Genomic DNA, 72089 nt, shown 5'->3' with positions numbered 1-72089 from the left:
AAAAAAAAAAGGCAAACATGCTTCATTGACCCCACCCCATCATTTCCATTCTTCAAAACACTGACTCCTCTCTCATTCCCACTCCTTATAATAATCAATCTCTCCCTCTCTGCCTGCCCTATCTGTTAAAAATAAAACTTCACTTGATCCTACCAACCCTGTTAGGGGGATCATTTAGCTCTCCTTGCCTTCTTCACTAAATTCCTTGAGAAAGCTATCCATATTCACTATATCCACATCTTTACCTCACATTTTCTTCTAAATCCTCTGTAATGTAGCTTCTGTCTTCATCATTTAGCTGAAATTAGGCTCTCCAAAATCACCAATGAGCTCTTAATCAATAAATTCAGTGAACTTCTCTCAGTCCTCTTCCTTCTTGACCTCTTTACAACCTTTGGCCTTGATCAGCCTATTCCCTTTAATAGTCTCTCCTCTCTAGGTTTTCATGACATTGCTATTTTTTTCTTGGTTCTTCTCCTACCTATTTGACTACTTCTTAGTCTCCTTTGATGGATCTTTATCCAAGTCATACTCATTAGCTATTTATGTGTCCCAAAGGTCTCTCTTGGGTTCTCTTCTCTTCTCCTATACTAATTCACTTAGTAATCTCATCAGCTCCAGTAGATTCTTTTCATTTCTACTATATGAGTCCCCTTTTCTCCACTCACACAGCCGTCATCCTGATATAGGCTTTCATGACCTCATTCTTTGACTACTGTGTAATCACCTTCTGATAGTTCTCCCTTCCCCAAGTTTCTCCTTACTATATTATATCTTCAACTTGGCTACTAAAATGATCCTCCTAAAGAACAGATCTGAGTATGTCACCCCTCACTTAACAAACTTCAGTGGTTCCCTATCACCTCCAGGATCAAATATAAAATCCTATGGTTGGCATTTAAAGTCCTTCATAAATTGGTCCATTTGTATCATTCTGGTCTTCTTAATCTTTATGATTCAGCAACACTGGCCTTTCTTCTCTGCCTCACAAAAGATAATCCCTGCCATAATTTTTCAGTGGTAATCTCCCATGTCTGGAATACTTTCTCTTCTCACCTCTACCTCATGGCTTCCCTGATTTCCATTAAGACCCAGCTCAAATCCTACCTTTTGTAGAAGACTTGTCCCATTCTTCCTGCTTCCTAAATACCTAGTAACTTCCTTTCAAGATTACCTTCCTTATACTCTGTATATTATCTCATATACATTCTAGCTCCTTCATAAAGATGTGAGCTCTTTGAGGGTAAGAACCATGTATTTGCCTTTATTTATATCCCCAGTAATTAGTGCAGTGCCTATATATAATAAACTCTTAATTGATTCCTGTTGATTACTAATTGATAATCATTAAGATGGTATGGGAAAGAGTAAAAGACTGAGATTCAGGGTTAAAACCTGGGTTTTAATCCTAGCTGTCTCAAACTCACTTTGTTCTGTTTTTTAAGTATTAGAATTATAGAATATTTGAGTTGGAAGGGCTCCTAAAAGCTGAAATGTCTAGAATATAAAAGCCCTTTTCACCTTTTCACAATAAGTTAGGGGCAGATTTGTCTGTCAGTCCAATGCTTTTTCTATGCTTATAATCTTCCAACTATAAAACAGGAATGGTGGATTCCACCCTTATGTCCCTCTGTTCTAATTGATAGGTCTAGAGGTTTAAGGGTGCTGGGACCCTGAGATCATGACCCGCGGGTCCTGCCTGAAAGAATTCAACCCAAGCCTTCTTTCTGCCAAAGACAAGGTTTATTAAAGATCTGCCATATTGCCAGACTCTTGAGGAATCTGAGAGTCTGTGAGGCATTGGCTAGATTTTAAGAATCTAAGCACCTTAATGGAGACAAGATGGACCTTATATACAGAAAGACTGTGGGAAGGGTCTAGGAGTGGCCAAGTAGTTTTGAGTGACTGGAGGAGGGGGTCTAAGGAAGATCTGAATGGGAGTGGCCAGTAAGCTGTGGGACCTAGACAATGGAGCCTAGCTAGGATTAAGTGTGGGAAATGGCTGGGGACCATAGAGAGGGCTAGGCTAGGTTAAGGGTAACAGAATTGGGAGATTGGGTGTAGCCACAATGAAAGGCCAGTTGATGGGACTATAGCCTCAGGCAAATGCCAGAGATTTGGGTCATGGGAAAGTCCAAGGTTTTTCTTTTTGGGGGCCCAGCTCCCATCCTCATCATAATGAATGAGCTTTCAACTTTATCTCCTTAGGGTTTAAGATTTCCAACCTGGTTACACTTGAAAGGGAGGGCACTTTCAAGTATCATGTTATGTACTGCCTTCCCCCATTAGAATATAAGCCTCTTGAGGGCAAAGACTGTCCTGCTTGTTTATATTTATGTCCTCAGGATTTAGCACAGTGGCTGTCACATGGTAAGCATTTAATAAATGTTTATCCATCTATTGATTTATCTATTTACTGAACTTATCATCTCATGAAATATATTTTTGTTTGTTTTTAATAAAAGGAAGCATGATCTTGAAAGAGCACTGAATTTGGAATCAGAAGATTCATCCCGTTCACATCCTGTCTGGGAACAAGTCACTTTACCTCTGTGGGCATTAATTTCCTCAAATATTAAATGAGAGGGTTGTTATATTAGATTAACTCTAAGTTCCCATCTAACTCTACATATATGATCCTGGCAGTTTCTTTTGGCTTGTGACATTCATTTCTTTTCCTGTGACAATTTCTTCACAGTTTAAAAAATGTTTACAAATGAATTGGAAGAAGGAAAGTAATTCACTTTCAGGGCTGAGCAATTGTGCCTAAAATACTTTTTGTCACCACTTTTTTTCCCCAGTATGTGAAAATTAGGCAGAAATCTTTTTATTAAGTATTTCTTCAACTACTTATGTAGCCTTAATGATTGTGTGATGAGAGTTCATTCTTTTTCAAATGAAAAATTTCAGTCTTTCACAACTGAGAGCCAAGCTCATCATATTTAAACATCTACTTTGCCTTGAGTTCAATTCTCCTCTTATTAGAGAATAACCACCATCATTAACGAGTCAAGCCATTAATCCTTTTCAAGAGCCCACTGAGATCTTTGTTAATATTCACAAGACTAAGGAAGTTTTCCAATATACCACTAAAATAAAATATTAACTTATTTACTCTGTTCTTCCTGTTGATTCATGCACTACATTAAACATAGCTCTTCCTGATTTTTCATTACTTGAAGTTGTAATTCTCCTCCCAATGTATTTGTAATAAATCTAAAAGGGAAGAGTTCTATGACTTAATTCCTTTCATGCTTTGTCAAGCTATTACTAGCTGATCAAAGTAAAGAGAAGTTATACCAAAAACCAGGATCTCACTGCACTTTAAATCTCACAGAAATCTTGAACTCACTTAAGCATTTCAGTAAGCTTGAACACAACCCTTGAAATCCCAATACCTAGTGGTTAACACAAAGGCAAATGTAAATAAAGTTAGTATTCATAGGTGTAGGAAGATCTGTAAGGAGACCAAAGAGAAATCAGTCTCCTGGAAGTGAGACAAAGGTTCCTAATTTTTTTAGTCTTTGACAACCAGCCCAGCCCTTCATGATTTACATAGAACCCAGGAGCCTACTGTGAGTGGTCAAATGCAGTTACCTAACCACAGTTTCACTCAAAGCTACTCTTGGGTTTAAGGAAGTAGAGCCCTAGGAATACTTACTCCAGGCAGGAACAAAATAATAAACTAAGAACTAAAATGAGTTTCTGACAATAAGGCAGATGAAATTTCAACTAAAAGTGTCAAAAGAAATAGTAGGAGAGAAGTTTAGAGTAACTGTGATCTTTTTTTTTTTTGTTTTGTTTTTGTTTCTGTTTTTTTGGCTAGGCAATGGGGTTAAGTGACTTGCCCAGGGTCACACAGCTAGTGAGTGTTTTGTGTCTGAGGCCAGATTTGAACTCAGGTCCTCCTGACTCCAGGGCCGGTACTCTATCCACTGTATGCCCCAGAGTACCTGTGATCTTAAACTGTACATCTGCTACCTTTTTTGGGTACAACTTGACTGAGAGAAAGTGGTTCATATGCATTAGCTGAAAGAGTTATATGCCTTTTCTCCAGGTAAGAAGCTTATTGCTACCACACAACCGGTAAATTGTCAACAAATGAGTAAGTGAGCTTGAAGGTAGCATGTCAGGCAATGATTATTGCTAAGGCCCAATGGGAATCCGAAAGAGCAGTAACCTTCCTTGGACAATGGCCAATAACAAATGACCCTGAAATCAGTCATATAGCTGCAAACTGTTGAGGAATATTAAGGAGCCATGGCAGCAAATAGGAAGCTGGCCTATCAGGAAGTAGCATGAGGAAATAACCTTATTTAGAGCCATTCACTATAGCAGTTCGGATCAGTTATTTCTCTGAGTTCTGGGAATTTGAGAATGAGTTCTCTTCATAATGAGAGACACTATGATTATTAGTTCTGTGCTTCTTATAAGAGTTATTAATTAGGCTATACTAGGAATTTTTGCATCTAAGCAAGTACCACAAACGGCACCTGGGGCAAATGATATGGGCCACACTTTAATCAAAAGCTGTAGGAGTAGTACAGAATCCCATGGCTGGGAGGAAGGAAGCAGAGTCTGGGACCCAGATCCTAGGAGACCAACCCCAAGGTTGCTGCTGGTGAGAAAACTACCCATAGGGAATTCTAGTATAGGAAAAGGAAACAGTATAGGATGTTCACCCCATTCAATCTGGTAACTTCCAATTTTAATTGATAGTTCTTACTAACTACTATAAGTGTTAAGTTAATTTGTTTCCTTGCTACTGAAGACATGAAAGGACAAGTCAAGTCTTCTGAATTAGGTGGCTTGGCAGCAATCATCCAAACTATTTGGTACTGGCTAAGAAACAGAGGGGTGGATTAGTGGAATAGGTTAGATATGCAAGACACAATAGTCAAGGACTATAATAATCTACTGTTTTACAAACCCAGAGACTCCAGCTTTTGGGATAAGAACTCACTATTTAAAAAAAAAAACTGCTGGGAAAACTGGAAAATACTATGGCAGACACTAGGCATAGGCCAACATCTTATACTATATACCTAAATAAAGTCAAAGTGGGTACATGATTTAGATATGAAGGCTTGACACTATAACCAAACTAGGAGAGCAAGGAATAGTTTACTTGTCAGATTTATGGAGAAGGGAAGAATTTATGACCAAACAAGAGACAGAAAACTTTATGAAATGCAAAATGGATGATTTTGATTACATTAAATTGAAAAGCTTTTGCACAAAGCCAATATAACAAAGACTAGAAGGGAAGCAGAAAACTGGCAAACAATTTTACAGACAGTGTCTCTGATAAGGGCTTCATTTCTAAAATATATAGAGAACTAAGTCAAGTTTATAAGAATATAAATCATTCCCCAATTGAGAAATGGTCAAAGGATGTGAACAGGCAGTTTTCAGATGAAGAAATAAAGCTATCTATGGTCATATGAGAAAATGCTCTAAATCACTATTGATCAGAGAAATGCAAATCAAAATGACTCTGAGGTACCACATCACACCTATTAGACTGACTAATGTGACAAAACAGAAAAATGATAAATGTTGGATTAGATTTGGGAAAATTAGAACACTTATGCATTGTTGGTGGAATTATGAACTGATTTAACCATTCTGGAGAGTAATTTGGAGCTATGCCTAAAGGACTACAAAAATGTGTATACCCTTTGACCCAGTGACACTACTTCTAGGTCTGTATCCCAAAAAGACCATGAAAAAGGGAAAAGGACTCACATGTACAAAAATATTTATAGCAGCTCTTTTTATGATGGCCAAGAATTTGAAATTGAGGGGATGCCCATCAACTGGGGAATGACTGAACAAATTGTGGCATATGAATGTAATGGAATACGATTGTGCTATAAGAACTGATGAGCAGGTGGACTTCAGAAAAACATGGAAAGACTTGTATGGACTGATGCTGAGTGAAGTAAGCAGAACAAGGAGAATGTTGTACACAGCAAGAGCCACATTGTGCAACGAGCTAACCTTAAGGAAAATAACAGCAGTGAAGATAGATGTTGTGAAGGTAGAAACGACAAGATTTGGCAAATGATTAGATATGTGGGGTAAGGGAGAATGAAGATTTAAGAATAATGTCAAGATTACAAATTTGGGAGATTAAAATGATTTGCCTTCTATAGACACAGGAATATTTAAAGGTAGATGGGTTTGGGGGGAGGGAGGGAGGGAAAGATAATGATTTCGATATAAAACATCCTGAGTTTTAGGTGTCTCTAGGACATCCAATTTGAAATATCCATACAATTTGTGATGCAAGAGTAAAGCTCTAAGAAGATCATTGGGTCCAAATAAACCTTGGAGTCACCCTCCTAGAAGTGATCAATTAAACTCATGGGAGCTGATGAGGTCACAGAGAGTATATGGAGGGACAAAAGGCCATGGACAGAGCCTTGGGAGATATCCACAGAGGATGTAAACTGGATGAAGAACTAGGAAAGAAGACAAAGAAGGATCTCTTAGGTAGGAGGAGAACCAGTAGAGAATAATGTCATGAAAGCCCAGAGAAGTGAGTCAGTCAATCAATAAACATTTAAGTGTCTACTATGTGTCTGGCACTGTGCTAAGCACTGAGGATATGAAGAGAGGCAAAAGACAGTTCTGCCCTCAAGGAACTCACAATATAATGGAGGATACAACAAGCAAGCAAATATGAGTAAACAAGCTATAAAATAGGATAAACAGGAAATAATTAACATAATTAAGAGGGGTTGGGAAAGGCTTGTTGTAGAAAAATGGTATTTTAGTTGGGACTTAAAGGAAGCCAAAGATACAAGGATGTAAAGACAATGAGAGACAGCATTTCAGGAATGTGAACAGCCAGAGAAAATGCCCACAGCCAAAAGATGGAATGTCCTGTTTGTGAAACAGCAACGAGCCAGTGTTACTGGATCAGAGCACCTTGCAGGGAGTAAGGGGTAAGAAGATTGGAAAGGTAAAAGGGGGCTAGGCTGCAAAGGGCTTTGAATGCCAAACAGAACATTTTCTGTTTTTGATCCTGGAACAATCAGGAGACATTGGAGTTTATTGGGGGCGGCAGGGGAGGGAGGTGACATACTCTGTTGGAAAATCACTTTAGCAGTTTAATGGAGGATGTATTAGAGTGGGGAGAAGCTTCAGGAGGTAGCCCCACCAGCCAGCTATTGCAATAGTCTAGGAGTGAGGTAATAAGAACCTGCACCAAAGATATGGCACTGTCAGAGGAGAAGAGGGGTTATATTTAAGAGATTTTGCAAAGGTGAATTTGACAGACCTTGGCAATAAATTGGCTATGGAGAGTGAGAGATAGTAAGGAGTAGAGGATGACTCCTAGATTGAGAGCTTGAGGAACTGGGAGGTTGGTGTTACCTTCTACAGTAACAGGAAAGGTAGGAGTGGGGAGTTTTTAGGAGGAAAGATGAGTTCTGTTTTGAAAATGTTAAGTTTAAGATGTGTACTAGAAATTCAGTTGAGATGTGTTGAAAGGCAGTTGGAAGTGCAAGATTGAAGGTCAGTGGAGAAACTGAAGCAGGACAAGTAGATTTGAAAATCATCAGTATAGAGATGATAATTAAATCCAGTGGAGCTGATGAGATTACCAAGTGAAGTGGCATAGAGAGAAAAGAAAAGATTGCCCAAGATATAACCCTGGGGACACCTATGCTCCCCCAGAAAAGTCTATTTCAATAGGTATGACCTATTAGGTCAAGAGGTATGACCATGAACTAGAGTGGTGGCAGTGTCAGTGTTAAAAATGGAACAGAAGCAAAAATTATTACAATTATTAGATGGGCAGGATTTAATTGGATGTTGATAGCAATAGAAAGGAAAATGTTAAAGAATACTACTATATTTAAAAATCTAGGTGACTTGAAGGATGATGGTGTCTTTAACAGAAGTAGAGAAATTGGGAGAAGGGCTAAGTTTAGGGGGGAAGATGATGAGCTCAGTTTTAGGTATGTTAAGCGATGGAAGTTCACATAAATAGAAAAACTCAGCAAGCATTTGGACATATAGGACTGAAGTTCAGAGAAGAGATTATAACTAGATATATAGGCTTAGGAGTCATCTGTATAAGGATGATAATTGAATTTATGAAAGCAGATGCAATGACCAAAGGAAAGTGTTAAGGGCCATGGCCCAGACTATATTTTTGGTAGACACTCACATATGTGGTGTTGGAAAGGGGTAATAAACATGCAAGGGTGATGGAGAAGTAGTGGGCAAACAAGCAGGAGATTAGTGTCTGAAAAATAAGCAAGAAATTATCTGAGAAAAAAGCAAATGGTCAGTAGTATCAAAAGCTACAGAATGAGAATGGAGGGGGCTGAATTGGGTACTCTTTAAGTAGGGACTTTTCTGGAAAGAACAAGGAAAACCTTAAAGGAGTACATCGCGCCGTGAGCTGAGGATTAAGGAAAGATAAATTTTACTACAATATGATTCTATTCCTTTATCGGTTTTTCATCAACACTTTGAGCTAATCAGGTTATTTCTAGCTACTGAGTTACCCTAAACACACACACACACACACACACACACACACACACAAACACTCATAGATATGTATGCACAGAGACAGACAGACTGCAAGAGAGAAAGAGAGATAGAGAAAGGGCACATAGAGATAGTTAACATATAAAAAAACATTTTCTCCTTCACTCATTTACTCCTTTAGAAGCAGGAAAGTACCTGACTGTTTTCTAAAGTGGTATCCCCCTTCAATTTCTCATTCCCTGATTTTGATTAATCTTTGCCAATTTTAGGCTTATAATAAAGAGTGAGAGAAAACAAGCAAACAACAAGTTTGCCAGTTAGGAGAGGAACGTTTTATCAGTGTGAACAGTTTGAACTTAAAGGCAGTGAAGAAAAGTAGTCCCTTATGTCTAAGTACAATTCTCAGCTTTAAAGAGAAAGAGACAATTAGAACAAAGGAACTTGCTCAGTTCAAGTCACAATTCATCAAACTGTCAAAGACAATAAAATGCTACATATCTAATCTTTCCTGTTAACCATAATGTAGGCAATGCAATTACATTCCAGCAGCAAATTGGCAAGAATTAGAGGGGAAATTAATGTTAAAACTCTGTAAAAATGTGTGTTCCAGTAAATGGTGCCATTTATATTTTAAAAAATCAACTAAGAAATATTAAGTATTAAGTAAAAATTAGCAATACATACTTCTTATTAGACTCATTTTCTCGGCCATCAACACATTTTAGAGGGGTGACATTAGTAAACACTGATAAAGAAAAATCTATTACCACCCCCAAGCACCTTCATTAAAACTAGATCAGAGGGGTAATTTTAGATCAGATGAAAAATATCAACTCAAATAATTTACAACACATATGAAGTATTTTTCAAACTACCCATGTATATAGAAGAAGGAATAATTTAGTATTATTTGAGTAAATCTAAGCACTAAATAAATAACACTACTCAAAAGGTTAGTTGCCATAATGCGCTCAATTAGATCAGAATTCTTTATATTAAAGTGACCAGGGACTTTCAGGATACCTAATTTAGAGGGCTTGACTTGTCCTTGTTTCTTCAGACACACACACACACACACACACACAGACTTAATACCTATAGTAGCTAGTAAGAATTATTAATTAAAATTGGAAAATATAGACTGTCCCCTACCCTACACTGCTTCTCCTTCTACTCAGCATTCCCCATGGACAACTCACCAGTAACAACCTCGGTGCCAGTCTCCCAGGGTCTGTGTCCTCCTGCTCCTCCCTCCTCCCTAACCTCATGAGATTCTCTCCCACTGCTACCCCTTTCAACTGAGGGTATGCTCCATTTGTCCCAGGTGCCATTTGTGATATTTGACCCAGATGCAAAAATTCCTGGTTATGGCTCTAACTTAAACAAACATTTCCATCTTAACTAGTAACTCTTATGAGAAGCAGCAGAACTAACAGTCATAGTATTTCTGATCAAACAATAAACATTTATTAAACACTGTCTGAGGTACTATCTGAGGGTTGGGTATACAAAAAGAGGTGAAAAATAGTCCTTGCCCTTAAGGAGCTTACAATCTAATGATGATGAAAAGAACTCAGTTTCAATGCTGTGAGAGCTGGAATGCTAGCTATATTTGACACTGCATCAATTTATACAGGGAGAAGAAACAATTCCAAATTTAAAGAGAACTAGTCTACATGTACACACTCAGAGTTGTTTTATCCTCCTAAAATTAGCATCTAATAAAATTTTTCAAGAGGAAATATCTAAGGTGATCTGAACCACCTTTGCTACCATTGGACTTTAACAAATAACTCAAAATGTTGGATCTTAGTCATCCAATTTCAGCTGTGGCAATGTAAATGAGAGGATAAAGAACCGGCCTCAAAGCCAGGGACATCTAGGTTCAAGTCTTGCCTCTTACTCATATTGTCTCTGTGATCCTGAACAACTCACTTAATCTCTCAGTGCCCTAAGCAATGCTTTAAGACTACAAATTGAAGAGAAGATGCCAATCTTCAATGGTAAAAGGAGTTTCCTTCCCTACACCCCAAGGAAATCATAAGTCTAGTCCCTATCCCTAATAAATAAAAACTTAAACTGCTAGACCCAAGCTTCTAGTTTCAGTCATTCTTAAGGACATATCTAAGTTTCTACCCTATCCATTCCTTAGTCAAAACCAGAAAAGATATAGATACCACCACCACCACCACCACCACCACCACCATTGTTCACATGTATAGAACACTAATTCTGAGAAATTATTATCACATACATCATTCCCAAAACAATCTTACAAGGTAGACAGGACAGGATTATATATGTTTCAAAATTGGGTTACTAGAACTTATGTGGTGAAATTTGTTCAAAGGAATATTAAAACTAAATTGTTTACCTATAAATTGTCTTTCTATATGAATGTTGGACCCAAAGATTCTTTCCATTGTGGTAAAGTGCATTTTACATTGTTATTCAGTCATGTTCAATTCTTGTTGACCCCGTTTTCTTGGCACAAATACTGGAGTGGTTTACCACTTCCTTCACCAGCTCATTGTACAGCTGAGAAAATTCTGTCAAATCAGATTAAGTGACTTGCCCAGGGTCACACACCTAGTAAATGTCTGAGGTTGGATATGAGTTCAGGTCTTCCTGACTACAGGTTAGGTGCTCTATTAACTGTGCCACCTAGCTGTGTGATAGATAACATAAGCAATCACCAATTCACAGGCTATGAGGATAAAGTGAAATCAACAAAATAAATCACTTGCCGTGTGTGAGGCCCTGTGCTAAGGGATGGCGGGTAAAAAACATGAAAAAAGTGACACAGTTCCTAGCCCTCAAGAGATGACAATCTAGCAAGTAGAATAAAATATGTTTTCAAATAGCTATTATACAAAATTAAAATGTGATAAGTACATAGTAGAGGTAGAAACTTAAAGGTAAAATTTTGTGCTGAGGTTTAAAGAATTAGCTTCACAAATATTACCTTTTTCATATGAAGAAGATCTAGGAGTTTTAGCTGAATACATATACAACTTGAGTTAACAGCTATTTTAAAAAAATACTAACTCTATCCAAGGCTGCACTATCAGAAGTGTTAAAGGTCATGATTCAAAGGAGAAAATAGTTCTACTCTACTCTGTCCTTGTTTGACCACATCTAAGTACCATATCATTTTCTAAGATTTACATTTTAAGAGAGATATTGGTAAATAAGAAGGCTTTTAGGGGAAGGGAACAAGAACAGTGAAGTATTTGAAAACCAATGATAAGAGAAATAGTTAAAGGAGCTATGTTCGGCTTTGAGAAGAGAAGGTTTGGAGGACGCATGCTATCTGCTTTCAAATAATTGACGTACTCTCATACGATGAAAAGAGTAAATTTACTCTGGGCTGCTTCACTGGGCCAAACTAAGAACAAAGCAAGGACCACGTAAGGAAGTAGGTTTCTTCCCAGAGTAGGGAAGAACAATGTAACAAACAATACTTTCCAGCAATTAAACCAGATGCCCTTCAAAGTAGTAGCTTTCTTTCAGGATAAAGCTTCAGTAAGTGGCTAGTTGAATACTCTTCAGAGATTTTGTAGAGGGGGATTCTTGCATGGGCTAAGGAAGAGAAGATAGGGGTAAAGGGAGGTCACGATGTATGTCTTCAAATATTTGAGGGCTGTCTTATGGAAGAGGGGATGTACTTGTTCTACTTGACCTTAGAAAACAGAGTAACAGTGGCTGGAACTCCCAAAAAGGCAAATTTAAGTTTCACATAAGGAAAGCTTCCAGAAAGGAAATAGGATGTCTTTGGATAAAGTGGGTTCCTCCTCCCTGAAAGTCTTCAAGCAAATTTGTGTTGGATAATTATTTTTTAGGCATATTATAAAGACAGTATGGGTTGGATTGAGTTACATACCAACTTTGAAATCCTGTGGTACCGGAAGGTATTATAAAGCTCCGAGTTCAGCCCTCAGAGACCAAACAGAACATGTCTAATGCCACTTCCAAATGAGAGCCCTTTAAGTACTTAAAGATAGCTATTATGCCTCCCCTAAATCTTCTATCTCTAGATTTGTTGTTTGTTGTTATTTAGTCATTTTCAGTCATGCCCAACCCTTCATGACTCCTTTTGGGGTTTTGTCAGCAAAGATATTGAAGTAGTTTACCATTTCGTTTTCCAGATCATTTTATTGATCAAGGAAAGAGAGTCACACAAGGTTAAGTGACTTGCCAATGTCACACAGCTAGTAACACCTGAGGTTGAATTTGAACTCAAGTCTTCCTGACTCCAGGCTTAGCACTCTATCCATTGCACCACCTAGTTGCCCTTTCTCTAGACGAAACATCTCTAATTCCTTCAACAAAAGCTCAGGGGTAAAAGCTTGAAGTTGTTCACCATCCTGGTTGTCTTTTTTCTGGATGTTTTTCAGTTGATCAATGCCTTTCCTAAATTCCCAGACTGAAAACAATGCTCTATTGTGGTTGGGTTAGGGAGAGCAGAGTACAATGGGATCACCTCTTCTTTTTTTTTTTCTGGAAACAGGAATGAAATAGCTTGCTGCACACTAAAATCCCCTATCTTTTTCAGAAATCTGCAAATGATTTTTTTATTACCTTTCTGCTTTTGAAGTGAATTCTTTGAACAAAAGTAGGATATTTACACTTATTCCTATTACAGTTCATCTGATTTTATTGGCTTAATAATTGCTTATCAAATAATAGTTTAGCAAAATCTTTTGGAATCCTGACCTTGTCATCAGGTCTGTTAGCTATCCTTCCCAGCTTTGAGTCACTTGAAAATTTGAAAAGCATGTCATCTAGGACTTTATTCAAATTGTTGATAAACATAGTAAGTAGCACAGAGCCAAGCACAAATGTCTCTGGTGCTCCATTGGAGACCTTCTAAAATCACTTGAAACCATTAATGACTACTTTTTTTTGGCAGAGGCATAACTAGGAATCATTGCTTCTAGACCACATTCAGTGTGCATGTGTGCGCATATGCGTGTGTGTGTGTGTGTGTGTGTGTATGTACATGAATATAAAAATTGACAATAGTCTAATAGTGTGTAAAACCATTACAGGAGAGGAAATGACCAGTTCCACAGAGAAACTGTAGCTAGACCCAACAGTGGGGAATGTGTGCCCCAGAAGGGCACCATAGTGATAGGATTCCAGGGGTTTAGAATATGGTTTTGGTCATATTGGGCACAAGAAAGAGGACTGAGAACTAAGATGAGGGTGATGGTAGTCACCTTAGGGAGGAATTCTGCCACTCTAACCATCAATCTTTTGGAGCAAAGCCATATTTGCCCTGTGGTAGTTATATCTCTGCTCTTTGGTTTGGGCCATCAGCCAATTCTGAATCTAATTGTACTTTTATTTAGGCTATACGTCTCTATCTTCTCTACAACAATAATGAGAGGAGCAGCTAGGTGGTGCACTGGATAGAGCACCAGCCCTGGAGTCAGGAGGAATCAAGTGCAAATCAAGCATCAGACACATAACACTCACTAGCTGTGTGACTCTGGGCAAGTCACTTAACCCCGACTGCCTCACCAAAAATAAATAAATAAATAGTAGGAGAAAATTTATCAAATGTTTGGCTAAAAATCTAATTAATGGTAGCTTTGCAACTCCCTTCATATATCAGTTCAACTCAGTAACCCCATGAAAAAAAGGAAATAAAGTCTAGCACAACCTGTTTTCAATGATGCCATGCCGATTCCTTGTGATCATTGCTTCCTTTTCTAGATGTTTATTAACCTTTTTAATAAAACATTGAATTTCTCCAGAAATTGAAGTTAGACTCACTAGCCTACAGTTTATAGCCTCCATTCTTTCACTTTTTGAAAATTGGGATGACAATAGTGCTTTTATAAACGTGTGGTGACTCTCCAATTCTCCAGGATCGTTCAAAGATAATTGACAAAATCCCATCTTCATCTGCTTCATCTGCTCTAGGTGACCTGAGCTTATGAAAGGTAGCTAGGTCCTCTTTTACTCTCTTCTTAACTTGGGTATCAGTTCCCTATTAGCCATTTTTGTTTTGTTCTTTTCAATCCCAAGATAATAGTTCTTGGCAGAAAAAACAAACAAAATAAGAATTTATCAGGTTTATCATTTCCATCATGATATTCTTCGTGCTATTCTTCCTAAGCTGCAGTCTTACCCCTTCTTTTATACATTTCCCCAATCAGAAAAGTTACAACTATCCAAAAGTGAATAGTGAATTCACTCTCACAAGAGTCTTTCAAGCAGACTAGATAACCACTTGTTCAGTTTGTTGTGGAGGGGATTATATTTTAGTTTTAGGTTTGATGAGATGACTGCTGAAGTCCTTCTACCAACTCTAAAATTCTGTGAACTAAATGGCATTTGACAAAGTCTTAGTTATTTTTGTGCACAAAAGATGGAGAGCAATGGCCTAGATGATAGCATAATTTGGTAGATTTAATATGAGTAGAATGACCTGACCTAAAAGGAAGTTAATAATGGTTTGATATAATCTTGGTGGGAGATTTCTAATGGAGTGTCCCAAACATCTGTATTTGGCCTTGTACTGTTTAATATGTCAATGAATCACTTGGATGAGGTCATATTGGCACAAATAAAATAAGATTTAATAGAAATAAATGTTGTCTTATTAGTGTTCAAAAATTATCATTACAAATATAAGATGGGGAAGCATGGCGAGATAGCATTAAAAAATGTTATATGAGTTTTAGAGAACTGCCACCTCAGGACAACTTACAGAATCACAGAATTTTGAGAGTTAGAAGGGAGATCACCAGCCATCTAGCCCAATTCATACCCAAAGGAACCCCCATCATAGGATTATAGATTTGGACCCTACTGGTCATCAACTCTAACCCTTTGATTTTATAGATGGGTAAACTGAGTCCCAGAAAGGTAAAATGACTTGCCCAGGGCCACACAGCTAGTACGTGTCTGAAAAACCCAGGTCTTCCTGGTATTTGGGATGAAGGAAATTATGGTTCTGCTGTACTCTGTCCTGGTAAGATCATATCTTTAGTATTGTAGTCAATTGTGGGCACCACATTTTTAGGAAAGACATGGGTATGCTGGAGAGCATTCAAGAAGAACAATCAGGATGATGAAGACTATTGAGTTCACAGCACATGACAATTTGAAGGAATTGGAGATTAGTTTAGAGAAAGGAAGATCTAGGGGTTGTATGATATCTTTTCTCAAATATTTGAAGAGTTATTATATGGAAATGGGAATAGACTTGTCTTACTAGGACTCAGAAAGTGGAATTGGAAGAAATGGATGTAAACTGAAAAGAGATAGACTTAATGTCAGGAAAAATTTCTTAGTAATTAGAGCTAGCTAAAAGTGGAATAGGATTCTTCAAAATATAATGAATTCCTCCTCACTGAACATCTCAAAAAGAAAGCTGGACTAGACTATAACCTGTTGGGTGTGTCGTCAACTCTCAAAATCATGCAAATGAAGCTTTCAGCCTATCAATTTAAACAGGGAATAAAAGGTACCTGAAAAATGTCTATTGCCCAGACTATGACATGGCATTGCATAGACAATCTATAGCTTGTTTATTGTTGTATGTGTGTGTATATGCATGTATACATGTATGTATATATGTATAGAGGTATGTATATACCTATGATATACATGCTATAGATGAACAATGAACTGGACCAAAAATTTAACAGAAAAGGGAAAGGACAACCTTTACAAAATTTCACAATGCTTTCACTGTCCTCAAGTTCCTTTCTAAAACAAAAGCTGATCATGTTATGGTCAATATTTTTTCCACTGAGACTATTATGAGTGAGAATCATGGAATATAATAGTCTCTGAAGAATTCAAGTATAAAGTTATTGAAGTGCAATGAAAAGTCCCATGTTGGGCATGAGTAGTAACATGTTACAATTGGAGAATTACACAACAGAAATTGCATTAAGGATATCATTATGTATCCAAGATATGTAGGAAAATAATACAAGCATGTTAAGACTAGAAGCCATTCTCAAGAACATAAATGGTAAAGTCAGTCAGTCAATAAATATTTATTAAGTATAAAGGAAATTGAACAAATAGTTCTCAAAATAAGCATTCCAAACTATTAATAACACTATGAAAGATTACTTTTCACTATTATAATAAGAGAAATGGAGATCAAAACTACTCAGAGATTTTATCATATACCCAGAAAATAGGTAAAAATGATCAAAGATAGATATAGTTAATGCTGAAGGACTTGTGGAAAGACAGACAAACTAATATATACTATTAACAGAGTTGTAAAGTATTCCAACCATTTGGAAAAGCTACTTAAAATTGTACTAAGAAAGTAACTAAAATGTCCACACCCATTGACCCAGAGATTCCACTGGTATATACCCCCAAGAAAGGTAAAGATAGAAAGAACCCATACATGTCAAAACACTAATAGCATCACTTTTGTAGTAGTCAAGTAGAAACAAAGTAGATGTTAATGGATGGGGGAACAGCTAAACAAATCATGTTCCAAGAATGTAACAGAAGAGTATCCTACTATAAACAATGATAAATAAGAATACACAGAAGTATTGGAAGACATGTATAAACTGTTATAAAGTGATATCACTGAAAGCAGAGGGGGAAATGTCACAGTGACAACAAGGATGTAAATGGAAGAAAAATAAAATAAGAACCTAATATGGAGTAAATATAATGAATTGTGAGGATTAGCATATTTCTAGTCCCTAGATGACGGAAAGTGACTCCATGTTTGACCACTGTCCTGTGTTTAATGTTTGATCACTGACTCTATGTTTGACCTATGTTTTGTGTATCTAATAATTGATTTAGCTAGCTTCATTTAGGCAAAGTATGCAAAGAGTTCAAGGTTCTCCTGATCAGTATCATTTTAGCAAACTTCATCTATGCAAGGTATGCTACTAATTTCAATGCCTTTGTGGTCAATAAGAGGCATGTGAGGGGTTTCCAGTTGAGCCACCTGCTGATTGATGCTTCTGAGGTTACCCTCTCACTTGATCCTGTGAATCTGACCAGCCACATCAATCAAATATAAGGACAGAGATCCAGGACTCTTGGTTTTTGACCAGGGTATATATCACACTCTATGCCCAAGGTACTGCCCATGTAACTGAAGGGCAGAGGAGCTACATCCTCACTTGCATGTCTAAATAATAAACTACCTGAGTCATGATTCTTACAAACCTCACCTGAAGGCAAATCATGAAAGTAAATCTCTTACCCTTCCTTACCAAAGAAGGGAACTAAGAGCATGGAATGATGCATGTGCTGGCATACTCAGTTAAAGTGTTGGTTAGTTTTGATGAACTGGTTGGGTTTTTTTTTATTATTCATTATTACAAAAGATGACTTTCTGGGGAGAGGAGGAAAAATATGGATTTGGAAATGAGTATAAAAATGAAATATATCAACAAATGCTTCTAAAATATTTTTAAAAGATATCATCAAGGAAATGAATGTCTAAAAAGGAGATGGCCTGATCATATGGCAAGGGAAAGGAGACTTATAACTGAATTATTATCCAGAAAACATCAAAAATATAGAAGAAAGTCCATAGTACATCCAGTGGATCTCCTATGGAGATGACATAGACAAGAATTATACAGCATGACAAACACAGATGAGTTAGAAGAAACACTCATATCAGTGATATCACAGAACCACTGAAGCACAAATAAATGGAAGTCCTAGAACACAAGATGTCCCTCTTCAATAATACCTTAGGTACAAGTAAACAACTGAGTACAGATCCCATTCACTTCCACTTATGCATCTGTTCTTTGGGCTTCTGGCAGTAACTGCACTCTGACCTTCTCTTTCCAGTCCCCCATCCTGCTAAGGAGAGATGAATTCTGAATGCCCAGGGAATAGGGTGAAGTAACTGAAGCTCAGGTGAGGAGTTATTCCAATTTCCAGTAAATTTGTGTTGTTAACAATTTAACTTTTCAAAGGATTTTGGAGTAAAGCAATCAACTCTCTGTTGGAGTTGGACAGTGTACAAGAATGAGATTGCTGAATCAATATGTTGAAACCTGACTGACGTCCTTGGTAATTTGATGCAGGATTTGGGACAACAACTGGAGATAAATTACTCAAACACAGTTGGGAACCAAAATTGTGGTCAGAAAAAAAGGCATATCTTTCTGAAAGGAGTGAGGAGAATTGTACTGACAGGGAATTGATGGACTCAGACTTCAGCTCTGAGAAACATTATTCCATGTGCATCACTGTGAGGTCTGATGAATGACTCAGAAATCTACTTTAGGAAACCTTCTGTCAAATATATGTACAAGTACAGTGAAGTGTCCATTTAAAGTATGTAACTATTGAAGATTCAGGTTTAAGTGTATAGGGAAAACATTCTGCATAGGGAAAAATATGTGGCGTATAAGTAATTTTTCCTCTCTCTTTGAGACATAATGACACTTAATATTCGGTTTTATTTCTGCCTAACATGTTTACAAAATCTTTTATAAAAGGCAATTTATATTTTATAACCAATTGGAATTGGACACTAAAGCAACATTTATTCCTTTTCTAATCAAATCCTTGGACAAGACACTGAACCTCTCTCAGCTTATTTTTTCACATGTAAAATGAGGGAATTGGAGTAAATGATCTCTGAGTTTTCTTACAATTCCATAATTCTATAACCTCCCTACATTACAATCTATATCAAGATTTCAAAAACCCAAAATTGTCTATCTTTCAACATTGTCAAATTTCTGACACGAAATGTAGCACACCCAACTTAACATCCTTTCAAGACCAGTGATCATTTGTCTTAAAGAGAAGGGATTTCTTCCCTTAAATATGTAACTGCTCTACAAAATTATTGCTTTCTTTATATACTGCTCCAAATTAAAACCTTAAGAAGGAACAGAGAAAGGAGATACAACGATTGGGAATGGTTAATTTCATCCCTGTTATTCCCATTGTGCATAGCCTAAATTATATGCTTCCTTTGGAAACAAATGTGGAAGTTATCTACTACCTGTTATATTTGGCAGTCACTTTTTAGAGTAGCCCTATAGGGGAAGTAAATATTGTGGCATAAATATTGTAGGTTTTAAAGAAATGCTTAAATATTTATATTTAAATAAAGTCAAACATACAAAAATGCCATAACTTTTCAATAAGGCCCCCTAAATCTCTTTAAATATTATTTATTTGTCTATTAATTCTTGATCTCTTCTTATAAGGTCAGTTGATGTGTATTTGGTTTTTTGTTTCTATTTTTTCTCTTTGCATTATTTAATTATGTTTTTCCACGTTTCTTTTTTTTTCTTCTTGTCAGTTTATCAATCTTAATTACATCTTAGCTTTACATCAAAATAATACATCACAATTACTGTATGTTTAAGTAACTGCTGGTCTGTTATAATTACAAATAATGCTGCCATAAAAATCTTTGAGCAGATAACCTTTGTTACCTTTGGTAACATGTTCAGAATATATTCTCAACAGTCGAATTATTATGTAAAACCATCAGCTTCCTTAAATCCTAGGTATCACCAAAGTAATTTTTCACCTTCATCCTGATATGACACTCCTAAGAACTCTAAGAACTCTAGGACCTTTCAAGAACATTTATTGAGTTTTGGTCACTATATAGCATGTATGCTCATTTTTCCACCAAAGACAATAGTGAAAGGATTGCATAATCAGATTTAGAACTGCAAGGTACCTTGGAGTCATGTAATTCAATCCTTTCATTCTGCAGATGAGAAAATTAAAGTTAACAGAGATTCAGTAACTTGCCCAAGGTCATAGAGGTGGCAAGGGTCAAATCCAGGTCATTTGATGTACAATGATTTTCCTAAAGTACTAAATTGGTTGTATCCATTAAAAAGTCATTCACTGAATACAGAAGCCTAATGACTAGTCTAAAGAAATCTTTTGACAACCAAGGATCTTTGAGAAAATCAGAAAACCTCATTTGTGTTACTAACAACCAAACCTTTTTTTTTATTAAAAATGGACTGTTTCTACTACAAATTAATATTTTTTATTTTCATCAGGGCCCTCTCTGCGGCAAGGGAATTCTTTTATTCCCTCCCCAACTGATTTTGATTCTGCTACCACCCTGGTGTAGGCCCTTATCACCTCACACTTGGAACATTGCAATGGTCATTTAGAGCCCTTAAACACCACCTGAATCACCACTCCACCCCTCAGTCAAATACATAGACACATATTTTTTCAGTCTTGTTATACATTACTCATTACACATTACTCAGTCACAAATTCTTTGATCTAGTGACACTGACCTTTTTAGTGTTTCATAAACAAGGCATTCTATTTCTCAGCTCCTGGCATTTTCTCTGGCTATCCAGATATTCCATGCCTGGAATATCCTCCCTCCTCATCTTTACTTTCTTGCTTCCCTGACTTCCTTCAAGTCCCAATTCAAATCTCATTTTTCTACAGGAAGCCATTCCCAACCTCTCTTAATTCTAGTACCTTCCCTCTTTTAATAATTTTCTTTTTATCCTGTATATAGCTTGTTTGTACATATTTACTTGCTTGTTGTCTCCCCTATTAGATTGTGAGTTCCTTGAGGACAGGAACTGTCTTTTGCTTCTTTTTGAATTCCCAGCACTTAGTGGAGTGCCTGGCACATAGTAGGTGCTTAATAAATGCATATTGACTCACTGAATAACTATCCAACATCCACAATTATGTGTTCAGAACTTCATCTTCTTGCCTCAAGTCTCTCAAAACATCCCCTCCACCCCAAACCTGAGGGCCTTGATTCCTACTTTATTGAGAATATTGAGACTATTAACATGTGCTCCCTTTTCTTTACATCTCTACATCTCATAACATCTTGATGTCACCTTCCATTTTCTACTATTTCACTCTAGTCTCTAATGAAGAGGCATTGTTTATCCTTGCCATGACCATGTATTCTTAATCCCATCCTCTTCTATCTTTTCCAACAGATGGTATCCATTATCATAGTCCCCCTCTAATTTTTAATATCTTCCTATCTCTTGTCTTCTTCCCTGCTGCCAACAAATACTCACTTCCCATCGGAAACTGATCTCTAGAAGATTATCAATGATCTCTTATTTGCTGCATACAGCATTTGACACTATTGACCACACTCTCTTTTAAATATTCTATCTAGCTTTTCATGACACCATTCTCTTGATTCTCCTCATGCTTCTCTAAGTACTCCTTTTCAGTCTCCTTTGTTGGAGACTGAACCCACCCCAACCATCTGTGTACCTCAAGGCTCGGTTCTGGATGCTTTTTCTCTTCTTTGTCTACACTCCCTCCCTTAGTGACCTCATCCCAGCCCAGAGGTTCAGTTGTTATCTTATAAAGATGACTCTTAGATCTATATCTTCAGATATAGTTTTCTCCTGAGCTTCAGTCTCAGAACAACTGCCCACTAGACATTTTAAAATGGCTTTCCTATAAGCATCTCAAATTCTACATGACCAAAACAGAACCCCTTAAGTCTTTTCCTCTCCTCTCCTGAGGTCCCCTATTTCTATCAAGGGCACCATCATCTTTCTAGTCACCCAGGTTTGCAACCACATAATTATCCTCAACTCCTTACTCTCTCATCCCAAATATAAAATCAGTCATCAACTTTGTGATTTTTATTTCAACAACATCTCTCACATCTGTCTCCTCCCAATACACAAACCTCCTCATCACTTTTTACCTGCACAATTTCAATAGCTCCCTACTTGCTCTTCCTGTTTGAAATCTTTCTCCTCTCCTACCAATCCTCCATAAAGCTGTCAAAGTCCTAAAGTCTACTATTAACTATGGCATTCTTCTACTCAATCAACTTCAGTGGCTCCCTATGGCCTATAAGGTCAAATATAGCTTATTCTATTTAACATTTAAAATTCTTCTCAATCTGGCCCCTTCCTGTCTTTCCATGTTCTTCCATATGGCCTCATTCCATATGACTTGCCTCCACACATTCTTCAGTATATCCAAAGTTGCCTTCTTATTGTTCTTCACACATGAAACATCATCTCCATCTCTGCTTTTGTACTGGCTGTCGCCCATGTCTTGTATGTACAACCTTTTCACTTCTACCTCTATAATCCTGATTCTTTTTCAAGACTAAAGCTCAAATGTGATATCTTCTACTTGGAGATTCTCCCACTTCCTATAGCTGTCAATACCACCTTTTCAGAAATTGCCTTGTATTTTGAATATATGTATGTGTATTGTATACACACACATATCTTTTCCCCCAATTTCATATAAGATGCTATGCTGGAGACTATTTTACTTTTGTCTTTGCATCCCCAAGACACCCAGAAACTTAGCACAATACCATGTTTAGGCCATTTTGGGACACTTAATAAATGTTTGTTGATTGACTCTTGACTGATAGATACTAAGCATAGGTCAGAGACTAGTTAAGAGTGGAAAGGGAGCTGCCTCTCCAGGAATTTCAAGTATATTTTTCTTCTGAGGGAACTTAAACTGTAGGGTGTGTGGTAGGAGGAATATTTTATTTACTAGAAACCCCAATATGTGGTCTAAGTAATTTATTTTTCTTAAAAGTACTGAAATAATCGTTGAAAGTTAAATGACTCAGGGACTAAAGGTTCAGACTATTGATGTCCCTTCCTAGTGGCCTCCCTGATGTTTAACCATCAGACTACCACGGGCAAATCAGAAGCAGAGAAAGTACACATAGTTGAATCAACACTATGTCTTTGTTGTATATACTTCGCCTGTTAATGCTAAGCAAATCCCCTTCTGTTAACTTTTTGATGGCTTCAGTGTCTCATTTTCTTCCAGTCTTAAACCTAAACTTTCGGGGACAGGCCTGATCAGAATTGACTTGCAACAGGATAGCTTTATGGGTCTAGAACAGGGGTGGGGAACCTGAGGCCTTGAGGCCACATGTGGCTCTCTAGGTCCTCAAGTGTGGCCCTTTAACTCAATCCAAACTTTACAAAACAAAGCCTTTTGGGGTGAATATATACCAGATAAATTGATAGATGATAGATAGATAGATAGATAGATAGATTAGATAGATAGATAGATAGATAGATACACTTATTTTTTATAGTAGCTGTGGGACATATTCACCCATATGTGAAAAAATATAGACAATTCAATAAACATTTATTCAGTGCCAACTATGTTCTAGGCATTGTGCTGAATGCTGAAGATACAAAAAGAGGCAAAAGACAGTTCCTGCCTTCAAGGAGCTTAAACTCTAATGGGGGGGAACACGTAAACAAATATATACAAAGCAAGTTCTAAAAGGAGAAACGGGAAATAATTAACAGACTAAAGGCACTGGAATTAAGAGGAGTTGAGAAGCCAAGGACGTCAGTAGTCAGAATGGAGGCGGGAAGGTGGGGAGACAAAGAGAATGCCAGGAGTCAAGAGATGGAGTGTTTGTTAATAGAAGAGCTAGGAGACCAATATCATTCTACTGAGGAGGTCATGTTGGGGAGTAAGGAGTAAGAAGACTGGAAAGGGAGGAGGGGGTGATGTCATAAAGGTCTTTGAATGTCAAACAGAGCATTTTGTATTTGTTCCTGGGGGCAACAGGAAGTCACTGAAAGTTCATTGAATAGGGGAGTGACATAATCACTTACATTTTAGGAAAATCACTTTAGTGGCTGAATGGAGAATGGATCAGAGTGAGGAGAGACTTGAGGCAGGGAGACCCACCTGTAGGCTATTACAGTAATTAAGACATAAAATTTATTCGTTTTTTAAAATTTCCTAGCAGCAACACTAGATAGAGACAAAGAGATTTGGAGAGGGAGGTAACCCCCAAGATCAGACCTAGTACCTATAAGCCCCACACTTAGGGTACTGGACTAAGGATTACATATGGATTCATTTCGTTATTTCAATTTCTATAGGTCTGATCCCACTGAAGATCCTTGTGCTCAATAATTCTTTTCAGACCAGATCCTTCTTACCCTAGAATTATTTCCCAAATATTTATTTCAGGAATTGTCCTTTAAAGACTATGAATGAATAATTTCAAAAGCATTTCTTAAGCAGTTACTAGGTGCCAATCACTATATCACACAATGAAAATATAGAGACAAGAGCAGAGACAAACTTTGCCCTTAAAAAGCTTAAATTTGAATAATGAGTGTGGGTTATTTTGGTCTGGAAAGTTACAGGGATGTTTAGTGGGGTTATAGGGAAGTAGTTTGAAACAAAACTTCTAGGAACAATAGCACAACTGATTTAATCAGGGTAACCATGGTCACCCTATCTGTGAAATATAAGTCAAAGAGCTTTCTTTCCGCTCCCATAACTAATTCTAAATTGAACTGTCCTTTCCAGATTGAACAATCTCCCTTCAGTTACTCAAAAAACTTGAGATGGGCTTCTAATATCTAAACTTTCAAATAAACTGTATTTTAAAATATCCCCAAGTCATACAAATCTCTAGAAGCATCATTCTTTCTCATTTCTTATTCTACAAGTAATTAACAGTTGCATCTGGACCAATATAATTGGTTTATACTGGATGCTTTGTAACCATGCTTTCTTTAGAAATTACATCCTTCAGAAAACTATGCATTTTGAAAAGCCCTGGGGAAAGTCTCACAACAGACATGACCTAGGATTGGAGAAGGGTTAACTGCACAGAGAAAAGAAGAAAAAAATGATAGCTGTATTCTAAGCTATGATCATCTGCTTCTCATGCCAAGGTGAATCAATAGCACTCTCTATAATGCTCTCTTGTTCCCGTGAAAACACCATGTTCTCAGTGACTTCATTTATGTTGCCGCCAAAGGGTTTCAGAGACAGAATGATTAATAGGGAACTGAGATCAACACTCCTCAGGAGATGCACTGGAGGATGGGATAGGATAGAAACAAAGGAGTGGTTTAATAAAGGAGTCTGTTTAATTTGGTACCCTTGATTTACCTTGTTAACCTATTTTTCCTTAAATGTTTTGCACTAATGATTTAATGCATCAAATTTGTTTGCATTATGAAAGAATGTACGTTACGAGGGCTCAGATCAGAGGTTTGAATACCTGCTGACCCAAAACAGCACCCTGAGAGTGGGAAGTAGTGAGGGATCCCAGAGTCATATGAAGGACCTGAAGAACTTATTCCAGAAATGAGTAAATGAATAAAAGTATCTTTCATCCTCTCCAAGTCTAACTCTACAGTTGAAGTAAACTGAGGAAAAAATGGTGGATTTCTTGATCTCCACCTAACCATCAACAGAGACTATGTTGAAACCCAGCAATGTCTCCAAGGATCAAAAGGTTCCATTTCCCTATAATTCCTGGGCAAACCTCTGCTTTAAACATAACGCTCCTTCAACAACAACAACAACAAAAATTATTAAGGGCCTATAATAATTTATCTAATTTGGAATTTGAATGAACTTTAGAGATGAACCCTCTCACTTTAAAGATGAAGAAACTGAGGCCCAGAACAATTAAGAAAACTTTCCTACAGTCACACGGGTAGCAAATAGCTGAAGTGACTTTTGAACCAAAGTTCTCTAACTCAAAATCCCTTGCTGTGTTCTTAGCAGTGTGGGAGATTCAAAAGTAATAATTAAGACACAATCTCTGCCCTCTATGATGACCCCTCCTTCTGCCCTTTCTCTGAACCTCTCTAAAGCTGTTTCCTCATCTGTAAAATGGACATAATACTGACATTACCTGCTTCAGAGTTGTAAGGAGTAGTACTTTGTAAACTTTTAAGTGCTATATAACTATTATTATCATTATCATTATTTAAAACAGTAATTCCTGATGAGAAAAACAACCATGTATAGCCTTAGCTATATATTAACGACATGGTAGTTTTCAAACATATATTAATAACCCACCCAACTTCACAGAGGCCTAAAAAGTAGGATTATTTTCAATGGTGGAGTCCCTAAGCACTCACAAAGCAGTACCCTCATACAAGAAAGACTCTAAGGGCAATATAGAGAAGAGAGTCCTGTCGTCCATATACACTGAAATACAGTTGACTGCACCTCTGCATACAAGAGGGGAGAAGTTAGCTGAAAAAAGTGCTTATCCAAAGCTGCCTTTGGTATGTAAATGTGCTTGGAAATGATCCAAAGGTTTTAACCAAACATTCAACCCATAACAAGTAGAACAAGTATTCCCTGTGGCATAGTTGAAGCCTGGGCTATTACACACTATAAATGGATGCCAAATCACATACTTATGTAAAATGCTGTATCAAAAAACAAGTTATGTATTTAATAAGCAATGTCAAGGTTTGTAGTAATGTAGTGGGACCCACTTGTAATTTCTTTCATATTTTTTTTTCCAGAATACACAGCTCAATTCTAAAGATCTCCAACTAGGCTTTCATAAAGAACCAGTTGAGCCTATACACCATCATTCCAATTTTCTTTGCCCATTGCTTTGAAAAACTGAATCTGTAGTCATAATATTCATCATACTGAAATGAACAAAATGTGGTTCTATATCTTACCCTACAGGAAGGTGGGGAAGGGAATGGATAAGAAAAGGCAGGGTAGGGAGAGCAGAGCTGATAGAAGGGAGGGCAGTTTGGGGGAGGTCAAAGTCAGAAGCAAAACACTTTTGGGAATGGACAAGGTAAAAGGAGAGAGAGAGAGTGTAGGATAAACAAGGGGGAAGTAGGATAGAGGGAAATACATAGTTGGTAATTATTACTGTTTCTCTGATAAAGATTTCATTTCTCAAACATATAGAAAACTGAGTCAAATTTATAGAAATAAGAGCCATTCCTCAATTGATAAATGATCAAAGGATATGAACAGGCAGTTTTCAGACAAAGTAATCAAAGCTATCTGTGGTCATGTGAAAAAATGCTCTAAATCACTATTGATGAAAGAAATGCAAACTAAAACAATTCTGGGTTACTACTTCACATCTGTCAGACTGGTTAATATGACAGAAAAGGAAAATAAAAAATTTTGGAAGAGATGTGGGAAAATTAAAACACTAAGGTACTACTGGTGTAGTAATATACTGATTCAACCACTCTGGAGAGCAATTTGGAATTATGCCCAAAGGGCTACAAAACCATGCATACTCTTTGACCAAGCAATACCATTACTAGGTCTGTACCCCAGAGAGATAAAAAAACAAAAAGGAAAAGGACTTATGTGTACAAAAATATTTATAGTAGCCCTGTGGTTGGGAAGAATTGGAAATTGAGGGGATGTCCATCAATTGGGGAATGACTGAACAAGTGGTTGTATATGATTGTGACAGAATACTATTGTGCTTTAAGAAATGATGAGCAGGATGCTCTCAGAAAAATGTGGAAAGACTTATATGAACTGATGCAAAGTGAAATGAGAAGAACTAGGAGAGCAGTGTACACATTAACAGCAATATTATATGATTATCTATTATGAATAACTTAGCTATTCTCGGCAATACAATGACCCAAGGCAATTCTGTAGGACTTATGATGAAAAGTGCTGTCCATCTCCAGAGAAATAACTGGTAGAGCCTGAATGGAAATAAAAAATATTTTTTCTTTACTTTATTTTACTTGGATTTTTTTTTGTCTGTGTTTTCTTTTACAGAATGACTTACAGGGAAATGTGTTTTGCATGACTATGCATGTATAACCCATTTCATATTCCTTGTCTTCTCAATGAAGGGGGGAAGGGGAGGGAAGGAGAGAATTTGGAACTCAAAATTTGAAGAAAAAAAGAATTTAAAAATTGTTTTTACATGTAATTGGGAAAAAATAAGATTAAATAATGAAAAAAATATAAACACTTGCTGACTCCACCCTCCACACACACACACACACACAAAAAGGAGTTACTAGTATGAATTGGTATGGGAAGTTTCCTCACTGGGAGGTTCTTATACTGATAAAATCACACAGATAGAAAAAATGTATATAGTTGTATATAGATATATATGTGTGTGTGTGTATATACATATATAGATATATGTATGTGTGTATATACATCTACATATATATGTAGATGTGTGTGTGTGTGTATCTCCCAGGGCCACTCAGCAATATGTGTCAGAGGTTGGACTTAAATTTTTATACGCAAATAACACACATTTTATATGTGTATAAGTATATGTGTATATATGCATATGTACACATAAGCACATAAATGTGTGCACACATATGTATACATGTCTGCATATGTGAATATGCAGGTATATACATAGTTATATAATATACACTGAGATATACAGATATATATAGTAAATAAGTAATATATCATCTATATCATATATATAATACCATTTATACCACTTTGTAAATTCTTATGAAGTACTCTATTATTTTGCAGAGACTCAAATATTATTCAGTCTCAGAAGAAAAAAAATACATTAATAATTATTCTGTGAGATCATTAAGTTTGACAAACAGAAAATAAAGTGACGTTTTCCAGTATGTTCATGCCAGCATATCTCAAGTTTTCAAAATCCAATAGATTCCTCTTTAACCAAGGCTTTCATTTCAAACCACAAAAGTTCATCTTCTTCACGAAAATTTTTTCCCTCTTTTGCTGATTAGCTTTTGAATGACAAAAAGCACCTGATGTGCCACATTAAGAAGGATGCTAAGCAGTTTACAAGTTTCAGTCATTAATTACTATTTTTATCACAAAGAATATAGACTGCCTTCTTACATCTCTGAAACTCTATGTAAGCCCGTATAAGCCTTAATGCAGTATAATTGGTGCAATAGAACTGAAAATGAGATGGAGGATATAATGTAACTTTGATAATTCTGCCTTTAGCTGAAATGGAGTGGTAGAGGCCCCTGGCAGCCCAGAATATAGATGCCAAGAAAATTTAAAGTCAGCCAGATGCCTGGTGTGGCAGTGAGGCCCACATCATCTTTCATATCTTTAAAATATAGTTTAAAGGTTTTTCTTAAGATTATATTTATGAGGCAGGTTTACTGTTATAAACTATTTACAACATAGCCTGTTGGCTCTAATAGTATGTTCCCTTTTATTAGAGGCAATCAAGGACTGTATTTTTATATCAATTTCTGTTCTGACTACCCTATACATATAATATTACATCAAGCCTCTAGGAATGGACAGAATGGGCTTTGCTTCTTCAATGTAATTATTAAAAACCTACTTTCTTGTAAATCATAATATGCTAATAATAGGTCTGCTGATTAGGTAAGAAAATGAAATAAGTTAAGTGAATGTAAAATAAGTGTTGAGTAATGTCGTATTCTGTTTAGATTAATGATTGTCCCTACTGCAAATTAGATGATATACCAGAGTTTTCATTACATCAGCAATCTACATATACTGCTATAAATTGTTTATAAGAAGTTTATAATATGGGGACAATGTGAGTACAGGATTTTCTTTAAAAAAATCAAGAAACTGTGTTATAGTGAGAACACAGCCATACTTAAAATTAGCACAACCTGGTAGATTCAAGGCCTACTTTCTTACACATACTGATTAAGTGGCCATGGAGAATCTACTTTACCTCTCAGTATTCCCAGACAACTCTCTAAAACTGTATGTTACAAAAGAGTTGCAGATCTTAAGTGTCAGAGGAAGCTTCCATAATGAGAGTTTTCCTATAGCAAGGAAAATTGTATGGGAAAAAAAAATCATGGCAACTAAATAAAGGAGTTTTGCAAATGTATTATTGTCAGCCCTAGGAGATGCGAGGTTGCCAATTTGAAGAGTGGGTGGGTAACTCACTCAACTGATTTTTTTTCAATGTTAAATGATTATTTTTCAGGTTAAAAGGTTTCAAAATACATATGTACAAGATAAATACAACACATTACATTCAGAGAATTAGTCTACTGCAGAATACATAAATATACAAGGCCTATTTTATAAGGAAAAACACATTCCACTCTCATCAAAGACCAAGAAAAACATTCAAACAAATGAGGCAAGATCAGAAGCCCTGACAGAAGTAGAACGCTATGAGCTGCAATGGCTCTTGATGGACTCCCTAAGCATCAGGACAAAGTCTCCTCTCCCATTGCCCTAGCTTCAAGCCTTTTCCTTTCTGAGGCACTTCTGCATCTCTGGGGTTACTGGCTTCTGGCAGATTCTCCAACTCCTCATTCTCATGCTTCTCAGTTGACTCTCTGGCGTTCTTGAGGAAGGTTGGTTTGTTGTACTTGAACTCTGAAGAGATGTCAGTCATTAAAGGGTCTTCAGGGTTGGGCTCCAACATGAGCAGCTGGATGGAGGTCAATACAGTGGAAATGTTCAGGGAGTTCTCCAAGAGACTCTTGGTGGCAGTTTGAGAACATCCAGGCAGATCCTCCCTGCAGAGTCAATGTTAGGATGATAGACGGGAGTCAAAAAGTGTATATTTAGAGGTTCAAATGGGTACCTCTGAGGAATGAAGACTTCTGCTTAAAATTTTTTTCCATAGGGTGTGTTGGTCCCATCCAAAATCTGACCTCAGAGATCATCCATTTGGTTTGTGTTCTGCTGGCAAGTAACACCAGGTGGTGGCTTCGTGGCTAACAGGTGCAGCTCCTGCTTTAGCCGTGAGCCTCTCTGCAGGGTCTTCTGAAGAAATGGGACTACTTTACAACTGAAGTGTCAAGGGGGAAGCTCCGAGATACCCATCGGAGGTATTCGAGATCTTCTGAGAGCCGGGGAAGGGGGGTGGGCGGGTGGGGCTCCAAGAGAGCCTCAACTGATATTTTTTTATAGTAACTCTTGGTCCTCAGAATCACCACAACATAGCAGAATATATATTGATTTGGTCAACATTATGCTGTGTTTGGGGAGGCCAAACTGAACAACAACCTCCTGTGCTGGATCTTCAGGTTACATCCCCTAACGATGGGTAAGCCCCAGATCTCTGTCTTTCCACTTGGTGATCTCATTAGTTCCCATGGATTCAATTATCATCTCTGTGCTGATGAATCTTAATCTGCTTATTTAACATCTCATTTAACCTCCAAACTCACATCTCTAATTGCTTATTGAACATCTTGAACTGAATTTCCCATATATACATTCTTAAGTCAACATGTCTGAAACTGAACTCATTATCTTCCCTCGAAAACCTCCCCCTCTTCCAAACTTCCTTGTTTCTGTCAAGGGCATCACCATCCTCCCAATCATCCAGGCTCACAACCTGGGTGTCATTCTTAACTCCTCACTCTCTCTCACCCCTTATGTCCAATTTGTTTTCAAATCCTGTTGATTTCACCTTCATAACATGTTTCCTACATGCCCCCTTCTCTCCTCCAATGCTGCCACCACCCTGGTACAGATCCTCATCAACTGATGTCTGGCCTATTGCAAGAGCAAGGAACTGGTCTCTTTGCTTTAAGACTCTCTCCACTCAGCTGCCAAATTAATCTTCCAAGGTTCAGTTCACTCATGTCACTCCACCCCACCCCATTCAATTAACTATCACCTCAGGATCAAATACAAAATCCTCCATTTGTTGTTAAAAGCCTTTCATTAACTGGCCCTGTTCCTACCTTTTCAATCTTCTTATACATTATTCACTCCCACGTACTTTGTGATCTAATGGTACTCACCTCCTTACTCTTTTTCCCACAAGACACTCCATCTCCTAATTCTGGGCATTTTCACTGGCTGTCCCTCATGCCAGTGATTCTCTCCCTTCTCCTCTCTGCCTCCTGCTTCTTTGGCTCTCTTCAAGTCCCAACTAAAATTTCACTTTCTACAGGAAGTTCTTCTCAACCTCCTTAATTCTAATGCCATCTCTCTGTTGATTATCTCCAATTTATCCTGCATATATCTTATTTGTACATAGTTGGTTTCATTTTCTCTCTCATTATACTGTGAGTTTCTTGAAAGCAGGAATTGTCCTTCGGGTTTTTTTTGTTTGTTTTTGTTTTTGTTTTTTTTATCTAGTGCTTAGCACATAGTAGTTGCTTAATAAATGCTTGTTGACTCACTGACCATCCTTCCAAACAATGACCCAAAATTCTACTAGGGAACTTGTTGTTGCTTGTCCTTCATTCTTGAAGAGGACCATGACAACAGGGAGGTGATGCCATGACATGTGAGTGAATTGGATTTAATTGAGGGAGGACTGTGCAAAGTCACCAGCCTCACTTTATTCTCTGGAGCCATCTGGGTCCAGTGGTGAGATATAAAGCAGGATGACTAGACATGTCTCTGGATACAGCAGGAGACCTTGGCCTTTTTAAGCTAAGGTCTTTAACAGGTCTCAGTTAAACTGAGGCAACAATCATTCAGTGATTAAGGCTAGGTAAGAAATGAAGCAAAGGATGGCCTCTTTACCTAGTTAAAAAAAAATCAATCTGGGAGGGGAAGACCCTCAGAGTTTCTGGTCAAAACAGAAACAATTGTTATTCATATTCACTTTGAGCCAGCATTTTTTTTTTTAATATCATGGTTCTCTGAAGAACCTGAAAGCACTTGTTAGCCATATTCATGTATTCTCAAAACTTTCTTAGTGGTTAGGGAACAAAAATTTTAATGATATGTAAATCACTTAAATACTTTAGGAAAATCCCTTCATCTATCTGAGCCTCTATTAATTTACAAAATGAAAGGTTTACCTGTAGGATCTCTAAGATCCCTTCCAGATTTAAAATTATGCACACATTAATATATGTATGTAACCTTAGTTAGCTGGTATGATGAGCCGGTTAAATGGTTTAATCCTTTCATATCTATAATTGTCTTTCCTGTGTTAGATGATCTGATTTTGAATCTAGGCTGGATAACTTATTTGCTTTATGATATTAGACTTCCCCATCTGGACCCCAGTTTTCTCATCTGTCAAATAAGGGAGTTGGATTGGATAATCCTAGCTCTAGGTCATATGGTTCTCTAATCCTAGATCACATTAATATCCCTGGAACTCCTTACTCATATGAACAGGTTTACTGGGATAAGTCTGGACCAGGCCAATCCCAACAGATATTTGACTCATTCCCTATGAAAAATAGCAGTGGTATAGCCAAGGAATCCAGGCATCAATTATATTCCCATGAACAAATCGGAGATTTGTTCATGGGAATATAATTGATTAATATACAGTCTTTCATTAAAGTGACATTACATAATATTTAAGGGAATAGGAATGGTCAGTCAACAAGGATTTATTATATACTTACTATATGCCAAGCATTGTGCTAAGTACTGGAAATACACAAAGAAAGGAAAAAAACAGGAAAGAATTTAATGAAACTAAGATACATTTAAAGAAACTAAGAGAGATGAAGACCTATGATTGTATTGGTCTTAGTAACTCAGTATAGAGGAATGGCTTTCAGATTGTCCAATAACTTTTAAATTGTCTCTCCTGGATCTATTTTCCAGGTCAGTTGTTTTTCCAAAGAGATATTTTACATTGTCTTCTATTTTTTCATTCTTTTGGTTTTGTTTTACAATGTTTTGATTTCTCATAAAGTCATTAGTTTCCATTTGCTCCACTCTAATTTTTAAGGAAGTCTTTTCTTCAGTGAGTTTTTGGACTTCCTTTTCCATTTGGCCAATTCTGCTTTTTAAGACAGTCTTCTCCTCATTGGCTTTTTGGACCTCTTTTGCCATTTGGGTTAGGCTATTTTTAAGGTGTTTATTTTCCTTCAGTATTTTTTTGGGTCTCCTTTAGCAAGCTATTGATTTGTTTTTCATGATTTTCTTGCATCACTCTCATTTCTCTTCCCAGTTTTTCCTCTACCTCTCTTACTTCCTTCTCAAAATCCTTTTTGAGCTCTTCCATGGCCTGGGACTGATTCGTATTTTTCTTGGAGGTTTTGGATGTAGGAACCTTGACTTTGTTGTCTTCTTCTGGTTGTATGTTTTGATCTTCTTTGTCACCAAAGTAAGATTCTATGGTCTGACATTTTTTGCTCTGTTTGTTCATGATCCCAGCTAACCACTTGTGTTTTAAACTCTTTGTTAAAGTAGGGGGTCTGCTTCCAGTGTGGAGAATGTACTGTACCAAGCTTCTGGGATTTTGTGCAGCTGTTTTCAGAGCTACTTCTAGGGACCTGTAAATTTTCAGTTCTTCCAAGGTGGTATGATCAAGGGCAAGGTGTTTACTCCTTTCCTGGTCTGTGCCTGGTCTATGAGTGACCACAAGTGCTCATTCTGCCTTGGAACTGTGAGGAGGATTCCCTCTCCGCCTCCACTACAAGCTTCACCATGCCAGCACTCTTTCTCACCCCAAGCTTGCCACCCAGAACTGTGACACGGATCTAAGCATGGGCATAGCAAGAGAATCCTGCCTTAGTACCAGCAAAGAGATCGCTGCAATTCCCCTCTGATCAGCCACTCAATTCCCCCTCAGTCTTTAAGCCAGAGGCTCTAGAAGCAGCCACTGCCTGGGGACTACACTGGGACTGGGACTGGCACCAAGCTTCTCTCTCACTCCAATCAGACAGACCTTTGCTACTGACCTTCTAACTTGTCTTTGGTATTTGTGGGTTGAGAAGTCTGGAAACTGCCACAGCTGCCTGTGATTCAGTCCCCTGAGGCCTACTCCAGGTTTACTAATGCCTGGTCTTTGCCTATGCACCCATGCTGAACTGTGCTCCTCTCCCAGCCAGGTGCAACATACCTTTCCAATCAACCATTCAGGTTGTCTTGGGTGGAAATTTGTTTCACCCTGTCTTTTTGTGGATTCTGCTGCTCTAGAATTTATTTACAGCCCTTTTTTACAGGTATTTGGAGGGATTTGGAGGAGAGCTCAAGCAAATCACTGCTTTTACTCTACCATCTTCCAACCTTCAATTTCTAAAAAACTCAGAAGCTTAGAATTCAGTTGACAAGAATTTATTAAACATTTACTATGTGTTAAGAATAGAGTTTTGAAGGTGTTGAACATAGTGAATACGGAACAGCTTCACAAAATATAAAATTAACTATATCTTAACAGAAAGGGGAGTGTGGTTTAGCAAGGTGAAACTCTTCAGAATCAGCTGTGTACAGAAAAGATCATTGCCTGATTAGATGAAAGATAAAAAATCAATACCAAATTAGAGGAAAGAATAAAGATGAGAACACACTAGGTATATTGTATACATTCTAAACTGACCTGCTTAAATAAGCTGCTGACTCACAAAATTAAGATATGGGTAAAAGTAAATACATTTGTTTTTCATTTCTTTGAGAAGCTACTATTGGATCAATGAGTGGGAGGAAAAGCCCAGAAGGTGCCTCAGATAGCCCCACATGTTCTTTCTGTGCAAGAACAATTTGGGTTAATTAGAATTAATTAGATGCCCATTTGCAGAACATCACAGAAAGGAATGGTGGAAGATTACAAGCAATATTTTTTTTTCATAAAATAGAAGAGAGAAAAAAAACTGTTGAGTAGAAAACATGCCTGCAAAGAAAATTATATGAGACTCAGCTAAGCCAAATTATTCTGACAGCTTTTACAAATAAAACTGGATGATAACAAATAAACCTGAAATGAAATAGATCACTGGCATTTATATGATAATCTATTCTCAACAGTGAAAATTATTGAAAATTTTGACTCTGTCACCTTAAAACCCAATGTACCATTTAAGTACCTTGCAATTTCACATAAAAAGATGAAATAAGGAAAAACTGGTGAACCTAACAAAATACAAATTAATCCATGCCAAGATGACAAAATTGTGAAGATATGCATAATCAATTTTCAAAATATTTCAAAAGAATGGAAAAGAGGTTACCAAATGAATAAGGTATCACTGAATACTAATCTACATCCACACTTTCTGATATATACATCATTTTATGAAAATGGTCTAGGCAACCCTGAAAATCCTTAATGAAATGATGAGAAGAAATCATGAGAGTCAGGCTTTTACAATTTTCTTCATAGACATCTTTATAGTTATCATATTGTGACTATTATTTGTCTATTTTAACAACAACAACAAAAAAGCATATGATTCAGTAGAACAAAATTCAGACTTAAAAGCTTTAGTTGAACAGAGGGTCTTCCTCAAACCATAAAAGGATTAAATAGTGTGCCAGTGATCCTATGAAAAAAAAAACTAAATAAAAGAAGGGATTTTTTTTAATTAATGTTAAGACTTTCCAGAGGATCCTTTTTCAGTGATACTATGCCAATGGCATTATTCCTGGAAAACTACAGGACTCTCTCAAAAAGATTCATGGTTACTAAAAGAGATTAAACTAACTAGGAATACTGGAAAAATTAAATGGTAAAGAATTCATATTGCCCAGAATATAGCAAGTGGTTTAGTTTTTCAATCTATTAAATTGACCTATCAGTATATATATATATATGTGTGTGTGTGTGTGTGTGTGTGTGTGTGTGTGTGTGTATGTATATGTATGTGTGTATATGTATATATGTGTGTGTGTATATATATATATATATATCTATATATCTATATATCTTAAACAGGTGCTGCAGATGGACAATGAGCTGCTTCCAAGATTAAATAGTAGAAAAAGAATGAGAAAGATCACACTTGGGGGAAAAAAATAGTGCTTTTAATGATTCCAAGGTGCTTGGTGCCACAAACACCCATCTGCTTCAACATCTTGTGATGGCTGCTTATGTGGTTGTGAGTCATGCAACAACATATATGCATAAACATCAAAATTGCAAGTGATCCAAAAGAGAATGGGAATGTGTCTAAGAGGATGGAGTGCTAACATGGACTCAGGAAAATATGAATTCAAATCTGGCCTCAGACAATTATTGGCTGTATAGCCTTGGACAAGTCACTTAACATCTTCAGTAAAATGAAGATAATAATAGCACCTACCTCCCCACTCGTACTACCTGTTGGGAAATAAAAAGAAACAATATTTGTAAGGTGGTTTGGAAACTTTAGAATGTTACACAAATGCTATCTATTGTTATCATAGGTGTAAGTAAGATGTATCTTTTATCAATCAAGTGAGCAAGCTTTTATTAAGTGACTACTGTTTGCCAGGCACTATCCTGGGCATTTTCAGCATGAAGACAAAAAAGAAACAGTCACTGTCCTTAAGGAAGTCACTGTGCAAGGGGAGAACAATGTGCACGTGTATAAGTATATACAAAATAACTTGTAAGTAAATATTTGCATCTAAGTGGCACAGTGGATAGATTGTTAGGCCTGAAAGACTCATCTTTCTGAGCTCAAATCTGGCCTCAAGACAGTTGCTTCAGTTTCCTCATCTGTAAAATGAGCTAGAGAAGGAAATGGTAAACCACTCCAGTATCTTTGCCAAGAAAAACCCAATTGGGGTCACAAAGAGTCAGACACCACTGAAAAAAGACTGAACAACAAACATTTGCACATGAGAAGTTATGCAAGAGGAATCATTGAACACATGTATGATAGGAAAAGTAAAGAACATGAGTGTTAATAGCTGAATAGCCTGATTGTTTAACTTTTAAATAATAGGCATTATTATAGCTAGACAATTATATGTTATAACATTATATAATATATAAAACATATAGTTATAATATGTTATTATAGCTATATAAATGTTAGATATAATTATTGTTGTTGTTGTCATTATTATTAATATAGCTAACATTTATATGGTGCTTACTATATGCCAGGCATTGTACTAAACACTTTACAATTATTATCTCATTTTATCCTTACAACAAACCTGGGAGGTGAGTGTTATTATTTCCCCCATTTTACAGATGAGGAAATGGAGGTTAAGTGACTTACTTAGGCTTGCACAGCTAGTAAGGGTCTGAGACCAAATTTAAGGTCTTTCTCACTCCAGATCCAATGCTCTATCCACTGCACTACCTTGCTGCCCCTTGTTATTTTTTTTTAAAGAAGGCTATCAAGATATTCTATGGAGAATTTACTTGCATAAGGATAAGAATGATACGGCATAAAAAGGTAAGTATGGATAACGAAGTCATAGGATCTAATTTTACAGATTTGAAGACGGGCTTAGAGAGGCTAAGTGACTTGCCATATATCTCTCCTTTCTTTGTCTGCCACACTCCTAAAAAAAATTGCCTATTGCCTCCACTTTTTCTCCTCTCACTCGTCTCTCAACTTTTCTGCAGTCTGGCTTCTGACCTTCAGATGTCTCCAGAGTTACCAATGAACTTTTAAGTGACAAAGCTGATAGTGTTTTTCTCAGTCTTCATTCTTCTTTACCTCTTTGTGGAATCTGATATTGTTGACCACTCTGTCTTCTTGTATAGTCTCTCTTCTCTGGGTTTTTGTACCAGTATTCTTGGTTCTCCTTCTTTTCTGACCATTCCTCAAATCTCATTTGCTAACTCATTATCCATATCCCATTCCTTAATTATAAGTGTATCCCAAGGCTCTGCCTTAGAATTTCTTTTCTTTCTCTATATTCTCTCTTGGTGACCTCATCAACTCACATAGCTTTAAATATCCCCTTTACTCTGATGACTCCTGGATATATATGTCCTGCCCTACTCTCTCTTCTAAGCAGCAGTCATACATTAACAACTGCCTATTGGGCACTTGAAACTAGATGGACAGGCATTTCAAACATGTCCAAAACAGAACTCATCATCTTTCCCCCCAAACTGACTTATTTTCCAAATTCTCATAGTTCTGTCAATCTTGGCAACACAATTCTTCCAGTCACCCAGGTTCAGAACATCAGAATCACCCTCAAAGTATCACTCTTTTTCGCCCTACATATCTAAGCAGTTACTAGGTCTTATCATTTCCACTTCCACAACATCTCTTCCTTTTTCTCCACTCACATGGTCACTACCCTAACTCAGGCTTTCATCATCTCTCACCTGAACTTAATTAGCCTCCCTTTTTCAGGTCTCTCCCCCTTTCTAATCGATGAGACACATGGCTGACAAAATGATTTTCCTAACATGCAGGTCTGACCATATCACTTGCTTGCCCAACAAACTCTTACTTTATTCCTTAGGATCAAACACAAACTCTTCTTTGAGGCATTTAAAACCCTTCACAGTAAGGCTCCAACCTGCTTTTCTGGTGATATTAATACATTACTTCCTCTCCACACCTTTCAGGATCCTGGCAGACTGGCCTTCTTGCAGTTCTTCAATCTCCCCTTGGTTTGCCTTTGCATGGGCTTTTGTCCCCCATGCACCTTCTTTCATCACCACTGCCTCTTAGAAAACCTAGTATACTTTCAAGTTCCACTCCAGCAGCACCTTCTACATGAAGCCTTTCCTGACATCCCAGCTGCTAATACTTTCCCTGCTAAGAATACTTGGATTGATGTATTTTCTATGTGTTTCATTTGTACTGCTCATGTTGTCTCCCAATAGAATGTAAGCTTCTTGAAGGCAGGGACTTTTTCCTTTTTCTCTTTGTATCCCCAGAACCTAGAACAGTACCTGGCACATAGTAAGTGCTTTATAACTATAAATAATGAGGGCACCACTTACTTGTAAACTGATTTATTACCCAAAGATTACCAACACTAATGGGCTCACAGACAAACCTGTCAAAGCATAGTTCATGTCCATTTCAACTAGGAGAAAATTAGATAAGCTTTTTAAAAACATTCAGAAGTAGTTTTGCCAGGAATTGTATACATGGTGGCTTAACCAGTGAAACTATATTCTCAAATTTTCATAAATTGGTAACCTCAAGTATATTGACTTTTTATTATTTCATGGTTTTGCATATATCATAGGTAGTTCTATATTTCCTCAACATAACAATTACATAAGGTCTCTAAAATTTATCATATTGACACTGTTAAACTGATCCTATTCATCCTTGAATCTGATGGGACTTAATTTAGTGAAAGGAAAATCAGATAGAATTGTGCAAAAGTTTTATAAGCACTTATGGCTACCAATTAATAAGCAAAAGAAACAAAAGTGAGGGGGCAGGATGGGAAACTCGAATACTTATACCTATTGCCCAAGAGATTTGTTTAGATACTAGGCAAAAAATATAGTATAAGATAAATTTCATCTTCAGTTTTAAAGAGTGACTAAGCCATTTCTATGTTCTGACCTCTGCTACCCTAACCTGATACCCTCTCACAGGCTAAAATATTGAAAATTGTTCAGTCAGCTCTAAGGAGAGCATTCCGTCCTGTTCCAGCCACTCATTTTTTTTTTCAAATACAGTCAAACTCCTTCCTCTGCATTACAAACAAAATACATATTGCTGTTTCCTCCTAGTTTTTAATTGTTTATTTTGTCATTCTGTCAAAGAATTACTTGCTATTATGCATAAGGTTGCTGATAATATGGAATATTTGACTGTAAATTTGATTTGTCGGTCCTTCCAGGAAATCATTTCCATCAAACACTGTGTATGCCAGAAAACTCTTTATTACTTTAATATTCTCCAGTGCCACATAGAATATTTTTTAAAATATTAATGTTTTTGCAGTTTGGCACTCCTGCATCTGGTTTAAACTGATTTCCCAACTGGATAACCTTAGCTACATGTGAATCAGAATAATTCTCCACATTTTCTATAGGATTATCATAGTATTACATGGTTCTGTTGCTGCAATGCTGTTGCATTAAAATAATAATATGCCCCAGATAGAATTCTAGATTATAAATCTTTTTTAAGACAAGAAAATAAAACCTCTTATTCCCAATCACTGCTAGATTGAATATTACTAGTGGATTTGTGATGTTTTGCCACACCAGTGCACCGCTCTTTATTTTCTCTTTTCTTCCTCCTTTTCCCCATCTTTTCACTTTTTATAAGTGATAATTTTGTTTGTTTAAACAATCACAAACACTAAAATTATGCTCAGTTTCTTCTGTTGGAATAAGATTCCATCTGGCTACATGATTCTAATTACAATGTTATAGGTTTATAATAAATCGTATAATCAATAATCTCACTCTATTCTGCTTTGACTCAACTATCATATTCTTATTCCTGCTCCTTCTCCTATTGGCTAGCATGCAAATACAGTCTTTATGTGTCAGGTGCTATGCTAATAAGCACTTTACAAGTATTATCTAATTTGATCCTCACAACAAACCTAGAAGGCAGGCACTACCATTATCCTCATTTTACAAATGAGGAAACTGAAGCAAAAAGATGTTAAGTTACTTGCCCAGGGCCACACATTTGTAATTTCTGAGGGATATTTGAACCCAGGTCTTCCTGACTCCATTCCTAGTGGTCTCCCCATTGTGCAACTCAGGTGCCTATAATATCAAAATACTATGCTCAGTTATAAGTGCCATATTTTAAATCAGCAAATTAAAATTTGGAATTCACAAAATATTAGAACTAGCAGAGACCCTAGAGATCCAATAGATCAATAATTACAAACAAAGACATTGAGGCTTTGAACAGGTAATGCCATTTGCTCAAAATCACACAGCTAATTAATGACAGAGGAATGACTTAAATCCACATCTTCTGCCTCCAAATCTAGTGTTCTTTCTACTACACAATGTTTCTTCCTTCCAAAGGCAATTAGGTGATGCAGTGAATTATCATCAGACCCACTGGGCCAGGCCTGAATTTAGTCAGGAAAGAAATCAATAAGACCTGAGTTCAAATACTCCCTCAAACACTTACTAGTTGTGTGACCCTGGATAAATTACAACCCCCGTTTGCTTCAGGTCTCTCAAGTGAAAATGGGGTTGAATAAGAGCTCCTATCTCCCGAGGTTGTTGTGAGGATAAAATGAAATAATATTTATAAAGAGCTTAGCACAGTGCCTGGCACTTAGGAGCTTAATAAATGCTTCTTTCCTTCTTTGCTTCCTTTCTTCTTTCTTCCCTTCCTTCCTTTTTCTTCTTTCCTCCTTCCTTCCTTCTTTCCTTCCTTCCTTCTTTCCTTCCTTCCTTCTTTCCTTCCTTCCTTCTTTCCTTCCTTCCTTCCTTCCTTCTTTCTTTCCCTCTGAAAATAGCAATCAGAAATATAAAAGCTCTGAAAAGCTTATCATATGATGAACGGATGAAGGAACTTGAAGAGCCGGCATATCTTAATGACCCAATTCAGTGCTATGGAAACAACAATGTATTTGGAGTCAGAAGATATGGGTTTTAGTCCCAAATCTAATACTTACTTACTGTGTGCTGCGGTCTCTTAAAGTTGGACTAATAACCATGTAACCATCTTTATGCAGCACCTTTAACATTGATAAAGCATTTACTCCCATACAAGCCTGTATGGTATATAGTATAAGTATAATCATCCCCATTTCACAAACAAGGAAAGTCAAAGAAGTAAATGATATACCTGAGATGTTAGTGATCTAATAAAAATAATGCATCTAGGATCAAGATCAAGTTTCTTGACTCTAAATCTAACAAGATTTCTACTATCTAATACTAATCTCAAAGATTCCTTGCAACTTAAAACTATCGTATTCAAACCATTTTCAAAAATTTGAAGCATTACTATATGTAAGAGGTAGAATTTCTACACTGTTCCTAAGGGGCAAGTGGATACAAATTAAAGGGAGAGACATTTTCTAACAATTAGAATAGATTAAAAATAAAACTAATTGGGGGTCTCACAAAGAAGTGATTCCCCCTTCATTAGAAGTATTAAAGAAGAGGCGAATGATCATTTGTCAGGAGAGCTATAGGAGTTTGGACTAGCTATAGAACTGTTCACTGGGAGCTCCCTTCACTAATGAAATCACAGATAGAGTCAAAACAAACAAAAAGTTATACAAAATCATTAATGGTAAAAAGAAAAAAAAATCAATGTTCATGTGACTTTTTTTTTTAATTGGGAAGCACTCTTTCTATGCTCACCGCCCCCCAGCCAACTTAGATTGACATTGAGTTTTGTCACCAGAAGGGAGATTGCTACCTCATGTTCTAGGAGTAATCCTATAGGTGATTACTTCTTCTACTGTAGGTCATATGTGGCCACTAGTATGCTTGCACTTAATAATCAGTCAGTAAACTCAATCAGCTTTTTAAAAGTCATTTTCTTAGTTTAGCATGTCAAAAAAAAGAGTTGTTACAAAGAGTTTCCTCTAAAGTCTGGGACGCATTCTTCTACAACTATACACAGAGCCCATGGGAATAGAGTGGCCATGAATTTGAAGTACAATAGTAGTGAGGAAAATGTTGTGGGAACATCTGTGCTCAAGGTAACTCACAACTGTTGAACAGCAAGCCCTGATGTCCTTTCTTTCTCAGAAGAGCCCTCAAAAAGTCCACTGGAGAGGAGGACATTGATGCCAGCGATATACAAATTACTCTCCTGCTAGGCAGAGCATAGCATTTCAGTTGAACTCAGGATTCATCTGTACTTGCTCCTTCTCATTCACTTGGCAACAGTGTTTACCTAAGCTGGGGCAGGTAGGTTGCTTGACCACTAGTCTTTTCAAATTGTACAGCACATAACGCTGTGAGTAAACTCTGTTGGAACCCTTGGGCCCATCCTTTGATGGAGCTTCAGCCTCCACCACTTCCAGCTTCTGGTTCATCTGTCAGTCAATAAACATGTATTAAGTATCTACTATGTGCCAGGCACTCTATAAAGCACTGTGGATATAAATATGAAAAAGACAGTCCCTGTTCTCAAGGAACTTACAATCTATTAGAAGAAGGCAACATACAAGGAAGCTGAAAAACTAAGGAGAAAGAGGGGTAGAAAGTTCAGGGGCATGATGGAAAAGTCCAAATGAATATAGCCTATAGCCAGGTGGGAAATAAGAAAATGATAACTGGCCTGGGTACCCTCTTTAAATGGATGTTAGGGGATGTTATCATTCCATCCTCCAATCATGTGGGATAATAAGGTTCCTGGGGTCATGATGGAGAAGTCCAAAGGACAGCATCCTATAGCTGGGTGAGAAATGACTATACTCTTTCTGAAGTGTCATGGTGATCTTCAGCTATGGCAGGAACAGTCAGCCTAGGATTAGCATAAGCCTCTCAGTTTGGCTCTGTCCAGGACTCAGATCTAAGATGCATCACTTCCAGGTAGTTGATGAGAGAAGTCTAGTTTTACTTTTTGATAACTTCTGACTCAGATCAAGGTACTCTCATTCAGAGACTTTACCCTTACTTGTAATGACCAACCCAATTATACTTTGTCATCCCACCCTCTCAGATAGATGCTCCAGAAGAGCAAGGAGCTGAGAAGTTATAATATGAAAAAGGCGAAATTAAGGAATAAGTGAGTGCAACCAAACAATATTAAAAAGAAAATAAATTGAATTAAGTAGCTAACAAACTATATATCAAGTTCTTTCAAAACACTCCTGATATAAATAAGAGAACCATATATTTCTAAAGTAAGATGGACTTAAAACACATTAGCCTTTTTCCTTCAGCACTCTTTCCTTCTTAGAAAAACTACTCAGTCTTTATTTCATAGGAGAACAGCAGATACTCAAATTGCTTGCTAGTTATTAAAGTAACAAGTGATAAGCAATCATATGCTTGGAATTTTCTGATGATACAATAGAAAATGACTATTTTTTTCAGTTTTATAATAAACTCTTATCCATCCAAAATCTAAGTATCTGTAACACTCAAATATCCAGAATATTTATTTTGTATTTTGTGCAATGGCAATTATTGCTCTAAATGGTCATCAATTTATCTCTGAGAAAAGAATATAGAAATTATAAGTTTTTCTTTATGTATACTTCTTCAGTGGCTCCTAAATATTGCTTCCCAGCTAATTGGACTTGCTTGTAAACACTATGCTGTTATGGCCTTAAAAAATTCAGGGTCTCTCAACAGAAAATTTGATCTTCAAATACAAGAGTCAAGAGAGACATAAAAAGGAAAATGGGTCAGAAAAAAAACAACAACATGTTATTAATAAGGGCAAACTGTTTACAAACCTACAAGGGAAAATGACATTTGTAACTCTTGAGAACTGTATTGTTATTACACCATTCTAAAGGGATATACGTAGAGGGAATGGGTACAAGTTGACTTTGATGTAGTGACAAAAAAAAAATCTAACCAAGTGGGTTAAATGGATCTAAGTAAGTGGAATAATCTGATCTAACTAAGGGAATGTACTAGGAGAAAAGGAAAGGAAGAGTCAAACAAAGGTAAATTACATTACAGGAAAAGGTATAAAAACTTATTACAGTGGGCTGAAAGAAAGGAGGGAGATGAGAATTGTTTGAACCTTACTGTCATCAGATTTGGCTCAAAGAGGAAAGAATATAATCAGTTAAGTATAGAAATCTAACTTGCCCTATAAGCAATAGGAGGGAAAAGGGGAAAGAAAAGGGAGCAGGGTTAGAAGGAAGGGAAGAAGTAGTAAAGGTAAAGGGGAAGAAAAGGGAGGGAGCTAATAAAAGGGAGGTGGGACTGAGTGGTCAAAAACAAAACACTAGTGAGGAGGGAAAGGGAGAAAGGAGAAAGAAAAGCATAAACAGGGGGGAAATAGGATGGAGAGAAAGACACAGATAGTAATCATAACTGTGAATGTGAATGGGGTGAACTCTCCCATAAAACGGAAGCAGATAGCAGAATGGATTAAAAGCCATAATCCTACAATGTGGTGTTTACAGGAAACACATCTGAAACAGAGGGACACACACCAGGTAAAGGTAAAAGGCTGGAGTAGAATATATTATGCTTCAGCTGAAGTAAAAAATGCAGGGGTAGCAATCCTGATCTCAGACAAAGCAAAAGCAAAAATAGATCTTATCAAAAGAGGTAAGGAAGGAAACTACATCCTGTTAAAAGGCACAATAGACAATGAAGTAATATCATTACTAAACATATATGCACCAAATGGTATAGCATCCAAATTCTTAGAGAAGTTCAGAGAATTACATGAGGAAATAGACAGCAAAACTATACAGTGGGAGACCTGAACCTCCCCCTCTCTGAACTAGATAAATCTAACCACAAAATAAACAAGAAAGAAGTTAAAGAGGTGAATAGAATATTAGAAAAGTTAGATATGGTAGACCTCTGGAGAAAATTGAATGGGAATAGAAAGGAATATACTTTTTACTCCGTGGCACATGGCACTTATATAAAAATTTACCATGTACTAGGGCATTAAAAACCTCACAATCCAATAAAGAAAGGCAAAAATACTAAATGCATCCTTTTCAGATCATGATGCAATAAAAATCATATGTAATAAAGGGTCATGGAAAGGTAGACTAAAAATTAATTGGAAACTAAATAATCTAATCCTAAATAATGAATGAGTCAAACAATAAATCATAGAAACAATCAATAACTTCATTCAAGAGAATAAAAATAATGAGACAAGATACCAAAACTTATGGGATGCAGCAAAAGTAGTTCTTAGGGGAAGTTTTATATCTCTAAATGCTTACATGAATAAAATAGAGAAAGAAGAGATCGATGAATAGGGCATGCAACTAAAAAAACTAGAAAAGAACAAATTAAAAATCTTCCATTAAATACCAAATTAGAAATACTGAAAACCAAAGAAGAGATTAATAAAATTGAAATTAAGAAAACTATTGAACTAATAAATAAAACTAAGAGCTGGTTTTATAAAAAAAACAATAAAATAGATAAACTTCTGGTCAATTTAATTTTTAAAAAAGAAAAAAGAAAACTAAATTACCAGTATCAAAAATGAAAAGGGTGAATCCACCACCAAGGAAAAGGAAATTAAAACAATAATTAGTAACTATTTTGCCCAACTGTATGCCAATGAATTTGACAATCTTAGTGAAATGGATGAACATTTACAAAAATGTAAACTGCCCAGATTAACAGAAGAGGAAGTTAAATACTTAAATAACCCCATCTCAGAAAAAGCAATTGAACGAGCCTTTGACGAACTCCCTAGGAAAAAATCTCCAGGGCCAGATGGATTTACAAGTGAGTCCTAACAAACATTTAAAGAACAATTAATTCTAATATTATATAGACTATTTAGTAAAATAGACAAAGAAGGGGTCTTATCAAATTCTTTTTATGATATAAATATGGTGCTGATACCTAAACTGGGAAGAATCAAAACAGAAAGAAAATTATAGACCAATTTCCCTAATGAATATAGATACAAAAATTTTAAATAAAATATTAGCAAATAGATTACAGCAATTTATGACAAGAACAATACACTATGACCAGGTAGGATTTATACTAGGAATGCAGAGCTGGTTCAATATTAGGGAAACTATCAGCATAATTGAGCATATCAACAACAAAACTAATAGAAACCACATGATCATCTCAATAGATGCAGAAAAAGCTACTGACAAAATACAACACCATTCCTATTAAAAACACTAGAGAGCATAGGAATAAATGGAATCTTCCTTAGAAAAATAAGTAGCATCTACCTAAAACCTTCAGCAAGCATCATATGTAATGGGGACAAGCTATTTCCAATAAGATCAGGGGTGAAACAAGGATATCCACTATCACCACTGTTATTCAATATCATACTGGAAATGTTAGCTTAAGCAATGAGAGCAGAAAAAAGAAATTGAAGGTATTAGAATAGGCAAAGAAGAAACAAAGCTGTAACTCCTTGCAGATGATATGATTGTATACTTAGAGAATCCTAGATAATCAAACAAAAAACTACTTGAAATAATAAACAACTTTAGCAAAGTTGCAGGCTATAAAATAAAGCCACATAAATCATCGGCATTTCTATATATTACCAACAGAGCCCAACAGCAAGAGATAGAAAGAGAAATGCCATTTAAACTTACTGTAGACATCATAAAATATTTAGGAGTCTACTTCCCAAAACAAACCCAGGAATTCTATGAACACAATTACAAAACACTTTTTACACAAATAATGTCAGATCTAAATAATTGGAAAAACATCATTGCTCATGGGTAGGCCAAGTTAATGTAATAAAAATGACAATTCTACCTAAGCTAATTTACTTATTCAGTGCCATACCAATCAAACTACCAAAAAATATTTTATAGAGCTAGAAAAAAATAATAACATTTTCATTTGAAATAACAAAAGGTCTAGAATATCAAGGGAACTAATGAAAAGAAATGCAGGGGAAGATTGTCTAGCTGTTCCAGATTTTAAATTATATTTTAAAGCAGCAATCCTCAAAACCACTTGGTACTGGCTAAGAAATAGAGTGGTGGATCAGTGGAATAGGTTAGGTAGGCAACACACAATAGTCAATGGCTGTAGTAATCTACTATTTGATAAACCCAAAGACTCCAGCTTCTGGGATAAGAACTCACTATTTGACAAGAACTGCTGGGAAAACTGGAAAAGAGTATGGCAGAAACTAGGCATTGATCAAAATCTCACACCATATAGCAAAATAAAGTCAAAATGGGTTCATTATTTAAATATAAAGGCTGATACTGTAAGCAAACTGGGAGAGTAAGGAATAGTTTACCTGTCAGATTTATGGATAACAGAAGAGTTCATGACCAAACAGGAGATAAAGAACATTACAAAATGCAAAATGAATAATTTTGATTACATTAAATTGAAAAGTCTTTGTACAAACAAAGCCAGTACAACAAAGATTAGCAGGAAAGTAAAAAATCAGGAAAGAATTTTTACAACCAGTATCTCTGATAAGGGCCTCATTTCTAAAATATATAGAGAATTAAGTCAAATTTATAAGAATACAAGTCATTCCCCAGTTGACAAATGGTCAAAGGATATGAACAGGAAGTTCTCAGATGAAGAAATTAAAGCCATCTATACTCATATGAAAAAAAATGCTCTAAATCATTATCAGTTAGAGAAATGTAAATCAAAACAACTCTGGGGTACCACATCACACCTATCAGATTGGCCAACATGACAAAACAGAAAAATGATAAATGTTGGAGAAGATGTGGGAAAATTGAAACACTAATGCATTGTTGGTGGAGTTGTGAAATGATCCAACCATTTTACAGAACAATTTGGAACTATGCCTAAAGGGCTATTTGACCCAGCAATAACACTTCTAGGGCTGTATCCTAAAGACATCATACAAATGGGAAAAGGACCCACATGTACAAAAATAGTTATAGCAGCTCTTTTTGTGGTGGCAAAGATTTGGAAATTGAGGAGATGACCATCAGTTGGAGAATGGCTGAACAAGTTGTGGTATATAAATGTAATGAAATACTACTGTGCTATAAGAACTGATGGGCAGGTGGACTTTAGAAAAACCTGGAAAGACTTGAATGGACTGATGCTGAGTGAAGTGAGCAGAACCAGGAGAATGTTGTACACAGTAACAGCCACATTGTGCAATGACTAACGTTGAGAGACTTAGCCCTTTGGATCTAAGACATCTCTAAAGTGATGGAAATGCTATCCACGTCCAAAGAAAGAAGTATGGAGTTTGAATGCAGATCAAAGCATACTGTTTGCTATTTTTTTCTTCTGTTATGTTTTGTTTCCTCTTTCTGAGGTTTCCTCCTATTGGTTCTAATTCTTCCTTACAACATCACTAATGCAAAAATATGTTTAATAGGAATGTATAGCCTATCTCAGATTTGCAATGTCTTGGGAGGTAGGCGGGGACAGATGGGGAGAAAAATTTTAAAACTCAAAAGCTTATGGAAGTGATTGTTGATAAATCAAAATAAACTAATAAAAAAAGAAGAAGCAACAGTTAGAAATGAAAAAAAAGAAAAAAAAAGAAAAATTCAGGTCACCTCCATGTTTCAATACAAGGCATTGTAGTTGGACATCAGTGAAGAAATTTTAGTCATTGAAGAAAATGTCATATTCAATGGAGTTTTAATGTTAAATAATTAGGGTAACAACTAGGTTTGATATTCATTGCTCACAGATATACATAATTAAACAAGAATGTGGGCCAGGAAAATAGAAGGAGATCTCATAGCTTTTTTCACATAGCTTTTTGTTGTTACTCAACCTAGGGGTGATACTAGAATGCAGGACTTGGAATCAGGAAGACTTAAGTTCAGATTTGACCTCAAACACTACCTGGCTATGTGGCCTTGGGCAAATCCTTTTACCTCTCTGTGCCTAAGTTTCTTTGGTTGTAAAATGGGGCTAATAATAGCACTAGGGTTGTTGTGAGAATAAAATGAGTCAATATGTGTAAAGCAGTGTGGAAATTTTAAAGTGCCATATAAATGCTAGTTATTATGTTACCACCTGGCTAAAAGAGTTACTGTTGTGTCCTATTGCCTCTAGATTAAAATAAAAATTCCTCTGTTAGCATTTAAAGCGCTTCACAATCTGGTTCCAACTTGTTTTTCCAGGCCAATTATACAATATTTCCCTGCATGTATTCTACATTCCAACAAAATTTGCTGTGTCCTAGACACATCATTCTATCTCCCATCTCCATGCCTTTGTATAATCTGTCCTCCATGCCTGGAATGTTCTTGCTCTTCACTGCTACCTCCTGAAAACCCTATCTTCCTTCAAGGTTCAGCTCAAGTGTGACCTGTCGAAAGAAGCCTTCTCTTATTCCCCTTGTTGTTATTGTGCCCCTGCACCTGGCAAAATGACAAGTATTTATCTTGGATATGTTTTGTATTTACTAAGCTGTATACAACTTCTCTCCAGTAAAATGTAAACTCCTTTAGTACAAGCATTGTTTTATTTTTACCTTTTTGTAACCCCAGCACATAGTAGACTCTTAATAAATGTTTACTGGTTTGAAATGAATGTAAGTAAAGAGGACCTTAGGATCAAGCTCCGTTTAAAAACAAGCCCCGGTCTAAACATAAATCTTAAAGGGATTTCTTTCAGTTTCTAAAATAAATTTGGTTATCAAGAATGACAGGAAGCACTACACAGGTTTGTCATTGGACTTAAATGGTAAATATAAAGAATTTTCTAATCCTAAATTCAGTAGATGTCTAGGACAATGGACTTCAAATTGGCACCAGACACAGGCAGTTAAAAGCTTGCAGATGTAATCTTAGCTTGGTATACTTTGTTTTTGTCTTTTTGTTCCAGCTGTTTTTTTTTTTCCTGTTTTATGTGGTGGTTTATAGCTTGAGTTATGGCCTATAAGAGCTCAACTCTCCTTTGTCTGGCAGATGATGTCTAATTACGAAACCTTAATAGATAGCAACAGAGGTAAGGAGATGTCCCTAAAGAGCTGAAGCCTAGAAGAGTGTAGCTGTGGGAAGTTTGCTGGCAAAATGAAACAGCGAAGACACAATGCCCAGAAGGGACAATATACCCAATGGAGAGCAGATAAGTGTTAGTCAACAGATAACAGAAGAAGAATGGAAAGACATCAACAGAAGACATCAGCAACCCTGGAGTATTAGAGCTATATATTGCTAGACCATGCCTATGTTGTGGGTATACTGGTTTTTGACTATGACCCTTCACTCATGTTTTCTAGCTTCCATTCATATTTATCTACATGTGTGCTCCCAATATATGTTTCCAGCTCACATGTGTACTCTATACTAGTGCCTTTCCCCACTGATGGTATGGTAATCAGTGGAAGAATGTATCCCATGTAAAATGGGAAGGATCCTTTCTTTTTATTTTGTTATGGCGTTTGATAACATTTCTGTTGTTTTGATCTAATATACTCCGGCTGGCTGGTAAAGGTAAACACAATGGTGAAGGTACATGAACCAGAATGATGAGCAAAGTGCCTCAAACCTAGAGTCACTTTTCTAGGGAGTCCTACATGGAATCCTGCATGCCCCTGGTATTGATTTATTTTGTATGTGTGTGTGTCTAGGCTGGTGATTTCACTGGGGTAAGCAACTCTTAGTGAGAAAATCTCTTCTGCCAATGCAGTTCAGCAACTTTTCTGAAATTTATAGTCTTAGAGTTGCCTGGGGCACTAAGAAATCTCTCCAACATTACCCAACAATCTCATACTTGCTAAATCTGATGCAGTTTCTCAGTACTCATTCTCCTTGACTCTATACAGGTTTTGATACTGTTACTAGATTCTACTCTCCTCTTTTAGCTTCTACAAAACTGCTCTGTCCTGATTACTGTCTTAACTTTCAGTACAGAACTTCTCAGGCTAGCCCGTTAGCATGGGTATTGCCTTCCTACCTTCTGTTTTTGTACTTCTTCCCTTGGTGATCTCATGTTCCCATGGGATCAAGTAGCATTTATAACCAGATGACTAGCAAATCTACTTTTCTAGCCCTAAATTCTCTCCTGAACTTCAGCCCAAAATTGTTATCTACTTGATAAAAAGTTCTGACTTGATGTCCCATAAGTATCTCAAACTCAACAAAACTAAAACAAATGTAAACATTGACTCAAAGGGTCTATTGTGTGGGACTACTTCCTCATTGGTGGGGATTATTTACTCAAGTGCCCCATGCCTGTATGAGAGGTAGGTGGAATTGCTGTGAGCCAGAAAAAAGGGAGATCTGGGGTTCTTCTAGCTTCTGTCTTTGAGAAAGGAGATGTGAAATGCCAATCTTTCTTCAGGTTGCTGAAAGGAGAGAAAGACTCTGGGAAGAAGTTAACGTGAAAGGAGCTTGCAGTCTCTATCATGTCCCTATCTTTAGCTTGCTATACTAGAGACTGGCAAATTTCCCCTTGGATGAGTTCTGAGACTCTTTTGGTTGAGCTGAGATATCTCACTCAATTTGAATAATATATTCTCACATGTATACTTCAACTGACTTCCATTTTGCTGTTGACTTGTATATATACATTTATTTGCTATTTGCTATATGTGTTCCTTGTGGAACTGGAATCTGGTGGGAAGGGAATCAAGCTATGAATATAATAGAATTTAGGGCCCTTCTTTCCCCATTAATGAATAGCAATCAGAAGTTTAGCTTGAACCTTAAAGTGAGTTCCTCTAGACTAATAATAGGGGAGAATATAGATATAATTCTAGCCCAGTACTCCCTCTCTCTGAGGAAAGTAGAGTGCCAGTGTTTGGCCCCAACTTTCTGGTTTCCCTCCTGGAAGGAATTAAAGTTGCCTTGGAGAAGGGTGGAAGGGAAAGATTCTAGAGATATCTATTCTTATCTATCTGTAAGTCACATAAAAACAGTCACAATATACAAAATTCAGTGTCTTCCTTCCTAAACTCACTCCTCCTATTTTTGTTGAGGACACCACTATCATCCCAGTTCACCCAGGTTCAAAACCTCAAAGTTGACCTTGGCTTTTCTTTCTCTGCCCCCTCAAATACAATCAGTTGCCAAATCTTGTCAATTCTGCCTCTAGAACAGCTGACACAACTATCTTCCCCTTTTTCCTCCTAAACTTTACTACCACCCTGTTTACCTGGACTTCTATAATTTCATTCTATTTTTCCCCTTCTTTTTCAATTTCTCCTATTTCTAATCCATGCTTCATAGAGTTGCCAAAAAATCTTTTAAGATTACAAATCTGACCATGTGAGTCCCTTGCTAAATTTTTTTTGTTTTCCTATTTCCCCTAGCATAAGTACAAATTCTGCCATCTGTCAGACCCTCAACAATCTGCCTCCCACATACCTTTCCAGTCTCTTTTCATACTATCCCTTTTTAAAATCTCTATGTTCTAAACTGAACTTGCCCCACATTTTCTGTCTCTGTGTATTCCCATTGACTGTCCCCCTATCTTTCCTCATCTCTGAGTCTTGGAATCCGTGCCTTCTTTGAAAACACCACACTGGTGTTACCTCCTTCATGAAGTCATTCCCAAACCTCTCATCCCAGTTGTTACTACTTTCTCCTTCCTGAAATTATTTTATATTATACTTGTTTGTATATATGGTGCATTAATGACTACTCCTCTCTCTCCCATCCCCCTTCAAAATATAAACTCTTTGAGAAGAGGGCCAATTTAGTTTTTGTCTTTATATCACCAGCACCTAACACAATGTCTTGCATGTAGTTTTCACTTAAGAAGTGGTTATTAAATTGAGAAAGAGCTTCTTGTAGAATGTAGGATCTTAGGTAGGTCTTGAAGGAAGCCACTAGGTGGGGGCAAAGGAGAAATGGGAGTATGGATCTTAAAGGAAGCACCAAATAAGGTCATTGAAAGTCAAAGGACATGGTTTCAGAATCTCACCTGATGCTTGGGACTTTTGAGTCACTGTACCTCTAAAGCCTCAGTTTACTCATCTGAAGAATGGGTTGCAGCAGACCTCAAAGGTCCCTTCCAGTCCCCAGGAGTGTGTATGGCTCTCTTGGATGTATCTTTACGTTTGGGGGTGGTGGTATGTTTCCAGTTAGGAAAGTCAACAAGGTCCCCCTCTTTCTAAGTTAGCCCTTCACATGGCCCCTTTTTTCTCAGGGTGTTTTCATCATCCAAGGATCTTGGGGAATCCTGACCTGAGAGAATGCGCTCACCTATTACTTCCCAGAGCCTCACTGCTCCCCACCCCACCCACACACCAATCTCACCACCTAGATAATTTTTTGAGTCAGCATAGAGTGAGAGAACATTTCCTCCCCTGAATTTTATCCATTTCAATAAAAACAAACAAACTAAAAAAAAAGTGGTTATTGAATTGATTAGCAACATAATCCAACTGCATAGTATAAGTGAAAGTTTTTTCTAATTGTTTATTCTACTAACTTTTCTTAATTTCCAAACACTAAGAAGTTATGCATCTCTTATGAACTCTCACAGCACCTTGTTTGGATTATGCCTTTGCATTTATTTTATAATTATTTGCATATGCAGAATGGGTAGAAAGCTGACTTTAAAGCCATAAAGATTTGTGTTCAAGTGTCTCCTCTGATACATACTGGCTGTGTAACCCTAAGCAAATTTCTTAACCTCTCAATGCCTCAGTCAACTCCGTAAGATTAGAAGATTTAGAGAAGGTATTGATCTGCATTGGTAGAGGGAGTTTCCCTATCATGAGTTTTCTTAACCAATTACAATCAAAGATTCTGTCCCATCTCTAATATGTAGATTGTAAGCTTCTTGAGGATAGGTTCAAAGTTTTATCAGTGACTCATTGTGGTATGGTGGAAAAGAACACTAAATTATGAGTCAGAGAATCTAGGCTCATCTCCCAGTTCTGTCATTTACTCTACTATGTGTATGACCTGGACTTGTTACCTGACCTCTTTGGGCCTCAGTTTCCTCATCTGTAAACTTATTGAATTGGACTCTGTGATCCTATGATCTTCCCCCAGTACCTAGTACATGCTTTTTACATACTAGTCATTTCATAAATGAATATCCTTAAATGAAAACAAAGTTGTTGTAACAAAGGGCTCTTCCAATCCTTTTCTGTACTATCATGTTCAAATTTAAAATCCTCAAAATCATATTATTCAGTGAGAAGAGAAGCATTTTCTTTTCTAAACAAGGAGCTGTGTCTCCAAACATAAGTTGGAGAATAGTCTGCACAAATATTTAAATGCTCTTTGGCCTGTCATTATCTTTGTGTTCATAGTATAGAATTTATCCAAGATAAGAATCAAAGACTGAATTTAAATTATCTACCAAGATAATTGTCCATTGCATCTCATTTTGAGAGTAAGTTATTAAAGAAACTGGGGTCATCTGCTTTTTGGAGTATAGACATTAGCTAAAATAAAGGTATGACCCTTCCTGTCATACTTTAAGATTAATATCCTTCCCTTGTGGTCTTTGAGCTTTCTTTCTTAATGAGTTAACTAGCTAGTTTCTGGAAAGGAATACAGAGACCTTATATCTTTGAGTATGAGTTCTTATTATAAAAAACAATTGAGCCTTGCAGCCCAGAGTAATGAAATAATCACTCTAAAGAATTGTTTTTGGATAAATATGCCATCATTGTGATTTCAAACTAAAAAAAAAAAATACAGAAAAATTCTCTGTGGTTCAGACCAGTAACGTTTTTGGGTAATCACCAACTGGATACTGACAATTCTAATATTTGCATCTCAGAATAGTAACATACATTTAATGAAGCGTTTTAACTTATAAAAAGGAAATCTCATGCTTGCAGAAGCTACATGGTATTGCGGAAAAGCCCTGGATTTAGAGTTAAAGATGTCAATCCTACTCTGCTTGTTCCTACTGATGTGACCCTAAGTAAGCCACAACCTTGCTGAGTAAAACATTTATTAAGTGCCTTCTGGCTTTAAATCCCATCATATAATTGGTGTATAGGGGGCATTATCTTTACTCAAAACTGAATATTGCTTTCTAAATTCTCTCTCTGTCTCTGTGTCTCTGTCTCTATTCTCTATCTCTTTCTCTGTTTCCGTGTCTCTGTCTCTCTCCGTCTCTCTGTCTTTCTCTCTCTCTCTCTCTCTCTCTCTCTCTCTCTCTCTCTCTCTCTCAATGTCATATGCCAGACCTTTACTCAGAGATCGTTGTACTATATTTATAGTAAAGCTCTGATATTTAACCTACAGTCTAACCCTGCAATCAGGATTCCAGAAAAAGGACAAGTGTCTTCTTCATCTTTTAAATTAAACATTGTTTTTCAAACTATAGAAGACAAATTAAAATCTCACTTAGAAACGATTTGAAGGATTGTCAGCACAGAAATTGCCCTCTTGCATAGCATGTATTCATAAGGACAGTAATAATCAAAGAATCAGTCTTTCAAAAAGAGAACAGGGACCAAAAATATTAAAGAAGAAAATTAAATGACTTAAGAAAGATATATAGACAGTCCCATGAATATAAAAGTCATGCTAACCTAATTAAAATGCAGGCTTCACAAAGTACAATCCTCCATCCTGATCAGAATAATAATAATAGCTGAGAGTTACGTAGGGTTTAAGCTATGTAAAGTCCCTTACATATATTATCTCATTTGATTTTTCAACAATCCTGTAAGATATATGCTATAATCTCCATTTTACAAAGGAGTAAGCTATGGCTGAGCCAAAGGGCCATACAACAAATAAGTATATGAGGCAGGATTTGATCCCAGATCTACCTTACTGATGGGATGATGTCCTATGTATATTGCTGCTTTGAATGCACAAAGAAGAGCCAACAAGTAAAGTGAATTTTCATTTGTTACATATTTGTTACATATATATTACATATAATCTACACAGTATTATATGCCCTTATTATATCTGAATATATAATATGTAAGTCTTTGCAACATCAAGTTGGAAATGTTTGCATTTAAGATTCTGAAATAAGGAGTTTTGAAGGTATGCTTAAATCTACATAGTCATACAATGTTAGAGCTATAAGAGACCTGAGAGAATCTCCTTATTTTGTGAAACTTCCTTATTTTATTTCATAACTGAAGAAACTGAAGTCTGGAGCAATTAAGTGACCCCTCTCCGCCTACCGCATCACATAGCTGGAAGGGGTAACACTAGAATTAAGGCTTTCTGACTCCATGTCTAGTAACACACCATGCTTAGGGAATTTCTTAAGTCATAATAATTAAAATGACTAATGCGAGGCTCATAGAAATGTATCTCCTAAACTCTGGTCACATCAGTGGGCAATAAATGTATATTCATCAAGTAATAGGTAGAATGTTTCCATTCAACAAACATTTATTAAGGGTTTACTACAATAAAGCCACATCATATAAGAATTTAACTTATGTGAACTAAACTGAGGATTGCCTGGAATGATGGCTGTCCTGGACAATGGCCTGTCAAAACTGCAACCATTCCCTCCAACCCTGACAAGGGAACAGAGCCAGCCAAGAGAAAATTGGGACAAGGCTTTGCCAACTGGAACTTAAAGTTCCTAGGAGTTTAGATCCCTTAAACTTTTTGTTTCTTTAGCAATATTTCACCATTGATGATTTTTGTGTTGAGGAGTGATATGGTCAGATATATATATAGATGTTGCTGTGATTCTTTCAAAACAATAGTGCTTTTGTTTCTTGAGGTCAGAGCCATGCTTAGGGTACAGTAAATCAGAACTTGCTACTTTAGGTGAGGTAATAACTTATTAAGGCAGTTTCTAACTGTGGCTAAAGAAAAAAGCTGAGGTTCATATGCATACAATGAACCCATGAGTTCCTCACCAATACCATAGTTACTGGGTCAGAACACTCTGGTTTGAAAACTAAATGGAGAAGCTGATATTTCTTTGACTCACTGTATACTGTATAATTCATTCAGTCTATCTCTGTGCCATAAAAATAATTAGTTTATACAAAGGTTCAGAGGTGAGGGGGAAGAAAATTTGGAACAAGATAGAAGAAAATAGTTGATTTGTGTGTGTGTGTTTTAGCAACAAATGGTCTTTGCCAATAATCAGTTGAATTTCACACTTTTCAATAGTTTTCTCAGGGTTAATTTTTTCAGATTTCAGTTTTGAGACATGACAATTGGCAATAGATAGCTATTGAGAGCAATTATCTAAGGAATATATTTATACATATATATACACACACATACATATATACATATATATTTGAAAAATAATGCTTTGAACTATTTAAAACCTAAAAATAACATTTTATACATTATATAACCTAATAATTTATAAGAATAGTTGGATGTGGTAGAGTCATTCAGGTTTGAGACCAATTCTATATGTGACATCTATAAACCAATGACAAGACAATATCACTTAACGAGGCTCTTTAAGATAGTTCATCATCCAGCAATAAAACCAGCCAGACTCATTGTACTTTGCTGTGCTAGACAGCTGAGGAGAAGAATTCCTAAGCAATGTTCAGATTCTTCTATGTACCCAACAAGGGCAGAATGTTTGTCATTCTAAATATTTCTAAAGATTCTGTCACCTAAATATATAACTCTGGTCATAGAGAAAAGGCAAGAAAGGAACAAAATACTTTCAGAATCATTGTGCTGGAACAAGAAAAGCTTAGTGACTGACTGCCAAGTCAAGTAATTTCCAGGCACTTGATTAAATCTATGACTATGCTATGCATATATATGTGTGTATATATGTATATGTGTATACATTTACATGTATATGTGTGTATACATACACATATACACACATGCACTGCATATGTATGTATATACACAACATATCAATGGCAGATATGTTTGGGAAAGAGGGGAAGAAGAGAATCCAGCTACTTGACATCATGTAAACAAAACAGTTGGTTTATTATTTAGATTTTTTTTACAGATCCCACTACCACTGTGAAAATAGATAAAACAGATGACCTTATGAAGAACAAATTAATCTGCATATTGGCTCCTTATTGAAGGAAATTTTTTCTCCAGCTTATAACCACATAGCACCATCAACAGACAGAGGTCAACAGATACATATCAACAGATAAAGCAAGGGTCAGCAGATTATGGGCCAAATCCAGCCTCTTTTCTGTTTTTGTAAGGTCCCAAGGGCCTTATATTGTTATTTATTATATTGTTATATAGATATTGTTATTATATTGTTAAATAGATAGACAAATTTGACTCTGAGGCCATAGTTTCCCAACTGACCACTGTATTTGCATATTTAAAAATATATTTCATCATACATGTACCATCACTTTTCTGTAAAATGCCCACCTAAACATGGTAAGTATATTTTCCCCATGCCAATGATTAGTTCCTTTCTTATACATGAAAACTGTAATCCATTCACTTAGTGCTGTTAAGAGAAAAGGAATTATATAAACATGCCTCTGTATTCTAAGAGGCTTTAAGTTTAAACACCAAAGGCTGCATGTGGAGTTCCCATAAGCTATATTTTGTTGTATGTTCTCTGTGAGCACCTATGAATACAAATGTACATAGAGGTTCCAAGAGTATGTCTTAATATAAGCATGATTCAAAGCTAGAAGTGACCTTAGAATCATTTAGTTCAACTCTCTCATTTGATATATAAGAAAATTAAGGAGGAGACTAAGGCCCATAGAGGTAAGTCAACTTGTCCAAGTTCACAAGCATAGTAAGTAGCAGAGCTATTACTTGGATCCAGGTCCTCTAATTCTGGACCCACTATATCCTGCTAATTCCATATAAAATCATCTTCTTAAACTGGTAGGTAGAAGCAATGTGCTGAATCTTTTATTCCTCATTCAATCCATGGAGTATGTAAAAAATATTTTTTCTAAGGGGGAGAGAGTAGGGAAGGTGATGGACAACTGAGGGGAAGAAAAAAAACAGTTGGAGGCAAACGATTTACAGAGAGAGTACAGAAATAAGAATTATTCTACAAGAATTTTATCTCATATGAACTAAATCTATAAAAATCAAATACTTGGATTAGATGGAAACAATTTTCCTATAATTTACTACTAGGAACTATGCAGTTGTACCTTAAAATGCAATAAAGGGTAATATTTCACATTAAAAATTATGAACTCATATAAGGGCTTACCCCTTGTTCTTATCAAATCCTCAGGCATCACCTAACTCTATATATACATTATTAAAATATGGACATGGCAAATTTGACATTCCACAAACTTGAAAGTAATGAAAGAGTAAGAGAGAGAAGAGGCAGGGGAGAGTTGCTTAGTCCAAGCTTTTTATACATACATTCAAATCTGACTCAGTTGCTAATTGAAAGGTCCTTCACCCCATAATATGGTAAATCAGCAGGAAACAGAAAATGTTTATGCTCTGAGATTGGGGAAAGGATTCCTCCATTATGCATGACCTGAAGTAAGCTCTCCAAATGGTAGGCTGCAGTGGACAGAGAATATTACATATCCTCTAAGGACTGGGTCTTCATTGATTAATCCTTCCCTTTAGATTACTGTTTACTAAAGTGCTATGTGAAACACACTCTGTGCTTAATGAAATGTATCCATCCGAATACAGTTGGTCAATAACAAAGAAGAGGTTAGAACTCAATGGCCTTAAAACCACTTCTGTGCTTCTTTCTTAGGGTCTTTTTGCTTCCCCCCAGTTGATGAATAAATTCACATATGGGGTTCTAAAGGAGGTAGAATGTTGTGGAAAGGGAATGAGATGTGACAGTTTGGAAATGGAGATTTTTAGCTAAAAGTTTTGAGTCATTTAGATCCCAGTTATTCAGACTCCAAGAATGTTTTGCTTGGAATGAACATCTTTGAATTTTTTGCTATAAAAATGTCCAGAAAATGGGATCTGAATAAAGTCATTTTTTTCTCCCATTACATCCTAATAGAACTAAGACAAACAAACATGGTTATATACTCCATGTTTATTAAACTATCATGATTTCTGTTGTTGTGAGTGGGATTTTTATGAGATCTCTTGTTTTACTCACTTGCATGGAATCTGCTTAATGACCCTATTTAGTCCTTACTCATTAACATACTTACTTGATTACAACATAAAAACTGAAATAACAACAATTTAAACAACAAAAACAAAGATGAGGAAAAAGTCTTGTAAGATTTTTTTTCTTAATGACTTTTTCTGGGAAAAGAGAGAATACCTATCTGACCTTTATATTTGAGCTGAGAAAGGTCTGGAGAGTTCGAACTAAACTGTGTAAATGATAAATATTTTGATGTAGTAATTTTCTCTCTTTTTAAAATATTCAAATCTTTGTAATGGCCTTTCTTCCCAACTTTTCAACTCCTTTTGGCAGCACTATCATTATTCAAGTCTCTCAGACTAAAACTCTTTGTGACATCTTTAACTATTACCTCATTTTCAGTGCCTATATCCAATCTGACATCAAATACCAGAACATTTTCCCTTCTAAATGACTTTTGGATTTCTCTCCTTCCTTTCCACATCAACAATCATAGCCAAGGCCCTCCTCACTTTATGTTTGGGTTATTATAATAGACTCATTATCTGGTCTCCCCAACAACTTTGCTTTCATCACAGCAATTCCCCTGATGAAGAATCTATATAGCATCTGACTGCCTAACTCTTCAACTCTAATTTTTTTCCTTAGTCTCATTTATGATCTTGCCCTATTTGATTATATTTTCCATAATGCTTCCAATGTACATTATCCATTTCAATCTGATTGATTTTCTTAACTCTTACCATGCCAATCCCAGCTTCTGTCATTTTTTTTTTACCCTATACTCCCAACATGGGGCCTCCCTTTCCCTCTCAAATTATCAAAATGATATCCATTCTTTAAGGCCACCTTCCAATCTTACTCCTTATATGATCTTCCCCAATAACTATGATACCCTCCACAACCTACCCTGTCATTTACTCTACTTCATAAACATACTCTTTAACCAGAATATATTATTTGTCGTTTCCTGACTATGCCTTTTAATTTCCATTTCTATGCTTTTGTTTAGGGTGTTTTCTTTTTTTTAGAATATCTTGCCCTGATACCAGCCCAGTTTTATCTGTCTACTCCCTACACATTCTTTCAGATCCATTTGAATTGTCCTCTCCTCCATGATGACTTACCTGATCATCCAAGAAAAGATGTATGGCCTAAAGGATACACACTGATTGGAGATCACAACTTGCCTTAGATAATCCCTAGAGTTGCCTGAAGCGCACAGTACTTAAATGAATTGCCCAAAGATTTGACTTGGGTCTGGACTCCAAGTCCACTCAATTAAAAGGTATTTATTGGAGGATACACTGTATACAGATATGAGATTATAAAGAAGTTTTACAAAATTAACATTAGGTACTGTTGTAAGCTGGGGGTGGGGAGAATGTCTTTCAGCTGGAGGAACTAGGAAAGACTTTATGAAAGTAGGGGGAGTTTGAGTTGATCCTTATGAATTAATGTTTGAGAACACTAATCCATAACATGGCTCACTCACCACCACTTTCCCACAATCCTCCACACTCCAATCCAGAAGGCAGTATAAACCAATACATAGGTTTGTATTTTGGAACTTATCCCTGCTGCTGCAGTTTCTCACGTTATACCTCACCCTTGCCTTTCCCCCAGCATCCTGTTACAACAAGCATTAGACTTAAACTCTAACCAGGGGGGAGAGATCAACAGTGGGGAAGAGGCTTCCCTCTGTGTGGGGCAAGTCCTAGGATGGGCTACCCTGACGTTGCATAGTGAGCTCTGTGGGGAATATCTACTTTGGCCTCTCCCAATCCTGCAAAAAGTGGCAGATGTTGAATCAGTCTGCCAGTGCATTAAAGTTCAGAGGGAACAGGGGTAGGGGACCAGCATGTGGGCCTGAACAAAGACTGAAGGAAAGGAGCCTGGAATCCAACCAGGGCTAATCTTGTCTCCTCAGAAGCTATTCGGGTCAGGAATTGAGACCAGTGAAAAGTAAATTCACCAAAGTGGAGATCTGACACTGAGGCAGCCTTAAAGTCCAGCTCCAGGGACAAACCCACAGTCAAAGGGGGAGGAGTCAGAATGGACAAATATAATAAAAGGGGGGAAAGACTAAAACCATAAAAAATGTCAAGAGGAAAAAATTTCAGTTAAATTAGAACAGGAATTTTTAATTGTTTTATGTCATGGTTCCTTTCGGCAATCTGGTTTAACCTATGGGTGCCTTTTCAGTATTGTTTTTAAATGTGTAAAAATAAAATATATAAGAATACAAAGGAAATAAATTTTATATAATTATCAAAATATTTTTTAAAAAATAAATTTACAAACTCCAGGTTAAGAACTCCTTATCTAGAACACAAGCAGATAAATCAACAGGAAAGATACTAAAATTAGAATAGAAGATGACCTCTAAAACAACCAAGAGATTGCAAACCTCTTTAAATAAATTATTTCAAGACAAAGGAAAATGAGCTAACAACTTATGAAACACAAAACACTGTAGATTCTTAAGAGAACATGGAGCCATACGAGGTTGTTCCAGAGTGATTCAAGAGAAAAATCAGAAACAAGAGAAATTAGAAAGATGGGAACAGGAGAGGATTTAGAGAAAGATAGTAAATTCTATTTTGGATGTTTTGAGTTTGAGATGCCTATGCAATATCCAGTTTGAGATGACAAAAGGAAGTTGGTGGTGCAAGATTATAGCTCAGGAAATATATTAGGGCTGGATATAAAAGGCTGAGTATCATCTACATAGAAAGGATCACGGAACCCATAACAATTTATGAAATCACCAAGCAAGCCAGAGAAAAGAAGAGGGCTCAGGACAGAGACTTGGGGGAAACCCATGTTGTGACCTAGTCCAAGAAAAGTGACTAAGAAAGAGTGAACATACATGTAGGAAGAGACAGGTAGGAGGAAGAAAGAGAGTGTCTAGAAAGTGATTGAGCATGTCAAAAGCCATGGAGACATAAAAGACCATTGGATTTAAAAATTAAGAGAGTATTGGCAACTTAAGAGAGCAGTTTCAGTGGAAAGATGAGGTCAGAAACCACACTGCAGAGAGTTTACAAGTGAGAAGAGACGAAGTGGGAGAAATATATTAGCTGGTGAAGATGGCTGGATCAAGTGAAGATTTTTAAGGATGGGGAAGAGCTGGGCATGTTTGTAGGAAGCAAGAAATAAATCAGTAGAAAGAAAAAGATTTAAGATTAGAGAGAGGATATGATAGGGGGCAGTCTGCTGGAGAAGTTAGGAGACCATGACAGTTCCAGCACTCTATGCTTGGCACATAGTTAAGTGCTTAATAAATGCTAGTTGACTGAATAACTGACTGAGCTGAGCAGTCCCACAGTGCTAGACTATTCTGTTTCATCTTTGCTATAACTGGGCTCCTACTCCTTCACTGTAGGCCATTTCTGGACCTTTCTTTATAAAACTGCTGCTGAAGAGGCTCTGGAACTCTTCATAGCCTATAAGAAGCCTGAAACAAGATTGAAAACACCAACTACAATATTTTGAAGGTGGCAGATGATGATGGTTCTGTGGTACAGTTTAAGAATAAGAGGCAAACAAATGCAACTTAATAAACAAATGAAAACCTGTTGCTAACCACAGGAGCTGTCAATGAGACAGATCAGTTTCCAATTTGATGGACAGCCAATCAATAAAACAGATGTACCTGAACAGTGGGAAATGAAGGATGAAGATAAAGTAGTAGATAGGAAGCCTCTTCTAAAAAGAGATCCTGACACTTTACTTCAAAACTGAGCTCCTAAGCAAAATAATTAATTCACAATTAGAAAAACAAAATTTGGTTTGTCTTGATCCTGACTTTTGCAGTATGGTTTTTTCTCTTCGTTCATCCCCTCTATTTCTTTGTTGTTCAAAAAGTAACTAATATATGTACAGGGAAATAATGCATATTTTAAAATAAACAGCCAGTGGTATGTTTTGATCGACATTAAATGGAGATATGATAGAGAAAAAACAAAATGGGTCTGTGAAAAGTACTTCTTTTATCTATTAGTTTTTACTACTTTTGCCTTTTGTATTTTGCTAATTATTTCCCCACTGTTTAAAACAAAACTTACAAAAACTCCTTGTCCACCTTGTTTTGATTGCATAATTTTGTTTTTCTTTTATCATTATAAACTCAATAATAATGTCATAATTTATTGTGCAACTGAATTTTGTATAATTATAACAATCAAGCTTAACCCCTAAGAAAAATTGTGAAAGTATACTTCCCTACCTTTATTGCAGAGGTAGGGAACCATGGGTGTGGAGTATTCCATAGGATATTGTTAGTATATTAGCTGTTTTTGTTATACTGTTTTGTTTCATTCTTTTTATTTTATTTTGTACTGTTTGTTATAAGGAAAGTCAAAGAACCTTGCAAAACTTAAATCACCATATAATTGTTAACTGTTATCATTATTCCTTGAAGTTAATATAAAACACAAATTATATAAAAATCCCTTTGCCATGGGATCTAGTAAAGGTTGGTGGAATAGCAGATTTAATGGAGCAGATTAAATGGCACATATTGTTTTAAGATAGGCTTGATAGATAAGGAGTGGGAAAAAGAAATCCTTTCCAATATCACCTGCAAAATACTGCTTTTGAAAAACAGAATACACATTACACATAGCACACAAAGATAGCAGCCATTGAAATATCTTTTCCCTGTTGGTACAAAAACCAAATGAGAAAGGCTAGAATTAAAAGTTACTAACTTTTAGCCGAGTTAATAGTTACATTTTCATTAGAGTTAGGGTCTCTTGTGGTCATGTGACCTACATTTTAAAGCTCATTATCCCTGGTTTTAACTGAAACATTCACAAAATATCCATTTCAAGCTTGACATCTGGCTCAGATGTTAATCAATGTAGAAGTGACCTAAGCTTTGCAGCCCTTTTTTCAAAAATGAAAACTTTCCTGTTCTTTCCCACACCCCCTGCTCCAACCATTCCATATGACTGACTACTGAAGAATGTCATACTGAATCACAACACTTTGTAATTGATGTTTTTTGTGGGGGGAGGAGGATGTCACTATATGAGAATTTCATCTGTGGACCATTGCTGCTCTTATACAAGAACAGCTTTCGATAATCAGAACATTAATACGCACAAAGAAATTTCTTTTTAGAAATCACTCCTGATATCCAATAACATTTTAATCACTCAGATCCAGCAGTTTACATTTATCTATGACTTCAACTTCTCATTTATTATATTCCCTTCCATCAAATATAATAAAGAAATTTATGAATAGGTTTGCCTGAAAGGTTTCTTTATATTCAGAAACCAAAATGGTAACATAAATAAAAATGGAAGGGACTTGCCTTTCATTTAAGATTAAAAGACTGAAATAAAAATGTGCCTTAAAGATTCAGAAATGGAGAAAGTATTCTTCATTTTTCCTAATTTCTCTTTTATTTAAAACATTAAACATACAAATGTCAAGGTTATAGATTTGAGAAGGAAAATATTTCTGAGAAATGTGTTCAGTTGGTCTGAAGCTCAAAATGTACTCCTGCAAACCTCTAGATGGCAAACTTTGGTAAATTTTTGTGACTGCAGGCACTCTGGCCCAAGTTCACACAATTTGTGTGCTCTCTTTACTAATATTGTTTAATTCACCTGCTGTAATGATTTTCAGCTTCACATGTTATTAAAACACATTTGTGCTCTTGTGGAACAAAGTGTGAAATAAAAATATATTGCAAATCTTTCTGAAATTAAATCGTATTTCTCTTGAGGGTTACTAAGAAGATAGTAGAAAGGAAAATGGGAAGGGGGTATTATATTGTGCTTTGGGGGGAACAAGTGGAGTACCTGAAAATGTTATCATACCTGTCTCCTGCAATAAATGATTCTTTATAAATATAAACTGGTCTGATTATTTCTTTTGTAATAGGAATGTAAGTGGGTACTTTCCAGTGAAAAAGCATTGGCCTTGGAGTCATAAAATCCAAGTATGAAATCTTTCAACTCTATTCCTTACTACTAATGTTACTTTGAGCAAGTCATGTAACCTCTATGGGCCTTCTTTATCTATAATAACAAGGGGTTTATACTATATTATCTTGAAAGTCCCTTAAGACTCTAAGTTCTATGATCCTATGAATTTAATCATGACAATTAATAAAAGGAACTTTAGTTTCCTCTAGAACTTATATACATGTGTCTCATTTTTCTCTTCACTAGTTTCTAATATTAAAATAGTACTATAAGTGTGGCATTTACTCATAAAGATCACTTAATCAAAAGCCTACACATGAAGCCTTTTTGGAAAAATCTTTCTTATTTTGAAGGAACTCTAGCATTCAAGTGCTTTTGAAACCTGGGCACGGGATTATAAATTTAGAATTGGAAGAGGGGCCATGTAGTCTAACCTTCTCATTTTACAGAATGGCCCAGAGATGTTAAAGGCAAGATTTGAACCCAGTTCCTCTCATTTGAGAACCAGTACTACATTGATTCTTTATTTCTAGCATAAACTCAATTTGCAAAGCATGCTCTTTAGTCTGAAAGACTGAAGGGTCACAGCAACAACAAAAGTTTACATTTGATCAGGGAAATGTAAATATTGTACTAACTAATAAATTGCTCTTTACTGCCACATTAGCCTAAGACGATGTTAAATAAGGAAGTGTATGCGTGTCTTTGTGTGTATATCAATAAATATTTATTAAATGCCTACTGTGTGCTAGGCACCATATTAAGTGCTGGAGATAGAAAAAGAGGCAAAAGATAGTCTCTGCCCTCAAGAGGCTTGCAATAGAATGGGGGAGACAATAAGCAAACATATATACAATGGAAACTATATACAGGATAAATGGGAAATAATGAAGGTAAAGCACTAGATTTAAGATGTGTTGGAGAAGACTTCCACTAAAAGAAAAGATTTTAGTTGGAATTTAAAGGAAGTCATAATTAAAGGAAGTCTATACATATATACAAACAAATGTATGTTTATATGTATACTTATGTTTATGTATATATGTTTGCATGTACATATATACACATATACACACATTGTGTGTATGTGTATTTGGAGAGAAAGAGAGACAGAGAGAGAGAGAGAGTAACTGATGGGCCACAAACCCATAGGTGAGTTAGGGAGGTGTCTACCACAAGCATGTGAAGACTTCCCTTGGTGGAATGGGCAGATGAAAACAATTTGCTCCAATGGCCATGAAGGCAGCTAAATTAGGAGCTGTGGAACACTTATATTGAAGGTGTCAAGGTCATCCATTGCATCCAGGGCCATCACTAATCATCTTGACTTTTATCATGGCATTGGACTTCAATGACTCCGGAAGAGATAATGAGACTGATAACTTTGTACATCTCTGCCTCACTTAAATCAAATTCATGCACCAATCAAAATGTTACCTGTGATATTTTGGTCCTTTTCAAAAACAAAGAACAAACAACAACAACAACAACTACAAGCACACACACACAGAGTTGTTGTCCTTCATGCTCAAAGAGGACCAAAATGACATCACTAGGGTCAAATTATAGTGTGTCCAACTATGTCTGATCAGACCAATAAAAGTTTGCAAGGCTCTACCAAGCATTGGGCACAAATAGTCCATATGAACATTTGGAGTGAAGATGTCTCTAAATTTGCACATCTCATGTTTCTTTTGAGCTTCTGCAATTCTGCTTTGCTCATAGAGAATAGTTCAGTGGTGGGGAACCCGAGGCCTCGAGGCTACATGTGGCCTTCTGGATCTTTGGGTATGGTCTTTTGACTGAGTCTAAGTTTTACACAACAAATCCTTTTATTAAGGGGATTTGTTCTGTGAAGTTTGGATTCAATCAAGGGGCCACACTTGAGGACCTAGAGAACCACTTGTAGGCTCAAGGCCTTAGGTTTCTCACCCTGGTATAATAACTCCTTTGATGCAGGCAAGCCAAGTTGGATGGTCAGTGTCTCCCATGTCTCACAATCATTTCCAAAGTTTTTCAGAGACCTTGAGAGTGTCCTTGTATAACTTCTTCTGACCTCCGTGTGAGTGCTTGCGTTGTGTAAGTTCTCCTTAAAATTGTCTTTGATGCAAACGTACTTTTGGCATTCAAACAATGTGGCGAACCCATCAGAGTTGTACTCTCTGGAGTAGAGGTTGAATGTTTGGCAATTCAACTCAAGAAAGGACCTCAGTGTCTGGTACCTTATCTTGCTAGGTGATCTTCAGAATCTTCCTAAGACAATTCAGATGGAAGCAATTCAGTTTCCTGGCATGGCACTGGTATACTGTACAAGTTTCACAAGCATACACCAATTAGTTCAGCACAATGGCTCTGTAAACTTTCAGTTTGGTAAGCAATCTAATACCCCTTTTCTCTCACACTTTCCTTCAGAGCCTCTCAAACACTAAGTTAGCTCTGGCAATGCATGCATCAATTTCATCATCTATGTGTACATCCCTGGAAAGTATACAGCCAAAGTAAGTTGCCTTCTCCACACCATTCAAAATTGCTTATTTGCTGTAATGGGTGATTCCATTTATGGATGATGTGTTACTGTGGAGTAACTGTTTTCTTGGTGTTGTTAGGCCAAAATTAGCACAAGGAGCAGAAAATTAATCCATACTTTGTTGTATCTCAGCCTTAGAGGCTGCACTGAGTGCACAATCATCTGCAAGCAAAAAGTCATGCACCAACTTTCCCTCCACTTTAGTCTTGGCTTATAGCCTTTTTAACTTAAATAATTTGCATCAGTGCAGTAGCTGACCTTGATGCCATTTTCATCCTCATTGAAGGAGTTTGACAACACTGCTGAAAACATCATGCTAAAAAGCATGGGAGCAAGCATGTAGCCCTGCTTCACTCCACTGGTGATGGGGAAAGCACAGGAGCATCATCCATTATCCAGAACCCATGCAAGCATTGAAACTATGTTTGTTATTGTCAAGAAGAGTAACAAATATTAGTCACAGATGTCCTGAGTTCTGGGTTTTGTCCCAGATCTCAGATTCTCAGCATTCCTTTTGCAAGCCACATTTTCCTTCTGTTTCAGGTTCAAAATGAAGATGCCTTCCATGTAACAGATTCCCTTTTCTTCTTCAACACAAGCCCTTCCAACTAGCTGACACAAAGCTGGGAGTAGTAACTGATAGCTTGGATGACAGGATCAAGATTCAAAAAAAAAGTCAAAGCTAAAACCAGAGGTTCAAATACCAACAAGATGAAATTTAATAGGGATAGATGCCATACCCTGTAGTTAGGTTTAAAAAGTCAACTACACAAACACAGGAGGGGTAAATCTGGCTCAACAACAGTTCATTTGAAAAAGACTTGAAGGAGTCAAGATGGCGGAGGGAAAGCAGTGACTTGCTGGAGCTCTCCCCCAAACCCCTCCAAATACCTATAAAAAATGGCTCTAAACAAATTCTAAAGCAGCAGAACCCACAAAAAAACAGAGTAAAACAAATTTCCAGCCCAAGACAACCTGGATGGCTGATCAGAAAGGTATATCGTGCCGGACTGGGAGAGGAGCACAGTTTGGCGTAGGCACGCAAGCCGCAGTGACCCTGGAGCAGGCCTCAGAGGACTGAATCGCGGGCAGCTCTGGCAGTTTCCAGACTTCTCAACCCATGAATGCCAAAGACAATTTAGAAGGTCAGTGGGAAAAATCTGTGACTGCGGTGAGAGAAGAAGCTAGGTCTCAGCCGCAAATCTTGAGTGCGGGCCACGGCTGCCTCCTGAGCTTCCGGCCCACAGACTGAGGGGAAATTAAGTGGCTAATCAGAGAGGGATTGCAAGGATCTCTTTGCCAGTGCTGGGGCAGGAATCTCTTGCTTTGCCCGTGCTTGGATCTGGGTCACAGTTCTAAGGGGAAGTCCTGGGGCGAGGAGGAGCGCTGACAAGGAGGAGCACTGATTTGTTTTGGCAGTGGAGAGGAAACACCTTGCCCCTTATCATACCACCTTGGAAGAACAGACACCTTTCAGGTCCCTAGAAGTATCTCTGAAAACAGCTGTACAAACTACAGAAGCTTGGGACAGTACATTCTCCACATTGGAAACAGACTCTTACCTTAACAAAGAGTTTAAAACTCCAGTAATTGGTTGGGATCATGAGCAAGCAATGCAAAAAGAGTCAGACTATATCATCTTACTTTGGTGACAAAGAAGATCAAAACATACAACCAAAAGAAGAAAACAAAGTCAAAGCTCCCATATCCAAAACTTCCAAGAAAAATATGAATCAGACCCAGGCCTTGGAAGAGCTCAAAAGGGATTTTGAGAAGTAAGTAAGAGAAGTAGAGGAAAAACTGGGAAGAGAAATGAGAGTGATGCAAGAAAATCATGAAAATCAAGTTAACAGCTTGCTAAAGGAGACCCAAAAAAACACTGAAGAAAATAATACCTTAAAAAATAGCCTAACCCAAATGGCTAAAGTGGTCCAAAAAGCCAATGAGGAGAAGAATGCCCTGAAAAGTAAAATTGGACAAATGGAAAAGGAAGTCCAAAAGCTTACTGAAGAAAATACTTCCTTAAAAATTAGAATAGAGCAATTGGAAGCTAGTGACTTTATGAGCAATAAAGACACTGTAAAACAAATCCAAAAGAATGAAAAATTAGAAAACAATGTGAAATATCTCATTGGAAAAACAACTGACCTGGAAAATAGATCCAGGAGAGAGAATTTAAAAATTAGTGGACTATCTGGAAGCCATGATCAAAAAAAGAGCCTAGACATCATCTTTCAAGAAATGATCAAGGAAAACTGCCCTGATATTTTAGAACCAGAGGGCAAAATAGAAATTGAAAGAATCCACCGATCACCACCTGAAAGAG

General features: G+C 36.7%; 1 pseudogene; it reads right to left on the bottom strand.

Moving 5' to 3' along the window:
• Positions 1 to 30424: 30424 nt before the first annotated feature.
• LOC114051752 lies at positions 30425 to 43788 on the bottom strand (annotated as a pseudogene).
• Between the last annotated feature and the right edge of the window lie 28301 nt (positions 43789 to 72089).

This window comes from Vombatus ursinus, unplaced genomic scaffold, assembly GCF_900497805.2.
Source record: "Vombatus ursinus unplaced genomic scaffold, bare-nosed wombat genome assembly UNPS02014805.1, whole genome shotgun sequence".
Lineage (NCBI taxonomy): Eukaryota > Metazoa > Chordata > Mammalia > Diprotodontia > Vombatidae > Vombatus > Vombatus ursinus.
This window is presented reverse-complemented; position numbering and strand designations above follow the sequence as displayed.